Consider the following 72,089-nt stretch of genomic DNA (forward strand, 5'->3'; position numbering starts at 1 on the left):
TAGGTGTGCAGCTGCTGGGTTCCCCAGCTGGCCACTTGGTTTTTGGAAGCTTCATTTTAGTGAATTTGGAAATGCTTCTTCTAGCCTCTTTGCTTGTGACTTCCTACTTCAGTTGCTTATATTACTTGTTTGGAACCATGCTACTCTTTATAGTTTAAATATTTCAAATTAGTAGATTCATATTTTGATTGGTATTGGTGGGATCTTAATTATTAGTGATATATTTCTGTTAAATAAGTATTTATATGAAAGTGATGAAATTTCTTAGAAGTTGTTCATGTGATTTTATCTTTTGAATGTGAAGGAAATACGTATGTATGGGTGTATATGAGGGAGGGAGGAAGAAAAACGGTGAGACCAGCCAGTATTTTGATGGGTTTTCAATTCAGTCCTTTTGGAACTATGAACAAATGGATAAACCACCTGAGTGTTCTGATGACATTTTAATCAGATTTTTCTTTATTTCATCATGCTTAGTTTTATGCATTGCTTGTGGCCTGGAAAAGTTAATACTATTTTCAGAGGGTCTGATTTGGAACACTAATGAATATTAGTCCTTATGGGAATTAGACTCAGTAGGAGATAGACCCCTAACCCTTTAAAATTTTTTCTTCATAAGTGAGAATAGGAAAGAGGGTTTGTTACTATAAATAACAAAACATTCACATACTATCAAAGGATTACTTCCACTCTTTAAAAAAGCATCTCCAGGTTTGCATGATATGTACAATCATTGAATTAGAGTTGGTACAAATAACACTTTAAGTAGTAAAATATTTAATGTAGATAAAAATTGTATACCAATAAAACCATGTATTAGAGATTTTTCCAGGTGTGATTAGTAATCATGCTAATATCAGTAATATTTTAGAATTGAAAACAACATAGAGAATCCAACAAATATAATTAAAGCAAATATCACATTCATATCTTATTACTTATAACATTGGTCCTATAAAGTGTAGGATGTGGGATAAGAGAAAAAGAATCAAGGACAAAAAATATTGTTATCTGCCTGAACAACTGGAAGAACGATATTTCCACTTAATGAAATTAGGAAATACGAGGGAAGGAGAGGTTGGGGTGAGAAAAATTTTAAAGGTTAGTATTTGGAATTTTGATTTTGTAATGATTATTAAATGGGTATGTGAAATTCAGCTCCATAAAGGCCTGGATAGTTGTCTTATTTACTGTGGAATTTCCATTACCTTGACCCCATATTTCTTGAGTAAATGATTGAACAGGGTTCAGGGTAGATTAGCTTGAGACATAAATTTTGCCATTTTTGGCATATGGACTGTATTTAAAGAGTCTGGATGAGATCACTAAGGGTGAGACCATAACTAGAGAACAGAAGAGACACAAAGAAGTCAAGTGTCCAAGTACCTGGGGTATGCTGAATTCTGGAAAATAAGGAGAACCACTATTTCTCTATCTCTGTATCTGTGTTCACTGCTACACCTATATTCATATCCATGTTTTCATCCACAGCTCTGTATCTATGTATAATCTACATCCATATCCATTTCCAGTTCTATATCTATATAAACACTGATACACATACATACACACACATATATATCACAATGTATGTAAAAGGGATTATATACTCAGTCTTGGGCTGCTTGTGTTTTCAATTTAGTAAATCTCCTTGGAGATCTTTCCATGTTGTCATTTCCTGCTCCATCTCATTCTCTTCTAGTAGCTGCACAGTGTTGCATTGTTTCAAAATTCAACAGTTTGAGTAAACAGTTCCCCACTGACTTTTAGTTTATTTTTATTTAGATTATTTCCTATTTGCTATCAGTGTTTCAGGGAACATCCTAGTCTCTACATTAGCATACAGTTACAGGTATGTATCTGTAGGATCTGAATTAAACAGGTGAACTTCTGGTCAAAATATATGCTTTTAAAAATTTGATAGACACTGTCAAAATGCTCTGCCAAAGACTGCCCTCTCACTAATTCTATGTCAGATTTTTTTAAAAGGTTATTCATGAGTTGAATGAAAGCCCTTTGACACCTATGTCCTTACGGCTTCTGGTTCCATAAAAACCCAAGTCAGGGCACTTTACTTTTGATGTAGTAACCTCTTGATTCTAAAATTTTTTTTTTGCAGTAAATATAAGCCAAACTCCCATGTAAGCATTTAGAATTTAGTTGCATAATGTGAATTGTGATAATTGGTTAATTATTTGAACAAAGGTAAATTTACATATTCATACTTTATCACCTAAGATAACTTCAAGTGAATTGCAGTGTTAAATATTAAAGATCAAATCATCAAATGGCTGAACATCTACCACCATCACATCACTGCAGGAGTAGCAGCAATCAAAACAACCAATCTAGGAATGAACACTTAACTATACTCTTAAGAGGAAAGGGCTTTAAAAACCTACAAAGGTAGTAAAAAAATACATAAATTTTAGTAAAAAATGAGTATTTCTGCATAATAAAACCAAATTAAAAAACTCACTACTTTAGAAAAGCATATGAGACAATGTAAAAATTAAAGGCTAATATTGGTTATAACAGATATCAAATAAAATATATGAAAAATGTTATCACAAACCAACATTAAGACTTAAGAAAATGAGGTAAAGCACAAAAAACTATGTTAAAAAGAAGTTAGAACCATAGATACATATCTGGAATAATAATGCTCAACTGCACTAAAAACCAAAGAAACACAAATTAAAATGATTCACTATACTGAACCTATCAATTATAAAAATACTTAAAAAGTACTTAGAAAACCATATGGCTGTGAGGGTGAAGTGAAATGGACATTGTATAAATTGTGGTAATCAAATGTTTAAAATGTTTTTAATTTTTATTTATTTATTTATTTTTTTTTTAATTTTTATTTATTTATGATAGTCACAGAGAGAGAGAGAGAGAGGCAGAGACACAGGCAGAGGGAGAAGCAGGCTCCATGCACCGGGAGCCTGATGTGGGATTCGATCCTGGGTCTCCAGGATCGCGCCCTGGGCCAAAGGCAGGCGCCAAACCGCTGCGCCACCCAGGGATCCCTGTTTTTAATTTTTAAATATGTATTTATTTATTTGAGAGGAAGCACACAAGCAGGAGAAGCAAGGTGAGAGGGACAGAGAGAATCCCAAACTCCCCACTGAGTGTGGAGCAGGACTCAGGAACTGATCTCACAGCCTTGAGATCATGACCTCAGCCGAAATCAAAAGTGTGCCACTTAACCAACTGAGTCACCCAGGAAGCCTGGTGGTAAATTTAGAAAGCAATATAGTGATAATGACCACACTCTTAGAGGCTATTGTCTTTTGAGCCACATATAAATTATTCTCTCTTGCCTGAAAGAATAATTATATGTAAAATAAAATGTAATCAATAAAATATTACCAGTAGCAGTATTTATAGAAGCAAAAATTTATATTGTACTTAAATATTCAATGATAAGGAGATACCTATGAATATACTGATGTGATAGATTATTTTGCAGCATTTAGCATCGCTTAAGAGGAATAATAAGATCATGAGGAGTATATAATAAATGAAAAAAGGCAAAATCCAGTGAATATTATGATTAGGGCTTTGGGGAAAAACTCTTACTGATATATTAAAAAAAGGAATACATCAAAATATTTAGAGTGGTTGGTTGGCTGGTGGATCTCTTGGTGATTATTTTCTAAATATACAATTGTATGTATTTGGAATACTCTTTAGTTAGAATGTACACTTTAATGGGTGAAAGAAATGTTTTAAAACTGTAATTTTATGAAATTAAAGCTATTTTTGTTCAGTATTGTAAAATTTGCTCTCTTTTTTGGCTTTAGGGAAACAAATTTTAACCTCCAGATCCTGAGGCTTTTCCTTAAATTCCACGCTAGGAAGTCGAGCCTTACTTGAGTGAGGAATTACACACCTGAAAGCAGCAGTCTCCATGTCATTAATTTTGCCTCCAAAAGGATTTTCAGTTTCCTAGTCTTCAAAGTACTTCTATCCTATTTGGGAAAAACAAATTCTGTGTTGTGTCTGTATTGTGTAAGTGCCAACTTTAGCAACAGGCTGTAATACACCTCCCTCCACTTGAACTCATGTAAGCACATCCATTTAACAGTTTCCAAGAGTGTAATTCATGCTCAGTGCTTTAAATTTGCAGAGCATCTATCACCAGGGCTGGCAAACCAAGCACTGTCAAGTATGCTGCCCAGCAAAGGGAACAGACAAAGAGCATTTAGGCACTCAATATGCTGCCCACTGCAGAATAGTTGAAAAGAAAATTGATGCTCAAAATTCCCACTGAATGATTTCCTTACCTTTTAAAAATTTCAAATTACAGGGATAAATGGAAGTCTTTAAGTTGGTTCTCTCTTATGACCACTAAGTTAGCAGAATTGAAACTTGGGAACATGAATGACTGGCAGCAAAGTTTCCCTTGATGGCAACTCAAAGTAGGAGGAGATGTACATTCTAAAGATGAGGACTTTCCAATATACCTCTTTTTCACCCAGCTCCCTGAAGACCAGAGTCTTAGCATTTTTTAACAGATTGTTCTAGACCTGAATTCTAAGTATAGCGATTAAATGATAAATGAAAATGTAATGTGTATGTGCATATATATGTAGGTAATAGAGGGCTTAAATGCATAAATACATATATATTTTATGTAAGACATGGGACACATTCCTTTTAGTAAGTTTAAGGACTATATTTAGCTTGGTAAATGGTGGAACATGGTGGGTTATTTCTTGACCCAACATCAAATCACTCAGTTGTTATCTAAACCAATTAGGAAACATAGTATTTGCTCATTTTTAAAATACAAAGCCAGTCTTTAATCTCCCAAGTCCTTTTCTGTGTTAATTAATTTATCCTTACATTCAGGTGCATATTTATTTTTATACTAACCTCTAAAATGTTTTCTGTATGTTTCACTGTGAAGAATAAAAGACTAATATATTAACAAAGTAGTATTTCTCACAGGGGTGGTCTAATTTTTGGCAAGGATTCTTCATGGTAACAGCATTGGTTTGTCATAATATGGAATACTGGGCAGCTTAGAGATACAGTTCCCTGGAGACCTCATCAAGTTATACATTTTTAAGAGACACCTAGCACTACTAGCAAGTCACAGGCAGTCTCCAGCATTGCAGCTCTTCCATCTGGCCTGGGTTTTGCTGCTTCTATTTGTACATCTTCACATGAGGAACACTCTAGGAACTAAAAACTGTTCTCTCCTTCATTATGCATGTGGCGTGCGATGCAATTTACCACCTAACAGATGTCATAGCTAAGTACCCAGGATCATGTCATGATTCATTCATCTTAAGACAATCTGCTTCAGAAATGCACGGCTTTTTATAAATTGGGAGAATTTGGTTTTTGAGTAATTCTATAAAATGCTGTCTGTTTATAACTTTAATTTTTTTCTTAAAACACAATTATAGACTTCAGATTGTTTGTTTTTAAGTTAGCTGCCTCTTTTCACTTCCAATATGAATATCTCTGCCACTGAAAAAAATAATAAAAAGCATCAAATTTTTTACCTGAATGGTTACTGAGATAACTCCAGAGAATATCCTAAAATTGAGGTTTTGATGTCTAGGCAAATCTGGGGAAACATTATTTCTTTGCCCTCGTAAAGCAGGCAAAAAATTCCTGCCGGGTGGTATTTTGCATAATATTGTCATTAAACATGGTCTATCTTTAGCGGAAGAAGCAGACGGTAATAAGTCAAATAGGGATGAAGAATTATCTGAATCGGAGGAGATACACTTGCAAATGAGTAACTGAAATTATTATTAAAGGTAGAAGTATGACATCCAGATTAATAGAGTAAAAGGTTGAAAGAAATGTTTAACTATTGGGAGTAATTATCGAAGGCTTTTTCGTAAAAGAGTATGTTACGTAGTCTCCTATTTTGGGAGCCTTATTTTTTCTATGCTAGAATAAAGAACCCATAGATTCTTTGCTGCAGCTGTTACACTCTTGATTAATCTAAGTACTGTAACCATAAAAGGAAAAGTAGCTTAATTAAAAAATGTTAGAGCAGAATAGAATACATTTACAATAATTTCGCTTCTCTTTTTGGCTAAATGCAAGAAAGAACATCATCCTTTCTTTTAAAGGGAGCAAATCAATATCTGTGCCTTTGCAATTACCCTCAAGGCACAAATGTTATACAGACGGGTGCACAAACAAAGGAATCATAGGTTAAATACCATATCCCTCAGCATTAAAAAAAGAAAAGAACTATTTAAAAGTCTTGCTACATTTATTTCCATCCTCCTCCCCCAAACACTATCATCACAACTTCCAACCTTCATCCCATAAAAACATTTCTCCCAAATGTACAAGCTTGTTATTACTTAACTCTGTTTTTAATTTCCCCCCAAAGGGATCCAAACTGATTTGTTACTTTGAGGTAAATATGTTTCATTGGGTTGATGTTTAGATTGTTTATAAAATGAATTTATCCTTTTAATATTTGCCCAGCTCTTGAGTAGTATGAGGTAAAGCCACAGCAGGAAAGTTTCCCAGTTGGGACTTCTCTGTTTTCCTATCCTGTCAATATAGGAATTGATTTCCTATGTGCATCTGTAGAAGCCCTATGGGAGATAGTTTTCTTATGGTTGTGCTGTCAGTTGCCTTCAGTCTGTGTCTGTAACGATAGATTATAATGAGAAAGAATGCATAGTTTCAACTAGAACAGGTGAATATTTAAAATTTTGATTGTAAGTCTCCTTTTGATAAGTTTAAGAACACAACTAAGAATTTTCAATAATCACAACGGGCAAAGCAAAGGCACCAGACAGGGAATTTTATAGTATTAATCAAAAAGATCTATGATTTTCCTACCATTGTCTTACCTTCCCCAGCAATTATCTCAATTTCTTTAATGTATAAACAGCCTAGTTCCACGGTGGTTGCTTAGACAAATTACAATCCAGACATAACTATTTTTCAGTGGGAATTTCCCACGAAAATTTGAATTATTTGTTATCTTCACTTCTGCCCTGTGTTTGGTTTAAATTTAAATGATTTTTTACTACTCCATGTGAAAATAATAAAACATCCTTAATAATGCCCAAAATACTGTATACAGAATAAAACCAGGCACCACCCAGAGCTTAGCTCCCCAGAGTCCATATTAAAAGCTAAACAAAACATACCACACAAAATTAAGGAAAGGAATGGGACCGACCTGGACTGAACAATAGAAGAGTATTTTATTTCTCTGGCTTAAGTATTTCATGGAACCATAAAGCTATCTGTAACTCCTTACATAAAATTGAAAATAATACTTTTCAGATCCTTCAGGAATTGATAGAAGAGGCAATTTTGGTTAAAACATTTCCTATTCTTTTCCTTTTGGCTAAATTCAGATCTGTCCACTGAATATGTTTAAAAGAGAAACAGCTTTATTGTTTTTTAGAAACAGATGAAGGAAATCTCAATCTTTGTTTTTACATTTTGGGGCCGATTTATAGATTCTCTTTTACTTCTGTGCAGAAAATGTGCCTGCTATCTATCCAGTTGGTTCCTTTGGAAGAAGGAGCTTTTTGGGGTGGATAAAAGTACTCAAGAAGACTCAGTTGTCAAGTTGTCTTGAATTGCCCTTGAATGGACTGAAAAAGTAAGAGACCTGACTTCAGGAACCTGGAGAGTAAGCTATCTTTTAAGAGACATATCTTTAAAATTGGCAACAAGAAATAGCTACACTTGAGGTACTTGCTGAGGAAGGAGAATCTATAACCCTTGTCAAGTTTTATCTAACTGAAGATTTGGCTAAGGAGAAACAATACATATAGAGTTTATTCCGTCCACCTTTTCCATTAGAATCAGCAAATCTTGAGTCTCAAATTCACATTCCTTCAGAGGACAGATCTGTAACGTGAATGAATGAGGCAGGGTAGGTAAGGCGTGACTATTTGGAATTAATGTTTGCATTTCTAACGTAAAAAGAGAGGAAATATATACATTTGTTTTGGTATGAATGTTCTGGACAAACACATACACACAACCATCTAGCTTTTTTTTTTTTTTTTAAAGATTTTATTTATTTATTCATGATAGACACAGAGAGAGAGAGGCAGAGACACAGGCAGAGAGAGAAGCAGGCTCCATGCACCGGGAGCCTGACGTGGGATTCGATCCCGGGTCTCCAGGATCGCGCCCTGGGTCAAAGGCAGGCGCTAAACCGCTGCGCCACCCAGGGATCCCAACCATCTAGCTTTTTGATTGGCCCCAATATGTGGCCAGACTCAGTTCTTCCATTTCTTAGCTATTTGACAGAGGAAGTTCCTTAAGGTATGTTTGTTTCCTCATCTGGAAAGCAGTAATTTATAACAGTACCTATCTCCTGAAGTTACTATGATGAATAAATGAGTTGATATATTTAAAGTGCTTCAAACAGTACCTGGCACACACTCAGGGCTAAGTATTCATGGTTACCCATGTTTGTTCCGTGCCTGAACATTTAGTGCACACGTAGTACACATACACGTGCATACCACAAACATACTCATTAATAAAAATATTACTAAGAGTAGACTTAGAGAATGGCAGAGAGGCTCCACAGATCAGGTAATTTACATTTGTCCCTCAAGAACCACTAAGCTCATTCACCTTTTTCTGTTTTCTCTGTGCCCCAAGACGCTGTCCTTTGCAGATGACACAGGCTCACATGTCCTCTGGCTTCCAGCCAGGTTTGCCTATGGGAAGTCACCCACTGGGCATCAGAAAGGGTAAGGAGGATGAGGTAAAGGCATTTATTTTCTTGCTTCCCCCCCCCCCCCATTGGAATGTTGCTGGATGGCTGGGTTCTGCTGAATTTCATAGCTCCTTTAGGACTCAAGTACGTCTCCTCTCTCCCTGGTCCCTTTATGCCTGGGAAGTGTCAGCTGCTACTCCTGCCAGCCCTGACATGTTTAATCACCTCTTAGAGCCCATACTCAACCCATACTCACTGGTTTGTCAATAACCTTCTTCAGTAAGCCAGTCTGACTGTACCATCTCTTTCTTGTCTAGACTTTGACTAATACAGGTTCTTATTTAAAATGGTTTAATACCGGGGATCCCTGGGCAGCTCCGCAGTTTAGCGCTGCCTTCGGCCCAGGGCGTGATCCTGGAGACCCAGGATCGAGTCCCACATCAGGCTCCCTGCAGGGAGCCTGCTTCTCCCTCTGCCTGTGTCTCTGCCTCTCTCTCTCTCTGTGTGTCTCTCATGAATAAATAAATAAAATCTTTTTCTTTAAAAAAAGGTTTAATACCTTCTCTCTTCTTTCCCTAAATCCTGCTAAAATGATAGAAAACCTAGTAAAACGATAATCTTTAAAACGTCTGGGTTTCCAATAGGATATCCAGTGGGATAGCAGCAGAAAATACAATGAGTAAATTCCATGTTGGCAGGTGAAAAACAGCTGAACTGGGGACCATACACAGGTGACCTTCAAGTCAATTCATCCCTCTCCCCCAACAAAAGCCTAGAATAATCTATACTCAGAATAGAAGCTAGTTGAAGTAGTTGCTAGAGGAACTGGCCTGAAGTTACTAACCAGGTAAACATTTGAAGTAGTTTTATCCTTGAGAGGGATTCTCCCCAAACAAGCTGTGAATATAGTTCTCTGAAGAGGGTGTCCTGTCCAGAGACACCCAGAATGCCTTTTGCAGGCTGGAGAAACAGGGTCATTTCCTGGGTCACAAGTGGAATAATGAGATGTCTGCCTGGAATGGCTCTGATGAGTTGTGCCTACAGGCTGAAATGGACAATACACAGCCTTTGGAAATAGCCAGTTAACAGGAAAATTATAGCATTCTTGTTCCTAGTTATTGGAAATCCTAAATTCATATAGTTATTACAGAGCAAAAGAGAAGAAATGTTGAAAATACATTACTCAGATAAATATAAAATGATCCAGTAATTTGGTTATCTGAATCTATAAAACTGGATTTTTGCTACTAGCATTACTGTGAACATCCATGCATCTGTGAAAACAAAATACTGAAAAAGTGACTTTCTAGATTCACTAATACTTTTTAACACTCTCAGAGTCAAAAAATGATTTTCTTAATGTAAATGTATGGTGCTCAAAGTCAGGGTAACCAAGGGTGTATGTGTGTGCGTGCAGGTGCACATGTATGCTTGCACAAACACACATGTGCTCCTCGGGGCCAGTCTACACTGGCTCAAAAAGCAGTGAAACAGTGTTCACAAGGTATGTTCCTTCCCCTCATTGTTAGTAAACTACTTTTTATTGTACTTTTCTCTTCAAAGAATGTACACAATACAAATGTTCAGTTTTATAGTTGCTTACATTCTAAGGACATGAAGTGAGGAAAAATAACATGTTCCTTTTATTTTCTTACACAGTGAATGTACAGGATATTTAATGGTAGTAAAAATAATTTTATTTCCTATAATAACAGCAACTTACAACCACCACCAACACAACAAAAAACACCACAGGACATTTGGTCATTTTAAAATAACTTAGATACTGTTTATTTTGTGGCTTGACTATCAATTCATTATAAATAATCAAAACCTTCTGAACATTTCAACGTGTTCTAAACATGGCTTGAAGTGGCACAATTTATTATGAAATCTTTTTAAGACCTACTTAGCATTATGGTTTCCCAACCCAACTTCTTCAACTTCTTCCCCAACTAAAGCAAGACAAATCAAATCAAAACAAAACAAAGCAAAACAAAACAAACAATGAGCATAAAAGGAAAATAAAGAAGAATCAAAAGTGGTTAAGGAAAGTAAATAAACTAGACATAGGGCTTTTGTGTCTGAGTTATGTGGTCCATACAAGTCACACAAATGTATTTTGGAAAATGTAGGTTCTATGTACATTCAAGAGAAATTTATAAAATAGTGCCGTTTGGGGGATATTTATTTCACTGGCAAACAGAAGCTTTGTTCTCATCTGAACCCTACAAGTGACTCTCAGGGTATCAACAATAATACTCCTGTCTTTTCTCTAGACATGAACACGAGCATTATTTATCTGTCCTTCATGTAGACAACTCCTTTAGATCTTCGTTTTTTTAGATTTTATTTATTTATTCATGAAAGAGATAGAGAGACAGAGGCAGAGACATAAGCAGAGGGAGAAGCAGGCTCCTCAGGAAGCCTGATGCTGGACTTGATCCCGGGACCCTGGGATCATGCCCTGAGTCACCCAAGCGTTCCTCCACTAGATCTTAAAAGAGGTTTTGGCATCAGGTTTCCTGAATCTGTCTTTAGAATATCTAATTCATTAAGGACTTTTAAAGATTGTCTCCTTGGCACAAGCCTCAGGTAGAATTTAGATTTACTGGGTTCCAAGTATCCACTGATACTCTAAGCCCAGAATAGAGTATTGGATTTTAACATCCTAGATCATGAAGTTAATTAACTTTCTGGGTTAAATGGAGAACATAGTTTCAAAATAATGTGAATACTTAACTTTATTTAAGTTAACCTACATTAAAAACATCTCTATTTTTTAAAAAAAATTTGTCATAAAATATACACAACTTAGCCACTTTAAATATTCTTATGTGTATAATTCACTGGCATTAATAGTTTCATGCTGTTTTACAACTATTATCACCATCCATTTCCAGAACTTTTCATCTTTTCAAAGTGAACACTTTATCCATTGAATAAATCCTCATACCCCAAACCCCTAGTCCCTGGTAAATACTGTTCTACTTAATGATTCTATGATTTTGACTACTCTCAGTACCTCATGAGTGGAATCATACAATTTGTCCTTTTGTGTCCTTTTGTTTATCTCACTTATAGATAATATCATCAAGGTTCATCCATATGGTGTCATATGACACAATTTTATTGCTTTATAAGGCTGAATACAATTCCATTGTATGTATATACTACATTTTTAAACCCACTCATCCAGCAACATTGAGTTGTAGAAGCCTTTTGACTATTGTGAATTATGCTACTATGAACATTGGGGCAAAAATCTGAGTCCTTGCTTTCATTACTTTAGCATACATGTATACTTCGAAGTGGAACTGCTGGATATATAGTAATTCTATGTTTAATTTTCTGAAAAACTGCCATAATGTTTTTCACAGACTGCTTTTTTTTTTTTTTTTTTTTTAGTAATAGCCATCTATATGAGTGTGAAGTGATTTCACTGTGGTTTTGATTTAGATTTCTCAATCAATGGATATGCTAAACATCCCAAAAGAAAATAATTTTAAAGTCTGTTTTTAATTCCAATCAACCCTAGAGCCACAGAGTTGGAATTTCTTTTTAATGTCCTTTGGGTTGATCAAATATTATAATATTTTTAAGAAAAACTTAAAAATCACTACGTTAAATTAAAATTTTAATTGAATTTACTTTATAGATAAAAGAGCATCACAACTACTGTTTTGATAAAAACAATGGAAAAATATTTTCTATACCCTGTAAATTGCTAATTTAGAATCTCATTTCCAGATCATGTAAGTAGGAGATTCTCATTAGGTAAAAAAAATTCTAAAATATGAAGGAAATGTAAACATTGAAACAAGCTATCAAACAAGTAAACTATAGTATTGACTAAAGCAATGGTTGGATTAAATATTAAGAAATAAGGTACAATTTTTTAAAATTTAAGTTTTTAAAAAACTTCTTTAAAAGATAATAGCAATTTAGAGACTATGAAATGAGTCAGTGTTCTCATTTTAGGGATCTCTATTAATCTTATAGATAAATAATGGGGAACATTGTTGAAAAGAACATGAAGAGGGATGTTCAAGGCCAAGAATATGGTCTATTTGGAAAACAGATGGCTTGTAAAAAACAAGCTTTATGAACGAAGATTTGCAGGAATTTCGCTGGTTGGATTTAAGAAGGTTTCTTCCCCCCAACACTCTGAGTATTTCCATTTGATCAGAGAAAGCTTTGTGGTGATATTTCTGAAGCTAGTGATTCTGATGCTGCCAGCCAAGGAGTTTCAATGGTTTACTCTGAAAAGTAGTTTCATACTTCCTTTTCCACGACCGTAAATTACCCAAACAAAAGTAACATGTGTAGTTTGCTGGAGGCCATATAAAGAAAGAGAGAAATGTGTTTGCGCAGCAACAAAAGACTGTGGCTTTATTGGCAACACCATCAAAGCTAATCCATTTGCTTGCCAAGGCAGTGTGAATCCATTGCAAGATGTGTCAAATCTGTTAGAGAAATGATTTTCCTGGAGCACCCACTTGCGGTTTGTAGCTCTTTCTTCAAGCCCCCTGATTGAGAGGGCAGATTTTCTATAGTAGTACAGAGCTGCTTTCCTCTTTTGGTTTCCATGTTTCAGAAATTATATATGTAAGTAACAATTTTGATTCTCATTGGTCAGCAATTTTTGTGTCAAATCACTGAAAAGATTTACTCTGGAAGCCCTCTCCTGTCTGATTAACAATCATTTCTGATCTTAATGAGTTGGGATCACTTAAGAAGTGATTCCAAAAATTATTTGGAACTATTTTAATCTACTTGCTGGAAGTGTTCATTGACTGTTATAAGACATTTTGGAGAAATAATAGGGAATATTCCAAGTTAGAGAAATTTCACCCCTGTCTTTTATGATATATATTAAATTAACAAATATAGGGCAGAACAAATCCACAAAATCTTATTTAGCTTCAATCCAAACATTCTGCTTATTTCTTAAAATTTCTTAAATGCCGTTTAAAGACAATGAGGGATTTAAGCTGAAGCCTTTCTGCTTGTGAAGATAAACCTTTACACTTGCAAATCATTGAACATCTTATCTTGTGAGCCCTTAGCTAGCTAGCAAAAAAAAAAAAAAAAAAAAAAAAAAAAGAAAAGAAAAAGTCACAGAACCCTGATTCATATTATAAATCTCTTGACTTTAAAGCCAATACGGTGGCTTATTTATTTTTATTTTATTATTTTATTGGAGTTCAATTTGCCAACATATAGCATAATACCCAGTGCTCATCCCATCAAGAATACAGTGGTTTAGATACTGTAAATAATTCTATGCTATAATTTATGCCATGTAATTCAGTATCTTCTAACTTTAAAAAAAAATGTTATTCACTTTATCTTAAGTAGTGTAGAAATGGTGTTAAATGGGTTCACAAAACTAATACATTCTTATGTTTAGGAATTAATAGGTTTCAGTTTACATATAATTTCTTTATTATAGATGATATTAAAATATTTCAAGATAAGCTAGAGTATTTTTTATGATATTGGTGAGTTTTTAATTTATCAAGTTTATCAAGTATTAACTTACCAGGCTTGCTAGCATAGGACAGTACTGGCTTATACTGTTGCAACCAATTTATAAAATCTAGATAGACTATGAAACTGTATTTTGCTATGATGCTTGGTGCTACTGGATTTGATCACTGGGCGAAGAAATATGAAAACACGTGTAGAAACTGCTCTAAAAGGCATAACGACAGAACCAGAACTATTGGACCAGAAAGGAGGAAGTCAGAGGGTCATTTAGTCCTTTTTGCCTCCTTTCCCTTTTTAGCTTTCTGAGCTGGACGGCAGGAGATAGGAAGTGCAGGGAAATGTTAGTCTTATTTATATTTATTTTATCCTTTAAAAAACACATTCATAATACTTTGAAAATACATAATATAGCATTAATATTTATAATCCACTTATAAAAATATCCTTATCTTGCAAAAATACCACATAAAAATGTTTGGAGACCACTTCTCTAAGCAATACCGGAATCAAATAATCCTGGCAAAAGGCTGAGGAGAGCATATGGCAGATGTGTTTTATAGTCCATATACCATATTTCACTGCTTATATAGTATTCTCTTTAGGGGCACCTGGGTGGCTCAGTGGTTGAGCGGCTGCCTTTGGCTCAGCTTGTGATCCTAGGGTCCCAGGATTGACTTCTACATCAAGCTCCCTGCATGAAGCCTGCTTCTCCCTCTATTGTCTCTGCCTCTCTCTGTATGTCTCTCGTGAATAAAGAAATAAAATCTTTAACAAAATTCTCTTCACATTTTCAATTATTTGTGTTTTGAAAAGTGATTCAGCTTATGAGAATGTAGACCAGCTTACCTTTGAGAGGAAGCAACTTTAGACAGAGAGAGAGAAAGGGAGGCAGGGAGAGATAACGTGTATGTGTTTAGGAAGAAAATATTCACCAGACTGGATAATATTCTATCTGGAGTATTTTGTTGCTAATATCTAATATCTGAGATTTTCACATTTACACATGATCAGAGAAACAACAGATATTTTTTAATCTATGTAAGGTTTGTGAAAGTTAAAGATAAATCTATGATTCTAGATCACCTAATTACCTATAAAAAATATACCCAAGTTCATTTTCTATTGAAGTTTGCTTTGATACTAAGCAATATCTATTTATTCTTGTCATCCAAATTCAGCATACCATATTACTATTGTTTTATTTTAAGTGCTCTGGTTCAGTAATTCGCCATGCTTTTTTCACTGTCTAGCAATTATTCCCAATGTAGTACTGGCGGAACATATTGGCTTCTATCCAATAAAGTAGATTGGTTAATTAATACTGTAATATTGCTAGTTGGAGTAAAAACAACAGTAAAATATTAATAATGTGTCAGATACTTTAACTATCACATTCAGTCCTTATAAAAACGAGTAGTATTACTCTTGTTTTATACATAAGGAAACAAATTCAGAGAGTTAAGTAACTTTCTCACATTGCCAGTAATGTCAAAGTCAGATGTGAACCCCAAACTGCATGGCTCCAAAGCCCATCACAAAGAAAACCCATTTCTACGGCTGTAGTTCAGGCTTTGGCATTACTCAAATGTTTTATATACACACCTACTATTGGTGATAAAGTTGAGGATATAAGATCACTGTTCCTGGAAAAAGTTTCAACCATACACTCAAGGTGGTGATTTAGTGTATCATCTACCTATTTCATAAGCCATCTTTTACAGTTTCAACCCAACCACTGCTTTAAAGTGAAGAAAACTTAACATTCTCTACAATATATTATTATTATCATTAATTAATTGCAATAATATATATAGGTTACTTTTCTTTGGGAAATGCTGCTTTCCCCCTCAAATGTGATTTGCTAGTGCTGCAGATAAATTTTTGAAAGCTGAAGTTTAAACTTTGGAAAGAAAACAATTTTCAGGAGCACCAGGGTGGCTCAGTGGTTGAGCGTCTATCTTTAGCTCAGGTTGTGATCTCGGGGTCCTGGGATCGAGTCCTACATCAGGTTCCCTGCTTCTTCCTCTGTTTGTATCTCTGTCTCTTTTCCTGTGTCTCTCATGAATAAATAAATAAAATCTTAAAAAAAAAATTTCTCAAACTAGATTTTAAGGAATTAGTCTTTGATAGTAAATGCAAATAACAATTTCTTGCGAACCTACTATAAGTGCTACAATAACTTATAGCCCTACTATAAATGCTACACGTGTTTTGGGTCCAGGCATAAATGACTTTTAGCTCTTGAAAAACAAATATGTACGTAATTAATTGTAATAACATATAATAAGTGCCAGGGAAACTGAAGTGTTCACCAGATGCCATAGGTATACTAGAAAAGGAGTAATGAAGAATTTTGGGGAAATAAGAGAGAGAAGCAGATGAACCTGTTTTGAAAGAATTTTACTATGTAGTAAAGACAAGAAGAAAAAACATTTATCATCCCATTTTTTTTTTTAGTGATCCAGTTCTAATATAATATAATTAAATGATCACAGAATAAGCATATTTACCATTAGGACCATAGAAAAGAATACTGGGAATATGACTACCTGGATATATCTCACCTCTTTTTACCGCCTAGCTTCAATCAACCTGTGTCTCCTGAAGCAAGAGGTTTCTGGGATTGCGGACAACTGAATATGAGTCCGACAAAGGAGACTTAGTAGGGAGAAACAGTAAATGACTTTCTCTCCATGGGTCAGGCAATAAACTGGGAAGTCGAGTCAGAAAGCTTCAAGTTGAGAATTGGTATCTAAAAAATCGTGAGAAGAGGTTAGCCTCAGAATCCAGAAGATACAAAATTAGATAACAGACCCAGAGGAGCTGGCCTGGTCTTGCTGTTTGGGAAGAATCTGAAGAGTTGCTGAGTGGTGAGGCCTGTTGCCACCTTCCTGACGCAAGGAATGTTGAGGAGACTGGCTATCAAGGAGATTTCATTCCAATACCTTGGGGAATGGTAACCTGCCTGCTGCTTCATCTTCATGTTTTTTACTTTCACCTCTTTTGGGACTGCTATGACTTAGGATACTATAGAGCCAGACCTGACCCACAGTGAGCTTAAAAGGTCTGCCTAGAAATCACAGAGAAGACAGGCAAAGGTGGTACCCAATGAAAAGGACTTGTATAACAAAAATTAAGGATACGTGTGAAGATCTACGTACACTGCAAAAAAAGACTTCCTGGAAAAAAAAACCTCATCTTCAAACCAAAATGAAAATTAATAAATGAATTGAAGATGAGGTTAGTCACTGCTGGGATTTGAATCAGTCATCTAGAAGACAAGTAGAAGTAACAGCTTAAAGCATAGAGCAGAAATATAAAGAGATTAAAAAAATAAGAATACCAAATAATAAATCTGAAGGATATAATAAATATTTAACATTTACTCTTAGGGATTCCAGAAGAAATCAAGCAATAGATGAAAGATATACGATAATAAGTAACATAAAAGATTTCTTAAGGACAAGGGATTGTATACTAAAAGGGTGCCCTGGTTGTAGGCAAATTTAATACAATAAAACATATAACAAGACATAGCCTAATGTATTTTTTAAAAAATGTAACAATAAGGAGGAATTTGTAATTTTCTCTAAACAAAGATTATCTGAAAAAAAAAAGCTGAACAAAACATACCTCTCATAGGCATCATTAGAAACTAGAAAAACAACTGTGTAACGTGTATGAAACTGAGAGCAAAGAACTGTAACCCCTAATCTTATACCTAGCCAAAACAGCACTTCCTTTTTAGAGTTAAAGGCAGATATTTGTATTTACCCAAGAATGAAACTATTCTATAGGTCTCCTCTTGTTGGCCTTTGGGAAAAGTGTCTATATGAAAAAAAGGGAATGTCTTGGAAGGAAAAGTAATTCATATCTCCTTTCTAATAATAGTAGAGAAGTATATATTTTAACAGAAGTACTAGGAAAACAATGTAACAAAGTACTGAAAAGGCACAACTTCCTAACTAAGGGGGAAAAAAAGAATCATAGTTAATTTTATCAAGAGAGAAGAACAACATAAACATGTACTATGACCCTTGAACAACAGCAGGGTTAAGGATACTGACCCCTTCCATCGCGCTCAAAATTCCATGTATATCTTTTGACCTCCCAAAAACTTTACTATCAACAGTCTAATGCTGTCTGGAAGCCTTACCAATAACATAGTCAATTAACACATATTTTGTATGTTACATATATTACATGCTATATTTTTTTAATAAAGTAAGCTAAAGAAAATGTTATTAGAAAATCATAAGGGCATTTACAGTATTGTACTGTATTTATAAAAAAAGAAATCTGTATGTAAGTGGACCTGTGTAGTTCAAACCTCTATTGTTTAACAGAAAACTGTATATAAAATTGAAAGAATAAAATCTAATGCATTCTTTATTTCATTAAATGTGCGCAAGCTAAAGGCTTTCTTAAAAATGGTGACTAATATTAGCTTCGAAAGCAAAGGTGCTGAAAAACACTTAAAATACACTAAAAGTAGAATATAAAAACATCAGTTAAAAAATCATGCAACTATATACAAAAGAATACAGAAGTAATATATATTAACAGATAATGCAGAATTCAATGGGTTAAAATTTAAATAGACTAAGAATGGACATAATGTAATAAAATATCCCTTTCAAAACTGAATGGAATATAGTAGACAAAAATATGAAATGATACAGAGATTGGAATATTATGCCCAATATACTCATTTTAATAACTTACATTCTTCAAAAGAAAATATAAATCTTCTTTATTTGTCCACAGAATACTTAAAAAGCTTGATGAGATACCTGACCATTAAAAAAAAGCCTCAGGAATAAAAAAAAAATTAGATCATACCCAATTAAAGATCACATCCTTTAACAAAATAAATAAAGCAATAAATGCCAAGAATGCAATTTAACTACATACAAATTTAAAACCATACTCTTCAGTTATTCTTAGATCAAAATGGAGATAAAAACTGACATTACCAATTCAAGAAAGTAGGGAATACAGAACCTCAAATTACTGCCTCACATCACTAAAATGAGAAGGAAATGTATCCTCTTCATCACATTCCATATTAAACTTGACAAGAATATTAACAGTGAAATAACAAATACCTCAAGAAATTGACAAAAGAAGAGAAAAAATAAAAAGTAAAAAAAAAAAATAGAAAAATAGATGAATTTGAAATTGCTAAAGTAGAAAAAAAGTTACTGGTAGCCATAAAATTCACTTAAAAAGCTGATTTTACGAAATGAGCAATGGAAGAGATCAAAGTGTTTCAATTATGCAACTGATGGAGACAAAAAGGAAAAATACCTAAATTAGCTGTGGGAAAGAAGTTGAGTGACAGGAAAAATGAAAAGCATTGTAGAAGAGACTGCAATTATTTGGCTAAACCTTTGAGAACTTGGAACAAACTACTTTTTATAAAAATATAAATAAAATCAATTCAAAAGGTCCAATCAGTATTGAACAATTTGAATAGGTGATCATAGAGCTATCTCTTAAAATCTCACCAGGACCAGATGGATTCAAAGATGAATTCTATCTAGATTTTTAGAGTTGGTATCAATTTAATCTCAAACCTAATGACAATTATATAGAACAAATATGTAGTCTAATCCCCCTTAAAAACAAGGATACAAATATATCAAATTAAATCCTGCCAAAGAGAATCCAACAATATGGAAAACAAGTAAGGCACTTAGATGAGACAGAGTTTACTTCAGCAATGCAAGAGTGATTAACTATTGGGGACACCTGGATGGCTCAGGGGTTGAGCATCTGCCTTTAGCTCAGGGTATGATCCCGGGGTTCAGGATGGAGTCCCACATCGGGCTCCCCCAGAGAGCCTGCTTCTCCCTCTATGTCTCTGCCTCTCTCTCTCTCTCGTCTCTCATGAATAAGTAAATAAGATCTTAAAAAAAAAGTAATTATTGGAAATCTAGCAGCATAATCCATTACACAAACAAATGAAAGAAATAACATAATTATAAAAATAGATGATAGAAGGATATGCTTAACTTTGCATCCGGCTTTTGAAAATCACTAGGTCAAATGGTAATTAAAGAAATCTACTTAAAGATAACAAAGATCTATTAATAAAAACAAAAATCAGTATTTTTTCCAAGTGGTAAAACTGTTACAATTAAAATCAAGAATGAGACAAAGATGTCTGCCATTACTATTATTACTCGTCAGAGTCTTGGAAGCTCTAGATAAAACATTGAAATAATAAAATTAAATGATTAGTATAAGTATTGAAAAGGTAGAATAAATCTTACTACATCCAAAGAACTCTGGTTTAGAAAAACCCACTGTAATTTAAGAGTATGTGATAAGTTGGATAGAAGGTAAAACATAAAATTATGAACTTTTTATATATTAATAATAAGCTCCTGGAAATGGATATAACAAAAATATCTTATTAACAGTACAATAAAAAATAATAAAACTCTTAAAAATAGGTTAATTGGAAAAAAATCTATATAAAGAAAATAATAAAAACTTATTGAAGGACATTTATAGAACACAATGTGTCTACAAAGGGAGTTTATTCAATTAGATTTTAAAAACTTGATATAAAAATAAATTGCACTAAAATCTCAACATATTTTTTCAACTGGATAAATTATATTAAAGTTTACATGACAGAAGAAATGTCTGAAGATAATCAAGGAAATCATGAAAGAAAATAATAAAGGAGACTTGCTCTATAAAAGAATAAGTCATAGCACAGAACACCTCAACTCCAAACAATATAGTATTGGTACCAATATGTATGAGATAGAAGAGAACAGTAAATCCAGGCAATGGTCCTAAAATATATGAAAAATTAATACAGAGCATGATGGCATTTCAATTCAGAGAAAAAAGAGTGCTTCTTGCTCAGTTAGCCATCTATCTGGAATACAACAGCATAAATTAGTATCTCAATTTACAGTATACAATAGGTAAATTCCAGCTGGGCTAAAAACTGAAATGTAAAGAGTGAAATGATAAAAACCACATTAAAAATTTAGGGAAATTATTTCAGTCTGGGAAAAAGAGCAAAAAGGAGAAATATCTTTTAATCTACATATGAAAACAAGGAATTATAAAATTAAAGATGGCTACTGTAGACTACATAAAATTACATAGAGATACAAAATACAAACAACAGGTAAACAATACACTTGGAAAAATATTTGAATGTGGAAGTTAAGTGCTGAGTATTACTGCATTTATACATCTTTTGAAAATTTATTAGAAAATTGTAAACCACAAGGAGGGATGAAATATGAAACTGCAATTTTCAGGACACCAAACCAAACAGCCTGGAATTGCACAAAAAGCTGTTAACTTGCTAATATTCAGCAAAATTTGATAATGGGAGAAGGCTTTATATTTATTACTTGACAAAGAAAAATAAAGACCAGTGATAGGAATAAAGGTTTACTGATAGAAATGTAAAATGTTTTAGCCATTTTGGACAGCAGTCAGGAAACACTACTCAAATCCATCATTCATCATCTATCTACCATCTGTCTACCTCCCTCTCTCCCTAATTTTAACAATCCTATTCACTCCTGTGAATCTGTGCCATTGAAAGAAAAACACGCATTTGTATGAATGCATCCAGAAGGAAATGGATGTATCTTTGAATTCATTTTCACAACAAAACACTGGAAACATGGAGGCATAAAATATGGTACATGAAGGCCCTACACTGTTACAGAGCCACACCAAAGAATGACAAAGAAACACAAGGGTTGATTAATCAGAAATGAATTCAGAGAAAGCAAGATGGAGAGAAGTATGTATAACATATGCCATATTTGGAAAAAACAAGACTAGCCCCATATATGTGTGTGTATATATTTGTATATGCATTTTCATTTAAAATTATATGCTATGGGGCACCTGGGTGGCTCAGTTGGTTAAGGATCTGCTTTCAGCTTAGGTTGAGATCCCAGGGTCCTGGGATGGGAGTCCCACATCAGCCTCCCTTCTCCATGGAGAGCCTGCCTCTGCTTCTCTCTCTCTCTCTCGGTCTCTCATGAATAAATAAATAAAATCTTTCAAAAAAATTATATGCTATGAGAATAGTATAAAAGTATGTATATAAAGTAGTTAAAATTCTATACCTTATAGGAAAGAGAAGCTAGGAAGAAATAAGGGGGGGGGGGAAGGAGAAAAAATACTATACTAATAATGTCCTAACATAGATCATCCCATTTATGTATTAATGTGAAACCACATATATGTACGTATCCAGAATTTTAAAGAAAATCAATTAAAAGAAAGAGAAAAAGTTGTGATAGCTATCTATATTATTATGTGTCATAAAAGAGGATAAGATATATTTTAAGCACCTTAATTTCATCATAGAAGGTCTATGTTATATATATCTTGTTATTTATTTTTCACTGTGTTGGCATAAGTACCTTTAAATATATTAAATACTTTTTTTAAATACCCCTATGGATATTTAAAGGAAATTAATATGTACTGGCGCTTTACTAAAACTCGGTCTTCAGAATTTATACTATAGGAATAGGCTTCAATAAGGCTTGAAACCCAGACTCATTAAAAATGGGAGACAGTGAGTTGAAGAACATTTCCTTGAATTCTTTTATTCAGTAAATGATCAGGAATGCACTGTGGTTGTTTTGGGGTCACTTGCATTTGGTAAGCCGGCAGACACATCAACTGGGACTCTACAAGAGGTAAAAGCCAGCAGGAGGTTATTAGGCCCCATGGGAATGGAAGGAAACAAGCTTTCAGAAAAGCCTAATACGATTTTTACCTGAAATCTCACTGGTAGATGGGCTCCCAAAGGACATGGAATTTTGTCCCTTCAATTTGAAATATGCTTCTTGTCTCCTAGCTCTGATTATATGAAAATCCAGTATTATTTCCTTACCTACACCAGTGGAACTTGTATCCTTTGCCTGTGTCTGTGTTTTACTCTTGTGTCATCACTGCACATGTTAGAACACTGCCTTCATTCATTTGTTCAACAAATATCTGTGCAATGCTTACCACAGGCTCCGCACTGTGCTAGGTACCCTATGTGTAAACTCGTATCAGGACAGCTTTTTTGTTTCTTGAGTACATCTACTCTCCGGAAAAACTTCAAGACATCCTTGCCTACCTCTGTAACATTAATAGCTTCCTATAAAGAGTTCCTACAATGGATGTGCTAGAGAAAGTGCTACTTATTGTAGTGTGGTGGAGTGCCTTACACTGCATTCTGTACAACAATAAATACTATAGAAAGGTTCGAGTGCATTTGATGATATCTGGCCAGCTTACCCATAATAACTCTGACTTCATTGTGGAAGAAGGGCCTTCTATGCAAGGCATAAAATCCAATTGATTTTTATGAAATAAGATGCTATGAAGAAGAAATGCATTAAGTGTACCGTATCACAATAATTCCACTTTGTAAGCTAAATGGCTTTTGGAACATTGTTGAAAATGCTGTCACTATTCTGAGCATACATAAAAGAGCAAGATAAGGCCAATAATTTAAAAGTCAATGCTATTCCTATTCAAAGATTTCTTTCCTCAATTAATAAAGCATTTTCTCCTCTGTGTCAGTTAAAAATAAAATCCAAAATAGCTCTATATGATATGATCAGACACTGAGCGATATGTAAGTTATGTTGATTCTACAAAGTTTCTTTATTGAATTCTGAAGTTGCTGCTAACCTTAACTTCTAAATAAGGTACCTTATAGAATCTATTATATACATTTTAAATGATACATTTCTGCATTGGCTGCATTTATCAAATTGTTTTAAACTTTATTTCAGAAAACCTGATTAGATAAATTTTGTAAACATGTCTAAGATAATGGTATATGAATTCAGACAGGAAAAACAAGTGATCTAATTTCTGGAACAGAAATCCTCTGTAGCTTTTTAAATCAGACAACAGTTTGCAGGGAGTTTCGTTAGGTGGATTAAAGCCTGCATTAATGGTTCTTAATCTTTGTTTCTGCCCTACACACCTGAAGAACATGGTACGCTTCTATCAATAATGGGGACGTGGTGACAGTGGTGTTGAGAGTTGGGTAGTAGAGCAGACTGAAAACTAACCAACTGATCAATCAACTATCTGACATGAAGAGATGATTCTGACAAATGCTCTTCAAAAACTGTCAAGTTTTTGAAACTATGTAGAAGATTCCTGGATTTAGCAATTTTAATTTTTATTTCTGGTGACTCTAAGTGAATTCATAGACTGGTTTTGTATCTGGCATCTAGGTACTCAATGAATATACAATTAAATGAAAAAAAAGGAATGAGAGAGATGCTTTTTAATATCCCTTACTTCTGATTAAGGCAAAGCAGTATATATTGCTTTCTCATTTAACATGCCGACAGTAAATGGAACTTCTTACAGGGTTTTAGAATCTAGCATAATTAACATATATACATATCTTTTGACTTTATAGTCTACTTTTGAAAATCTATCTAAGTAATACCCTTATATATCTAAAACAGAAAGGTCCACCGATATTCATTTTAATGTGCTTTGGAAAAACAGAAACACACTAAGTGATCATCATTTGGAAATACAATGTACTTCTACACTATGGTGTATTATTCAGCTATTTAAAAAAAATAAGTTATATTTAAACCAATTCACATGAAGAGGTTTCCTCAAGGAGAAAAAGCAATGACACAAATATCGATTTAATTTTTTGTGGAATTAACAGTTGCAAAATTCCCATATATCACTGCAAATGATTACATAATGAGAAAAATATGGAGAAGATAAACAAGTTCCTAATATGAATACCTAGGACTATCAGTGAGGGGCAGTTATGTAGATGCTGGCAGTAGGTTAACAAAAGTAAAAACATTCAAAACAAAACCACTACATGCATGCTATGATGATTCTATTTATGTAAAATTCCCCCTCCCCTCATATTCCCCTCCCCCCTTCCTTCTTTCTCTCTCTTATACATAAAGTCATGCAAGAAAGCTTGCTTAATAATTATCATAGAGTATGGTACAATAACAGTGTGTATTTTACTTGCTTTCATTTTTATGTATTGTTTGACCTTTTTACACTGTTTGAATTTCTTAAAGTGCCTAGGAAAAATATTAAAACTATATTCATTCTGAAAATTAAATGCTTAGGGTGAATTCCTTCTTGGCTCTCACGGATAATAAAGATCTCCAACCTACTGACAAATCAAACTCTGAAGAACTAAACCTATTAATCAATCTATTAACTAACCAATTAATAAAAACACGTAGATACATATTCCTGTAAGAAACATTTGTCTTTTGAAAACATTTTTCCCTTCTAGGGTTAGTCTATTTTTTTCTTTGAAGGCCAAATTTTTTAAATGTTAAAGAGGCAGAAATAATGAAATAATAGCAGCTTAAGCTATTTCCTAAAAGCTATTCTCAACACACAAAGAAGTCTCCAGCCAGCCGCTCTCACATAAATCCCCTTCCCTAGATTTGAAGCTGAGGGAAGAAATTTACTTTCTCCCCTTAAAATTCTCTCGAGGAAATCTGTTTAAGCTTAAGTGTATTCCCAAATTTATTCAACCTTTCCTCACTGAGGAACACTCAGTTTTCTTCTAGGCTAGAAAGACTTTTCAGATATGCTAAACTGTAGAATAAATGAACATCTCAGCCATGATGACAAGGTTGTTCAAAGACTCTGACTCAGGCCTACCACCCAATCCACACCCCTTTCAAGCAATATGAAGGGGGCACTACAGTCTAGTGGAATTCCCTGGGTCCTGAAATCAGGTAGGATGCATTTCAAACCCTGTGCCACCTCTCATGAGCTATGAAACTTGGTAAGTTATTTACTGTCTGGAGTCTACTGCTTCATCTCCTTACTCTGAGAGATGCAAAAGAGCCTCAACGAACTGAATCTTATAAGCGCTCAGCCCAATACCTGGTACTTCATTACCAAACAATAAATACTGATACTATTTTTATATGTTTCTGTCTATTCTCAGAATGTGTCGGTATCACAGAAAATGACTGCTTCTATGGGTATGTATATGAGTGTTTTTCATATCAAAGGAAGGGCTATCCTTATTCTTTAGCTATTTAAAGAAATGCCATGCATCATAATATATTAATACACTATTCTACTTTCCATGAATTGGGGGAAGCAGAGTTGATTCAGGAACATTAAATACTTATATTTAAATGCATTCTCTATCTCTACGTCATGTGATTTTAGCTAGATCTTGCCCTTCCTTTTACATATATGAATTTGAAGAAGGGAAATAGAAACAATGTATTTTTTTTAAATCAAAGATCCAGTGAAAATTATCATGATACTGTTGAGCACTGAATCATTAATCATCACTTGCACAGCCAAGAAAATACTTCAGTTCTTGCCAAATGCACTGTTTACTGAAAAGAGGACAGCATTTACCGCTGAAAAGATAACATACTTGGAGAAGTAAAATGAAACACAGAAGTAATCTTGTGTATATTAAATATGTTTCTGGAACCCATTTAATTTGTGATTTGAACCTCAGAACTCCTAAATTAAGGCCATGTACATGAGGAATTGCCTTCCCTACCAAACTGCACTTGTTTCACACTTGAACATTTTTCTGCAGGAACAACCACTAAAACACATTAGCTTAAGGTGGTTCTCACATTTCTTGAAAAAGCATCAGTAAAAACTGAAATTATTTCCTAAGAAGAAATGTCTAAAATTCTTATAATAATATACATTTTCTTTAAAATAATTCCTATTTACTAAGATGAAAGTAAAGCGAAAAGAGGAACAAAATCAATGACAAGTTTACTGCTCAGTTAACAATTTGGTGCATTTTCTCCTATTCTTATTTCTTTACAAGGTTAAATTTTTTGTCTACGTAGTTATAATCCTGTTTGTTGTATGTGCAGGTTGTGTTTGTAACCTGCTTAAGATTTTTGTATTGAATAGTTAATTAAAACAGACATAGTATTAACTTGGTGACTTTATATTTCCTCTACCTTTGTGATCCAATGTTCTGTTTTCTGTTAGGCTTCAAAAATAATGTCTGAGTTTAAAAAATCATTTAGTCAGATGGGAAAATAATTTACTCATACTATGTAAACTAATTTGACCTTTTCTCTGTAAATTTGACAACCTCTCGTGCAGTTCCTGAATTGGATGTTGAATTTGATTAATAACCACATTCAGGATCCAATATTTTATATAGGAAATTTCCCATCACCATGCTTTTAAAGAAGATTAAAGAACTACTGTGTTAAATCTGTTTATTCTGTGGCAACGTGAAAGGTTACAGGGGAAAAAAGTCTAGGTTAATTCTCTTATGTTCCTCTTCAGTTATGGTTTCTTTTCATTAACTATCCTGTAATAAAACATTTGGTCACTGTCACCGGTAGGCATTAATTGCCAGGAAATACATATTTAAATAGCTCATATTTTAGAGCACTTTAGTGATCACAGGATTTTAAACAGTATCTACTTTAGATTAAGATGTCAGAGGTATCAAAGCTTGTGAAGTGTGATGTGAAATAGTCCATATGCTAGACAAGAATAATCTCAATTGAAAGCCATTGCAGCATCATCACTGTTTTCCCAATGCTTGAGTGACAGTTCTTAATATTCAATTAAGAAACTTAGTTACTAGGCTCAGATGCAGATCCAAACCTCAAAGAAAACTTAATTTGTTTGACCCTTGTAACCTGACAGTTATTATTTTATTTGAGCTTGTGTTTAATCCAATGACTGCAACAAGGGAACCTATGTTCCCTTGTTGGGAACCATCATGATTGTGATCATTATCATCATCATTTTTCTCTACTATAGAGAGATGGTCAGGTCTTATAAAAGTCAAGTTAAGGGGTGGGGTGGGAGCCAAGGGTCTGGCTGTAAATAAAGTTGGGACATTTAAAAAAAATAAAAGTCAAGTTAAGTTTCTTTGAGATATTGACTTTTTTAAAAAGGGAAATTGTTAAGTTCAGAGAACCTCTCACATATTTTTTATTTGCTAACATAAGCCACAAGATCTAATAAGTTCTCCAGTTTCTTAGACATCTTCTAAGACATCTTCTTAAAGTAAGATGGGGCAAAGTTTTGCCTCTCCTTTAATATAATGTGATTTTACTACAAACACTTAGATCTATAATTGAATTTGTCTTTGGTTAGTAAAGTGTTCACTTTATACATGTTATTCCTCCAACTGTTTTTTTTTCATTACTTTCACATATTCTTTCAGCTGTTTTTTTTTTTTTAAGATTTTATTTATTTATTCATGATAGACACAGAGAGAGGCAGAAACATAGGCAGAGGAGGAAGCAGGGGGAGCCTGATGTGGAACTCGATCCCAGGACCCCGGGATCATGACCTGAGCCAAAGGCAGACGCTCAACCACTGAGCTACATGGGTGCCCCTCAATTGTTTCTGTCTTACATTATAACATACCAGTCAACACTTGATCATTTATATAGAATCTCCTTTGTGTATCTAATAATCTTCTTTGTGTGGTTCAGTTTCAAAAGGAAAAAGAAAATGATCCAGTTCGCTCACTGCAGTTAGAGACATAGCGGATAGACATAGAAGAACCTAAATTAGGGATGCCTAGATGGCTCAGCAGTTTTAGCGCCTGCCTTGGGCCCAGGGAGTGGTCCTGGAGTCCCATGATGAGTCCCCATTGGGCTCCCTGCATGGAGCCTGCTTCTCCCTCTGCCTCTCTCTCTCTTTCAATCTTTCTCTCAGGAATAAAAAAATAAAATAAAAAATTTTTAAAAAGAACCTAAATTAGTGCAATTTATGCAGTTTTTCAGAATATTTCCCAGGATTTTTCTCTTTATTTTATTTTTTTGCTAACAACAACAAAAAACCTATAAAACCTTTGAATCTTACCATTATATTGTCATTCTTATTATACTTCTATTTCAGGGAAAATATTCAGCATTGTAGTATATTTTTTTAGAAATAAAATTCATACCCTGGCTCTGACAATGCCATCAAAAATACAGCACAATGTTTTAAATCATGTTTTTCCATCTTTCAGAAGGAATGACAACATAAATATGACCCCAACAAAAAAGGACCCAAAAGAATAAAAAAATATTAATGTATAAGTAATGATCTCATCTCCATTTGTGTTTAATTTTGACACCTACCTCCTTGCTGTGCTGTCTGATTTCAAAATGGTATTTAGAAAAAAATTCTGGGGTGATTATTTAAAATGCCAAAGCAGCTATATTTGCAAGTGAGCTCATGTATGGGACTATTTACAGATGTTCTCTTCATAGAGTATTCAAAATTTTTAGTATAGTAATTCCCAGGGACATAATTTAGGTGCTCTTTGACAATTTACCAAGTTCAGAGCAAGTTTTGCTTAAACAAACAATGCCCTTATAACATTCCAATATTATGAACAAAAGAACTAAATAAAAGTTATCTTATAAAATGTTTTACATATACATGTTATAAATTCCCTTTTTATATTAGTATGAATAACCACCAAATGGAAAAATTAAGAATTACATGTGTATGCATATATAATTATGTATTTTTTCATTAAAAAACCCATAATATATATATATATTTTTTTCCCATTCAAGTTAGTGGGACAAGCATCTCTTTTCACATACCTCTGCTGTATACAAGAAACCCAGAAGGTATTGTAACTCTGGTATGCTATCACTGATTATAAAAGAGAGAGAGAAAGAGGGAAAAAGGAAATATACACCTCATTAATCATTTTAACTCAGACATGATAAATGGTATTTAACAGTATCTTCCACAGTGCTAAGAAAAATACTATTGAATTTCTGCTTGGTGGTATCCGGCCTATTTTTGAGACATCAGTTTGGTTAACAAATTCCCTTTTAGTAAGTGCTTAAAGAAGATGGCTGTATGTAGTCAAGGGAAAGGTAGAAATGCTCCTAGTTTGACATTTTTTTATATAGGTTATTCTTAAAAAACAAACAAACAAACAAACAAAAAACCCGGCAGCTGTTCTTACTTTTCCATAGAAGAACGAAGATACTCCTACAGTTACTTCCCACAGGAAATTATTCCCCAGAGACTGCATTTGTGACGTGAAACTCTTCAGCTGAAGTTCACGTCGTTTCTTTCAAGTAAGACATGGGATGTGTAAACGGAGGAAACAAGTTAAATTTCAATCCTAAAATGTATATTTAAAAATGCAAGTAGTGTAACCAAGTGGTCATTAACAAAATACAATGGATGGCTTGGGGCAGGGACAGACGGAGAGAAATAGCGTATGTAAGAGTCAAATAAATTTGTGATTTTCTTATAAAAACTCACACAGCCAACTTTTATAGGCATTTGCAAATTTAAAAGCTGTGCTTTCTGGCATGATTAGATTTATTTTCTGAAATGCAAGTTCTAAGAAAAGAATCTTATGCTTAAAAGGAGCTAACCTTAAAATTTCGTGCATTTTAGAATGACATATGTTCAAAATGTCATATGATTGATGGGTGTTTTTGTATTACAAGAGAATAGCTGTATACCTTTTATGATTAAAAATAGTCATCAGCTTTAGTCTGGTATTTGGGGACTTTGCCATTGAGTGGGAGCTAGATGAGGAGCTAAGGGGTGAGATGAGAGACTCACAGGGTCGTTGGTGGTCCATATGTTAAGTGACCTGGCACCCAGAAAAAGCAATTAAATTTGCCTTTGTCTCCCCGTTTGAAGTGAATGTAGTTACCTGTTCAGAATACTGCAGGTGCTTAGTGAGCTATTAGCTCCCAGGGCCACAGCAGTTTCTCAGTGACAGAAAGGCCTCCACAGGGGAAAAAGGGCAGTAATACCTTTTAATTTGAATACCAACAAAATGGAAATGGATGCTCACTTTATTGGTAGCACTTATTACTGCAGAAGTGTTTAGCAAGTGAGTATTGGTTAAAGAAGAGTACAGCAAAAAAGGATATACGCCTTTAACTGTCCAGTCACTTTGCTGAGAAGCTGAAATAATCCTCAGGTGAATATATCTGTTGTAAGTCACTCTGTTAAATCAGCTGCTTTCACCAACTGTGACACTATTCAGGAGTCTAGAGGAAAAGGCCTTGCTTTGCCTCAGGCCACGCTTCTATTCTTTTTGCTTAATGTGGAGATGAGAGAAGAGATGGAAATCTCAGGTGAAACCTCCAGGAGCAAATGCCCTTGTGCATTACAACTTATTTTTCTGGTCTCCGAGAATCTAAAATAGATTAGTTTTGGTGTCCTCCTGATTTCAGCTTGGTTGGCCAGCTCCTTGTGAGCAAAGGGGCTGCATTAGCTTCTGAATTGAAGCATTTATGCTGTGATACACAGTTTTCTCTATGAACAATTTGCTAAGCTGTTTAAAAATCACAAAAGAATAAAGGGACATAAAATGTACCATTAAGTCATTCCACGAGATTTACAAAGGCTTTAATGAGTTAGAGATGGATGAAAAAGCCTTTTTTGATTCATTAAAGATATCCATCTGATTAGAAGAGATTTTCATCACCTTATCAGCTAATCCAATAAACTGACTATCCATTTCAAAATGACTCCAATTGGATTCATGTCCATCAGAAGGATTTTCTGAAAACCCCAGAGTATTGTGTAAAATTGAAAATTATTATCAAATTGCCACTGGAAAAAATTTTACTAGATCCTGATAAATCTAGAGGATTAGGGGAAAAATGCCCTGAGCTGAAAGGTTACCACAAATCAAAAGTTCAGCCTGCATAGTCCTCTTCAAGATTATTATTTATCAGTGAAAAAAAAAATCCCTAGGAGAAAATCAGTTTTAGGTAGCTAAAGTAAAACTGTTTCATAAGGAAATTGTTTGGTATTTTTTTGCTAACCCCATACAGACCTTGAAAAAACTAACATGGCTTTGTATATCTGGAAAATATTTTAAAATGCCATACCAATGAGATAGCTAATGCATGGGATCAGCTAATCAAATTTCCAGTTTTTGGCTGGTGTAAGCCCCCGTCTAACAAAGTAAGATTAATGGGGTGTTAAAAGTCTGTATGGAGTTGTCAGTTTTATACTACGAATAGGGTTAATTTCATCCAAATGTAGAAATTTTAAAAATTAATGTGAATGAACTGAACTTTAATAGCCTTTGCTTTTAAGAAACTGTGTTTGCAGGACCAGTCCTATCCACGCTGCCTAGCTAATGGGGAAAGCTGAAGGAGGAAAGAAATGCCTTTCAGGTAATAGAGTATCATAAGGTCAGCTACAATGGAGGAATGCCAGACGTTGAAATTTGCAAGTAGATAATTTTACCTATCAGACTAGCCAAAAGCATTTATTGTGGGCCAGTATCTGATACTACACAGAAAGACAGGCCCCCTTTATCTTTTCTCAAAATCACTTTTTACACAGTCTCCACAGGAAAACTAGGGTGAAGATATTTTGCCCTTTGTGGGATACTTTGGGTAATGAGAAGGAGTCTTCGTAAACCATCTCCAGCATTTAAAAAAATGCAGTCATCCATATTATTTGTCCACATAATGCCAAATGCTTGCATACTTGGAAACATCCAGATGTCTGATTGTGTTTTTCACTTGTCATTCAAATGCTACAGTCCCAGGCTAGGTCTACGTCTAGTTTGAATTGGGTGGTAGTTGAAGAGGCAAGGGCGAACAGAATTTCAACAACACCTTTTTTTATTGCTTCATACGCTTTGTTTCCCCTGAGATAACTTCAGCTTAAATCATGAAAGAATACATTTTCAGGATCCCCAAAAGTAGTAAAATGCTTACACTGAAACAAATCCACAGTGTTAAAAAATGACATCTCCTCGGCATGATGTAGGGGGCTGTATGCCACACGTAGGCAGATGATCCCCAGAGCCTCAGCATCTGGCACTTAGTTTTGGCACCCTGAGGATAAAGGGCAACAGACAAAAGGCTGGCCTTGTAAGATCAAACCTTCAGTGGTGTGATTTAAAGAGTACCAAGGATTATACTTCTCATCAACTATCTCCCACATCTGGACTAAATATATTTTCTTCATTTTGCCTTATTTTCTATGTTATAGAGAATCCTTAATTTGTATTCATAAATATCAGCCCTTTTAAAGTATAATCCCCTCTCCTCTGATGGAATGGTTATAAATTACATGTTTTTTTTAAAAAAAGATTTTATTTATTTATTCGTGAGAGACAGAGAGGCAGAGACACGGGCAGAGGGAGAAGCAGGCTCCCTGCAGGGAGCCCAATGCGGGACTCCATCCCAGGACCCCGGGGTCACACCCTGAGCTGAAGGCAGACGCTCAACCACCAAGCCACTTAAGTGCTCAAATTACATGTTTGTTAAGAATGCATTTAATATGACTTGATGTTCTAGCTGAGACCTTAAATTGGAGTAGAGGATATAGAGAGTGCAAGAAATACAGTAAAGCACTCCCTAAGACAGGCCAGACCTCAGCCAGGGACTGAGAGGAGGAAGAAGGCGCGGGTGGGTGGAGGGAGCTGCAGCACACACTGGTGAAAACATAGGGAAGACGTCGTGCCTACCTTCACGGCCTTGCCTCCAGCCTGTCCTTGAAGAAATCTTGGTCTCTCTGGGGCATCGCAGCGGGTTGGGGGCCTCGTCTTACTGCCTTGTGTTGATCACTGTGTGCTCCACTGCTTCTCATAGGGCCTAGCATATAGTAGATGCCCAGCAAATGTTTTTTGAGTACATCCATAAATGAAGAAAAGAATTGTGTGGTCTTAAATTTCAAAGACTCTAGGCTCAGAGGAATTTCGGGAAGTCCTGTAGTTCAACTTGTCTTCAACTAGCACTTAAACCAAACTAAGAGATAGCTTTCAATAATTTTTTTAGAAAATCCCACATCCTTTCCTCAAAGCATATTTCAGCATCATTTAAAAAATCTATCCTGAAACCTTTCCTTCTATGACTCAACAAGATCATCTTCCTTATTAGAAATAAATCTTTGCCTATTAGTTCATCTTCTAACTTTTCCAAGAACTTTTGCACACACTCCTTCCTTCTCTCGAGAACAAACTGACTGCTCATGAAATAGGACAGGGTTTACGGTCTTTATTTTAGCATAATTTATTTGAAATTACTACACTTTTTAAAATGCAGAAGTGGTAAAATGAGAATGGTTTGAAGAGACTTTAAACAAAGTTCAGGAAGATAGCAGTCTTCAACTTTTCTTTCTTAGAATTGAAGAAAGCCAAGGTGCTCAGAGGTTTCTCAGGAGTTTGCAATGAAGGCAGACCGAAGACCAGAACTTCCTTCACTTCAATCCGATAACCATGTCATGCATACTCCCTGCAGTCTCTGCTATTCACACATGCTCGCTTAGGCCTCAGCTTCGACAGGAGACCCTCATCCCTTTTAAATATAACATGGGCATTCTACATAGAGATGGATTTCCTTTCCTCACCTTGACTCTAACTTATAATACTTGGTTCTACTTTCCAAACTGGTTTGGTTGTGGGATAAGCCCTGAGGGTAAACCCATTCTGAGACTAAAACCAAGAGTCTCCAATGGCTTTTATTAGGTCATCGTCAGGAAGATAAACTGTTAACCCTACTTGAAAATGATGACTTTGAAGGAAGTTATGAACTAAATGTGCAGAAAGCCTTTTTTCCTTTCCTTTCCTTCCTTCCCTCCCTTCCTTCCTTCCTTCCTTCCTTCCTTTTACTTTTTTTTTAAGGTTTTATTTATTTAGAGAGAGGAGAGAGCACATGATTGGGGTGAGGAGCAGAGGGGGAGGGAGAAGGAGGAGGAAAGAATGTCAAGCAGGCTCCACTGAGCATGGATCCCAACATGGGCTCCATCTCATAACCCTGAGATCATGACCTGAGCTGGAATCAAGAGTCTGACGATTAACTGACTGAGCCACACAGGTGCCCCTCCTTTTCTAATATCTAACAAAGGGTACTTTCCACAGCATGCAACATTCCACACTCAGGCCATTCCTCGGTCCTTGGCTCAGCATCAACAAGTTACAACCCTAACAAAGAATAATAGAAGTCTCCGTTTGTTATTTTCCTAATTTGTTCCAATCGCTGCTGAGAAGTGCCCCCTACATGTCCTAATCATGACAACCCTGAATGGCTGTGCTAATTTTCTTTGTATTTCGATGGGAACATTGAAATTCATAGATTTGAGGTGTTTCTAGAGACACAGTTAGAAAGTGGTAGAGCCAGGACTTATAACCTGATCTTTTCCAGTTCCACTGGGCCACGTGGTCTGAGAATGATAAGACTGTTCCCCTTATTCTGAGGTAAGAGTGGCAGCACCAGAGATACCAGCTCACTAAGCAGAAGTAGCAGTTACTCCAACCTGTGTCTGTTTTTCTTAATGTGGAGGCTGCCCTCTATTTGCTTAAAACTGATTATCTTTGTAGTGAGAATCAACAAATAATTTGGTTTTCCATTTTTCTAGTTTTTATAAGCTAATGACATTAACCCCCAAAAGGAAATCCTATCTATACACGTCTACAGCATGAAAGGAAAGCTCAGGCTTTGAATTCAGGCAGATGTGGATTTGGATTTGGAACTCCACCTTGTTAAGTGACATTAAGCCAGATACTTCGTCTCTCTGCATTACGGTTCCCTCACTTATAAAGATGTGCTAACGCCTTCTGCATGGGATGGTTATGAGCAATAAGAACACTACAGGAAGAGGTCTAATGTATGGCCCACAGGAGAAACCAAAGAATTATGTTTTTTTTACGATTATAAGTATAATATTGATTTTTATTAGTGGTATAGCAGTAATAATGATCCTATTTATCGTAAGTTTTTTGTTTTTTCTACAGGACAAGATTTCCTAAAAGCACAATTAACTAGTTATTTTGTTACTTGTAATAATAATAATCATGTTTGCTTGTGAGGTATTTAAAAGGTGTCCTTCCACCTGTCCTGTGATGAATGGGTTTTGTGTATCTTTGGAAATCCTATCAGCCGGAAAGTTAACTTTGTAAAACATGCTAAGCTGGATTTAATTGTTACGTATGACTCTTATTCTCTTCAAAAACACAATACAAAATTTGCTTGCAAAATAGGGACTGTCCAACTTGGTGAACATAAATTATTAGCCACACTGGATTACAGATTTTATTGATATTTAGTAATATCTGGAGAATGATTCTCAATGACTGCTTCTTACTACTCTGTATAATATCTGAATAATGTTATACCAACTCTTAAATATCAATCTTGTAAAAAAAAACAAAAACAAAAAAAACACAAATGAGCAGCCTGGGGGGCTCAGCAGTTAAGCGTCTGCCTTTGGCCCGGGGCGTGATCCTGGAGACCCAGGATCGAGTTCCAGGTTGGACTCCCTGCGTAGAGCCTGCTTCTCCCTCTGCCTGGATCTTTGCCTCCCCCCCCCCCCCCCGTGTCTCTCATGAATAAATAAATAAAATCTTAAAAAAAAAAACAAATGAAATGACTTACGGACAACAGAGAACTGTCACGATTTTAAAATAATGTTTTTGTTTCTGCTATGGGTAGACTGATGTCACACCAGCATCTCTGCTTCCCCTGTTATTGAGCTGTGCCTCCCTGTGACATTCCCTAATGGGTACTGGCCTCACGCTGTTTCAGTCACGGCCATCTTGATGGGAAACCACATCAAGCCTTGGAAGTATGCAAGTTGGTCTGTATCTACTCTTAAAAATCTCAATACTGAAAAGCATTCTAGTGCTTTTGCTTATATAAGTGCTCATAAAATGATCTGCTGTTTCAGCAACTCGTAGGCTAGTTAGACGGTGGTATAAAACCATCAGTTATCACATGGTAATATCCTTTTATTAACCACTGAAATATATCAAGACATTTCTTGACAACTGACAATGCCAGATGCGATTATTGGCCTAATGGTTAATACATTTGCACTTTCTTTTACTGAGCTCTTTCTGCATACTTTTCCTTTGTGTAAAACATTTTTCAAGTGTGTGACAGCATCCTAATTTTTCAATATCTATTTTAAAATACATATTTTTACGGGCTCTCAATTGGCTTTTCAGGTTTCCTGCATAAATTTTATTCCTTAAAGTAGAGATACTCCCCAACCTATAAAGCACCTGACTAGCAAACATTCTGTACTTGCAGGGGGTGTGTGGTTAGCCCTCCTCTTCTGTCCTTTAAATACCACCCACTCATCTTCAGTCTGCTTCTGACCTCCAAGAGAATTTTTCTTTAGAAAATACTGTTTTCTTAGGACTGGTGCATGGAAAGATTTGAGTCAATCATTGCTAGTTCAGTTATTTTGTAGTGTTTGGAGTTATTTTATATATTTTTTCTTTGTGTTCATTTAAGATCAGAGTCAACACTACTTAGACATTTTTTCACCGTGGACTTGTTTCCCTCAACTTGCACTTGTTGCCTCAGTTCTTCCATAGTCTCTATCCTCTGCTGTCTCCTCCTCTTTCCTGTGTGTCTCAATTGTGAGCCCTCAAATGACTCTAATCAGAGCTAAAAGTGAGTGGGCACACCACCATCAGGGAAACGTAGTATTCATTTAAAAAAAAAATTAGAATTGACTCACAAAACCTTGAAAGTTGTGAAAACTGTCTTGAAATTTCTTTGAGAACTTAAAAAAAACAACAGCCTATCTCTCCCTCCTCTTTAAATAAACCTCATTTCCTTTAGGATCCAAAATACAATTAATTTATTTTCGTCTTATCCAAGTTTATGTTAACTGCTTGCCCCATTTTTTCTAATTTTCATCACATATCTAGTCTTTCAGGTAATATTTCCTTTTTAGGTTTGTGTGGAGACCAAAGCATTACTTACTCTGCTGCTACAATGGGCAAATGATTTTGAGGTTGTAAATAAATGGTTTCCTAATGAAACTTTGGGACATAAGAAACTTACTCTATTTTGTGGGATAGTGGGCAGAAAGTAGCCCACACCAAATGATGCTTAGCACAGGGAAGCCGGCAACGATCACAGGGCATTGTTCTCCTGTAAAGCACCCTGGGCATTTCTTGACTGCCACATGTAGACTGTATATATTTGGGAGTTGATGATGATGGAGAAGGGGACAGCCCACACAGGTCTGCATTCAGCAGCATCTCTGTCACTTCCCTCTGCGAACCTACCCTGACTCAGTCTATAGGTATCGCTGTGGTACTGTTTTCACGTTACAGGGGTCCTACAGGAGGCTAGTGGCTGCAGGACATAAACGGTCTATCTCGTTCACAGTAGCAATCTCTACAGAAATCTTTCTCCAAAGTGCTTAGAGGAATCTCCCTTTGACCTGAGGGCATGAGAGTGGGAAGGGCGTGTGTCTCATAGTTTGTTTTACTAAAATGTAATGGGCTTGGGGATGAGGTGGATGGGGTTCTGATCTGAAAAGAAAAGGAAAGGGAAAATAACAAAGTAAGCCTAATGGCACTTTATAAGCAACAATTTACACTTTCCCATTAAGCTTTACACAGATGACGTCATGTAATTTGCCTCAAATTTCTACAAGACAAGGCAGAAAGCTATCAATAGTCATCTTAGAGGTAAGACACCCAGAGTAGAGGAAGGTGAACTTTTCCGGAAGAACTGACGGAGCTTTTGGGTTGGAATCATGGAGAGAAGAATGAAGACTCTAACTCAAATTATTTGTCAATTGTTTAGTCTGGTAAAACTTAATTGAGCTTTGCCAATAGTTATGAAAACCTGTATCTCTGGTATTTAATTTGCAAGAGTCTCCAAGACATACTTAAGTTGCTTTTGATAGTATTTGAAATTCTGTAAGTTGAAAGTGAGACACAGGCCTCCAAGTGTAAGAGTTATCTTAAATGGAGAACCTGAAAGATCTGAGGTAAATTTAGAGCCCTAGAGATTGAGACATCCCCACAAAGCACTACTTTCATGTCTGGAAAAGAAAAGCTATTTTTGGAATATAAATGGTTGGAAATCAAACATGATGGAGAACCCTCTTTGCTAAATGTTAAATATTCAGGTCCTCTTGATGACCCAGTGTAATTCAGTTAGACCCAAACGCCTAATGTCTTTTTAGCGAGACCAATGATAAACTAAACACATGGTTCCAGGTGAATTAAAAAATATACTTTTTGTAAAGAACTGAGGTCTTTTGATAATCAGGGAAAAAAAAATTCAGACAGAGGGGTAAAATGACATCTTTTGTGAATCTTTCCTAGTGTCTGTTCAGTCTCCTTGATGAATTCCATTATCACAAAAATGACCTTTCCAGTTCATATCTCTTTTGAGGCTAATGCAATTCTTCTCCATTCTGTTATAATGAAAGTATTACATGGATAACTATCCAGCATTATCTTCCAGAAGGAGAACTAATTTGGGAAAGAAATGAAGTACTTTAATATAATATCAAATCTCTCTCCTTATTTTTTTTATCCTTATAGAGACCTGGTGGGTAAAACTAAGCAAGTTCATGCACATGGTAAATACACGGAGCTCCCTGCCTAATGTAGAAGTAATTTTTATTACCACATTGGTGAGTAGATATATGAATGCTTAAAAAACAGAGCCTCAGATAAATTCAGAGGCATAAGCTGCTGAACATGCTGCAGACACCTTTCTGTTGAATTTTCTTTCTGGAGATGTGTAAATGAAAAATATTAAGATCTGTGGCACACTTCCTAGATGCACTGCAAGTTTTGAATGTGCACTGCCTGTCTCTACCTGTGAGAAGCGTCAAGATGTGCTGGAAATAGTATAAACACTAATTATGTGCTCTTGTTAATTGTATATCTCTTTGAAGTGGTAGCAAACTGCAAGCTAGTGTGTGGTGGAAAGAGCCAGGGATAATGATGGGAAGCTTCCTCGGACAGGTCCATGCATGCAGAAATGTAAAGTTCTTGGTGAGCTAAAGCATGTTCTCCTTGAGAAACTGACCCTGATTTTCAGTCCTTTCTGAATAAATCATTTCTCTGAGCACTATAATTAATGATGGTATACTGACCAGTTCAGTTAGCAAGCATATAGCACACAGATCCACATCCCTAGGATGATGCACATCCCTAGCCAGGTCACGTGGTTTTTGGTCAGGCCTGTCACATCCTTTGCAGGGGGGCAATTAAATGAGTATATAAATCCCTGCTTGTTCCACATGATAATGAATGTCTTAGTGCAATTCCTCAGAAGAGGTAAAACATTTTGTAAAAATGCCTTTACCATTACACTCCCTATGAGACAATTAGCTGGCAGTGATTTTAATTGCTATGTTGTGGATGCGGAAATTGAGGTTCAGAGATTTTAAGTAGTTTACCTGGGTCATAAGTGTGGGCTACAACAATGCAAATTACATTAAAAATCTGGGAAGCAGAAGGCAACTAGATAGAATAAGGAGCCAATTTACTCAGACCTTTACTGATTCTGAAATTAATGTCTCCAACAGTTAACATGTCCCAAATTTTGTTGAATTTAGACATCAATTAAATTAACTTCATGGAATTAAACATGAGTTGTTTCAATATTTTTAAAAAATGAGAGTAATATTAAGAAAATGAGAAGTGAAAGCCTCATTTGGCTTTATATAACTGTCAAAATAGCCAGGATAGCTCAAGGATTTCTCTTCCAATCTGCCATTGTGTTAACATTCTGGGGTTACACTATTTACTTACGACCCAGTGAATAAGAACATTATTAAAAGGTAAATATTTATTTCTAAATTTGTGGTTTCCATTTATGCAAATCTGAATCTAATTTTATTTTATGTCTGCATATCCTTCACTTTCTACTACTATGGTGTTTTGTTTTGTTTTTTTTTTCTTTTTTTAACTTCTGCTTATACATTTTAGTTCTGGTCAAGTATGGTGACATTAAACTCTAACCCCCCAGTAGCACTGTCTCTATGACTACCTTTCACATCCCTTTCAAAGTGGCATATTTCCTTTGGCTGGGATGCTGCAGGTTTGGGATTTGTAGATCAGAGCCTGACTCTTAACTCAGTCCTCCAGCTCTTAATATACACTTTTCATCTATACCGTCCTTGACACCACACAGACATCCCATGTTGAAATCTTTTTTAGAACCTCGATCTGTCTGCTAGACTAAACAGAGACAAGGAAACAGGTAATGACAGGACTGAAACATGGTTTGGGGATCTTGGGAGGAAAAAGGAAAGTAAAAAAAAAAGTTTTTTGATGAACAACATAGTCACCCAAGCTTGTGGTGTCTCATCAGAACCTCTCAATGTTTGGAAGTTTTCCCAAGACTTGCCCTAGTGAGACAGCAAAGACTTATTAGATCATTGTGTCTGCTTCCCCACCTGGGCAGGAAAGAGTCTCCCATACGGAGAACATATGGCTTGGTCTTAGATTAGCAACAAAGAATGTCAGTTGGCAGACAGATGGAGGAGAAGCAGAGGATCGTGTGAGCTTTGCTAGTCTGGACCTCAGAAATGAATTTTAAAAAATCATATCCAGTTAGTTCAGTTATGAAAATAAACACTGACCAACCTATGCAGAGCAAGAGCAGCTAACATTTACTAAACACGTATTACAATCCAGGCACAGTATTCTGCAGATCTTCTCTTCTAATCCTCACCTCAATTTTTTTATTGTTTCCATTTTATAGATGAAGAAAGTGAGGTTCAGAAGTGTGGGGTCACTTTGCCCAAGGTTACACTGCTGGACAACTGGCAAAGCTCCGAGCCCCACCCAGAAGTCTGATTTGAAAGTCAATGCTTTTCGGAGGTAATAGTGCAGAGAACATAAAAATGTCTTTAATATACCATAATTTTCTAGTTGCTTGTTTCACCTTTTTTTTTTTTTTTTAACATAGACAAAGGGAATCCTCCCTCTCTTTTTTTTTTAAGGGTAAAACTCAATTTGCTACAACCTGATGCTTATATTGCTTAATGATATTGGGAATAAGGAAGCAGATTTCGGAGAGTAAGAATGAGAAAGACGTTACATAAATACGATGTAATAAAGTATTAAATCATAAATGTTGGTAGCTATTCCCCACCTCCGGGCCAAAGGGGGAAGATTCTTAGTTGCTGGTTCAGACTGAGAGCTGTCCTTTGTTAACCAGAACCTGAGTGCAGGCAGGGGGCAGGTATCTCTTCCTAAAAGAAAGGAAACAGGAACACAGTATTTATCTTTACCATGAAGGGAGGGGGATTGAAGGTGGGTGCAGTTGTGATTGTTTCGTTTTTTTCTTTTGTACTTCTAATATGATATTTTTGTTTTTATTATATCTGTTCATATATTTAACTTCAGTTCATAATTCATGACCTTAGAGGTAAAGTTGTTAGAGAGATGGTCTGGGAATTGAGGGAGAGAGGGAAAAGAGTCCTAGCACAGTGGTGGGCTGTGTGGGAGATGTGGAAAGGCGCATGTGGGAGATGTAAGTTAGGCGCTTACTGGAGACTGTGAATTGGAAATCATTTGATATTTTCCAAGGGACTCCAGTAAAGACTTGAGTTAAATCTCCCACTTAAGTATATATCTCATCTGTTTTTGTTCCATTTCCTTTATTTTCTTGCCTTCTGTTGTTTTAATCAAGTTTTTTTTTTTCCAGATTCTATTTTCCCCTTCTATTAGGATTCTATTATCATTTTAGCTGTTACCCCTGAGTTTAGTCCAGACATTCCTGAACTACTAGAATCTACCTTAAGTAATATTTTTTTTCACTTCCTGGACATGTAGAGGACCTAGGACACTTTAACTCCATATATTATTCCTCCTACCCTTGGCCTTTTGGTTTTTTGTTTGTTTGTATTATGATTTTATTTATTTATTTATTAGAGACACAGAGAGATAGAGAGGCAGAGACATAAGCAGAGCGAGAATTAGGCTCCTTGCAGCGAGCCCAATGCAGGACTCAATCCCGGGACTCCAAAATCTCGCCCTGAGCCAAAGGCAGATGCTTAACTGCTGAGCCACCCAGAGGTCCCAACCCTTGGCCGTTTGTGATATTGTCCGCAGGTAACTTAATTATCTCTGTATTTCATTTTTTAAATATATTTTTAAAGATTTTATTTATTTATTCATGAGACAGAGAGAGAGGCAGAGACACAGGCAGAGGGAGAAGCAGGCTCCCTTTCGGGAGCCTGATGTGGGACTTGCTCCCATGACCCTAGAATCACAACCTGGACCAAAGGTAGACGCTCAACCACTGAGCCACCCAGGCTCCCCATCTCTGCATTTTAAACTCCACACTGTAGTGTTATTATCTTAAAGTGAAGATTTCACTTAGATTTACTCATACATTTACCCCTTCTGATGATCTTTCCTTCCTGTAATACCTGTGGTTCTACCTGCCTTCATCCTGAAGAGCTCTCTCTAGTATCTCTTTCAGTCAGAACTCATACAGTGAATTTTCTTAGGTTTAGTTTGTCAGAAAATGACTTAAATTCATCTTTCTTTCCCCTTAGGTTTTTTTTTAATAAGTCATTTAATGGATATATAATAATTAACATGTAAAAAGCTGTTCATATTTAACATGTTCAACCCAATGAATTTGGGGATAAATTATACCCATAAAACTGTCACCATCATCAAAGCCATAAACCCACCTATAATCTCCCGATTTTTCTTCCCATACCTTTCATTATATTTTTTGGCGATAAATGCATTTAATACAAGATCTACCTTCTTAGCAGTTTTTAGTATATTATATTATGCCATATTATACAACTCTAGAACTCGTTTATTTTATATAAATGAAACTTTGTACCATTTGACAATTACCTCCTCCACTAGCTCCTGGAAACCAACATTCTACTTTCTGCTTCTATGAGTTTGACTATTTTAGAATCCACATATAAGTGAAATCATACAGTAGATGTCTTTCTGACTTATTTCACTTAGCATAATGTTCTCCAGGTTCATACTGTTGAAAATAACAGGATTTCCTTTTGGGGGTGGTGGTGGTAGTGGTAATAACCACCGTATGTGTATATATATCACATTTTCTTTATCCCTTTATCAATAATTGGGCATCTGTTTCCATACTTTGGCTATTGTGAATAATGCCGCAATGACTGTGGGAGTGCAGGTACCTCTTCGAGATTCTGATTTCAATTCCTTAGGATAAATACCCAGAAGTGGAATTGCTGGTTCACATGGAAGTTCCATTTTTAGTTTTTTGAGGAATCTCCATACTGTTTTCCCTAATGGCTGTACATTCCCACTAACAGTGTATGAGGGTCATCTTTATTTCTGAAAATCAGGTTTTCTAGGTAAAAATCTCTATGTCAGTAATTTTCTTTCATCTCTTTATAGTTTTCCATTATCTTCTGTCTTCCATAGTTTCTAGTTTTTAAGATGATGTTGCCCTCCTCTGCTTTTAAAAGTTTCCCTTTGTTTTTCATCACTTTTACGAATTTGCTTAGAGGTGGTTTATCTGCTTGTGGGTAACAGTTTCTTGAATCTATTGCTTGATACTACGTCATTAGTTTAATAAAAATTATTAGTAATATCTCTTCAAATATTTCATCTACTTCATTCTCTTTCTCTTCTTCTAGTCACCAAATCCATGTAAGTTGGAGCTTTTCCCTATTTAAAGTATGCTTTTTTGAGCCTATCTGCTTTTTTCCATATATTTTTTCCTACTTGTACTTCAGTTTGGATGTTTTCTATTAACCCCTCCCTCCTCCAGTTTAGGAATCCTACCTCTGTGTATATTCTTCTGCTATGAAACCTATTAAATTACTTTCAGTTATTATAGGATTCATTACTAGAATGTCCATTTGATTATCTTGTATAGATTTAGGGATTCTGTTGAAATCTTCCATCTGTTTGTCTATCCTGTTTGAGTATAACAATCAGTTGCTTTAAAGTAACTAAATTTTTCCAGTAACTCAATTTTTTATTATTTTTCTCTTGGTTTTCATTCTTCTTATGTCTTATTCTCTGCCTTCTTGATTTTTCACTTTTTTTTTTATTGACATAGTCTAGGACAAATCAAAAAGGCTCTTCAATGACTCTTTCTCTAGAGTACTTGGCTTTCTTCTGGCAGGCACATACAGTATATGAGTACCACACTGATTCAGGAGGAGCTGGGTTTGGGGACTTGCCTATTTCCAATTTTCCCCTATGGGTAGTGCTTAGTTCTTCTGGGTCTCAATGGAGAGCCTGTGCTGATTATAAGAGCCCCTCCTTCTTAACTAGCACTGAATTTCCATTTTTGTCCCCCTACCTTTGTGAAACTCCCAAGATTTCTGTTTAGCTTTTTAGCTTTTAGTCACATGTTGATTGGTTTGTTGACTCTTTCTGCAGATTCACAGCTTAGGATCCTACAAGTGATTTGAGGAGAACTCTATGTAGAAATTCAGGCTTAATTCTCTGGAGTTCACTTTTTCCTGGAACATTGGCATACTGAATACTGCTCTCTTGATAGCCCCGAAGTCCCAATTTTTGTCTTCCTAGCAGGTGAGTAGGCCACCAACTTCCTGTTTGATTTCTAGGTCTTATACCTTGATTCAACAAATGCCTGGAGAGCAAAGACTGCAGTAAATTTGGGCTCACTTCAATCTATTTTCCTTCTCTCTTGAGGACCTTGGCTCCTCAAGTCCTGACTACATTCATCTTCAATGCCTTCAAACTGCTATTTTTAAATTCTTATTGAGTTAGCATAGTTCTTTGCAGGAGGGTAATCTGATCCATGTTACTCATCACAGATGGAAACAGAAGTATCCAGTGAAAACTCAATTACTTTGTTATTTTTGGCTATTAATTACTACCTCACACACACTGTTTCTTATTCTCTCCCCCTCCCTGCATGTATGTTTAAAAGAAGCACCATACAATAGCTGGTTCATATAGTTCTCCCCCCCGCCCCTTATATGGGTTTATAAAATCTGGGCACCTCCCAACTGCCTATCTGCCTATATTGTTGTGGTATTATTTACCAAGATGGAAAGGAATTTCACCTATATGGGATGAGGAAATTTAGGAGTTGATTTTGAATACATTAAATTTAGGGTGTCTCTTAAGTAAAATGAAAAACAATTCAGCTGAATCTACATGTCAGAGGAGAGTTCTAGGCTGAGATTGTATTTCTGGGAATTGTCCAATTATAGCTGTCATTTGAAGCTTTGGGATTAGTTACAAGATTCCCTGTGAAGTGAGTGTTTGGAGAGAAGAGATAGGAAGAGTGTGGAGCTCTCTAATATTTGGACATTGACAAGAAAAACAGGGATTGAGCAAATGTGACCAAAAACAAGGTAGCCCTGAAGTAGGAGAAAAGGCAAGAAATGGTTTTGTCTCAGAAGCCAATTAAAGGAACAGTTTCAAGAAGAAGAGGGTAATCAACAATGTCAAATGCTACTGACAAAGTAAAATAAGGACAAAGACTTAATCACTGGATTAGGCAACATGGAGGAGTGCAGTGACCTTGAATAACACAGCTTGAGAAGAGTTTTTGGGGTGGGTGCCTTTTCAGGGTGAAGAGACAAAGAAAAGTAAGGAAGTTTGGATAGGAGACAGAGTACACAGATAACGCTTTTAAGGAGTTTTGCAAATTAAAGTGACCGATAAATGAATGGTGCCTCGGCTATGTCAGCTCCCTCCCTTCTTTTTTAAAGACAGAATTACTTCAGATTGCTTACATACTTTTTTTTTTTTTTAAGGTTTTATTTATTTATTCATGAGAGACACAGAGAGAGGCAGAGACATAGGCAGAGGGAGAAGCAGGCTCCCTATGGGGAGCCCAATGAGGGACTTGATCCCAGGACCCCTGTGATCATGACCTGAGCCAAAGGCAGACGCTCAACCACTGAGCTACCCAGGCGTCCCAGCTTGCTTACATACTAATGGGAATGATCTGAGAAAGAGAAATGGAAGATTATGATGCTTCAGGAGAGATAAAGGATAATTAATGGAGACAATTAGATAGAGGAAAGAGAATGGGATCCAATGGGCAAGTACAGGAACTGCGCTCAGGTAAAAGTATAATGAATTCACCCATTTGCATAGGAAAGAATCATGTTATTTGGATACAGACATGTATTAGTAAATTTGGTAATGCAAATATATGGCATGCAGCTTCTGATTGCTCATAAACATCTTGGAGGATAAGAGAAAATGATGTGACCAGGGAAATGCAATGTTTCAGTCTTTCTGAAATTTGTGATCATAAATTTAATGTAAAATATGATCAGTCAGCCTGGCATGGCTAGTTTTTTTTTCCAGTAATGTTCAGCTTTGTGGGCAAGTAAAAAATAAATGGTGAGACGAAGTCTCCCAGAAGTGTTTATGGTCAGATGTGCATGATAGAGGGAGAGAGAAGGAAGGAGTAGAGAGTATATCCAGGGAAAGGATTCTGATTACAGTAATGGACCATAGGAAGAGAGGCTGTATTAGCATGGCTGGAAGGCCAAGAGGGAGGGAGTGAGGTGGATGATTAGAAGGATGGAAGAGGACTACAGTGGCAGGCAGAAGGAGGCCATCCTCAGATAGTTTGGACTTTAGCACAGAGGATTTGATTTGATTTTTTTGAGAAAGGAATAATGACCCATCTCTCTGGGGTACAAAGGAGCAAAAATGATGTCCTCGTTGTCAGCAAAGTTAGAATTAAAGAAGGAATGTGTGATACTGTGATTTATAAGAAATAACGCATTTGGTGATTCAAATGGCCAAAATATAGTTCTCATATATGCTTGAACTACGTGGGGGTTATGGAGAGCGACTCCCCAGGGAGTCAAAAATCCACGTAGGACTTCTGACTACCTAAAAACATAACTACTAATAGCCTATTGTTGACGAGAAGCCTTACTAATAACAAAGTTGATTAACGTACATCTTGCATATCCTATTATATTGCATATTCTTACAACAAAGTAAGCTAGAGAAACGAAGTGTCATTAAGAAAGTCATAAGAAAAAGAAATACATTTATAGACCATCCTGTATTTGTTGGAAAAAAAAAAAAAAAACCTACATATAAGTAGACCCCCATGTTGTTGGGTCCATGTTGTTCAGGGTGTTGTATATTTTGGTCTTCATCCAATTCATGGCTCACAGCTCCCTGAACCTTTGAATTTCCTTCACAGCTCCCCAAACCTTTGGAATTTCCTAAGTAATGAGAGCAATAAAGGTGTCTTGTTATGTTAATTGACTGTTGCAAAGCACCTAAGCCTGGGAGTCGTTTGTCAGTGCAGCCCACCATATGATTAAAAGGTTGGAATGTCCAGGCCTAGTCAACGACCTCTGACCTCCAGGAGGGGAGAGGGCATGGAGTTTGAATAAGCTGCTAGTGGCCAACAGTTTAATCATTCAGGCCTATGTATGAGGTCTCCCTAGAAACCGAAAGGAGAGGGTTCAGAGAACTTCCAGGTCAGTGAACACTTGAAGATGTGGAACTCTAGTGGGGAGATATAGGAGAGACCGTTTTACTAATGGCAAACTGAGTTCCAGACATTTCTGTCGTCATGGAGGAGTAATCGAGTCAGATCATAAGACACCCAGAGCATTATGAAGAAAATCTCATGGATAAGAGATGGCCTTTTAGGTGTTCTTCTGTGATGCCTGGGACACAAGGATGGAGTCAAGTTTAATATTCACAATATTTTTCCAATAGGGGGTCCCTGGGTGGCTCAGCGGTTGAGTGTCTGCCTTTGGCCCAGGGCGTGACCCCAGGGTCCAGGATCGAGTCCCACTTTGGGCTCCCTGCAGGGAGCCTGCTTCTTCCTCTGCCTGTGTCTCTGCATCTCTCATGAATATGCAAAATAAAATCTTAAAAATATATATATATATTGTTGGGCTGGCTGAGACAGGGGCACCCAAAATGGCAGACATCTCAAATTGGGTCAAAATGGCTGATCTTCCCGCCAAAGCAGCCCTGACCACCACATCATCTCCAGTAAATGGAAGCCTAGACAGGAAACCGAAACTTTCCATCCAGGGACCACCCCCATCGTCTGTACTACCCCCACCCCCAGCCAATCACTTAGGGACACGGTGTTCCCTTGCCTAGGCAAGGGGAACCCACCCAGATCTGGACCCGGAACCAATAAGGCTTAAAAACCCCCACACTCCCCAACCCGGGTGCCACTTCCCTGACTCAGGCCACCTCTCCGAGTCATGGAACCTCACCCCTCACCCGGGAGCAGTCCCCATAAAGCACTCTCGAACCTACTACTGCCTGGCTCTGCTGTTTTTTTATTTCTCTGCCATTCATTTGGAGAAAAAACTAATATATCTATCCAATCCCCAGTATGGCGTGGGCCCTTACTCAGAAGTTGCACCATCCTATCCTATCCTAACAGCCCCGTTACAAACAACGGTTACTGTGTAATCGGTACTTTCTAATCGAATCCCAGAGCCGGGGCTGTCTGACAGCATTAGGGTAAGGTCAAGAACCCGTCCAAGTTTCCTCTTTGGGCTTGATGTTTAAGGCAGTTGGCTCTGACGAGGCTGACAAGTGACGGGAGGGTACCGGGGGCTCTGCGGCCCTCACCGTCAGCCTCCGTGCAGGGGGTACATGCACAGCCCCAACGACTTCTAAAACAAGTGGACGTGGAGTCCACACACACAGAAGTGGCCCTTGCTCTGCGACTGTCACCGCTTGACCTTTTTGAAAATGACAGGACTGCCCTGGGACTCGGTTTCTGTACCTATAACACAAAATGTTTTGGGTTCGAACATTTCCAAGGCCTCTTTTCGTAGTAAGGGCTCGAGATGCCACTTGCCACTTGCTGACGGTCCAGCTTGTGACTCACCTGCATGTTTCAGCTGAGGTGCTGGCTCTACTTTGTCATTTGTACTGTCTTTTGATAAACGTCCTCCACATCAAAATGTCCCCAATGTCAAACAAGCTGTTTTCAACCTATTATGTAGTGGTTTCTTCCTGATTCTGTAAGGGGAGGGAAAAAAAACCCAAAACCCCAAAAAACCCAAAACCCTTCATTTCCATTTTCTACGTCTAAAATTCGTCAGCCTTTCTCTTACTCACTCTTTCAATACTCCTTAAAACATGGGGGTTTGTGTGTGTGTGTGTTTGGTCTCATTTTGTTTTCTTTTTTCTCCTCTCCACTCTTCTGGGAACATTTTCCATCTTGGCTAGCTCCTACACGTTTTCGACAAAGTTTTTAAAGTACTTAACCGTTAAGTGCATTTTAAGCTATTCCTAAACTCTTTTTAGACTTTTGTGTGTGTGTGTGTGTGTGTGTAAAGATGATCTCCTTTACGGTTCAAACGGAGAAGCAAGTAGGAAGCCCTCGGCAAGGCCTCCGGCTCCGTCCCTTGTCTGGCCGGTACTCGGCCCCGCCGCGGCCCTCAGGAGCTCCTCCTCTCCGCGCTGCTCCACCCGGCAGCTACTTCTGCACGGAGGATACTCCCTCTGCCGACCGTCGGGAATCTCCCGGGTGCTGCCCGTGAGGGACCCAAACAGGCTGGAGCGTCGCCTGCTGCCGAGGGACACGCTGCCCCCGAACCCGCCGACGTCGCGGCTTCCGTGGGTCGCGAATCCTGACGCGGCCTACCTGGGTCGTGCGTGGCGCGGCGTCTCGCGGGGCAGCGGTCAGGGCTGCACCTGCGGCTCGGCTGAGGTACGTGTGACGGGAGAGCAGGTGGACGCGGCGTGGCCGGAAGAGGAGGGGCCGCCAGGGGCCGGAAGGGCGGCAGCAAGCCCTCTTCCGGGAGAAAGCGCAATCTCGCGGGGTCTCGTGGGAACTCGTGGGAACCCGTGGGATCTCGCGATGCCCGGCCACCTCGTGGCGGGAGAGGAGAGCGCCGGGAGGAGAGCGGCGCGGGTGGCCTGGCTGCCGGGGCTGTGTCGCCGCGGGACCTGCCTCAGGCCGCCTGAGCCCCCGCGGCGGTCCCGGGGAGCGTGTCGGGGAGCGGTGCGCCCCCCGCAGGCGACGGCGCGTGCAGCTCCCGGAGGGCCTGGGCCGTCGGACGGGCTCCCGAAGGCTGACGTCAGGTGCGAGAAAGAGAAACGGGGGAGGGAGCAGGAGACCTCAGCGGAGCGGCTGAGCGCAGAGCCGGGGAGGCTCCCTCTTGGCGCCTCGAGGTCAGCGCCCCGAGGTCAGCGCCTGGAGAGCAGCGCCCGGAGATCAGCGGCTTGAAAGCAGCGCCCCAGAGCAGTGCGTGAGGTCAGCGCCCCGAGGTCCGCGCCCCGAGGTCCGCGCTGGAGCCCAAACCAGCACTGGGGCCTGTAACAGCCTGTGTCCCACCCGAGCGCCCCCGGGAGGGAGTCGGCTGAGCCCAACCATGGCAATGGAAGATGGCTGCCCGACTGTGAAGGACTGCTGCTGATTCCTAAAGCTGGACTGCTGACCTCAGATTATTGGGGGCCATTTAAGAGGTCGTGCCCCTTGGGGCACCCGGGGGTCTCCGCGGTGGAGCGCCTGCCTTCGACCCAGGGCGTGGCCCCGGGGTCCTGGATCGAGTCCCACGTCGGGCGCCCTGCGTGGAGCCTGCTTCTCCCTCTGCCTGTGTCTCTGCCTCTCTGCCTCTCTGTCTCTCATGAATAAATAAATAAAATCTTTGAAAATAAGTAAATTTTAAAGAAGTCCTACCCCACACTCACTCACATAGTTTAAACAACAAACAAGAGCGGTGTAGCTCGTCCCCACGCCAGCTGGGTTCTGAGACCGGCCGTGCCGTCAGCTGTCAGCCTGCCTGCCCCTGCGCCGCTCCGGTGGTTTCGCCCCAAGACGGGCTCTCTTCCAAGGCTCCGTAACGGCTCCCGGTTCTCGCCCCGCAGTTTGACGATTCCGTGGACCGGGTCTCGGCCCAGGCGCCCGCCTTGCCATCGCTGACTCGGTGGTGGCTGCACGGCCCTTCTTCTTCACTCGTGGGACGCCTGTTGGCAGTTTGGGGTCTCGTGACCGTGTCCGCACCGACTGCGTGGAGGCCGCTGCCCCCAAGAGCATTAAGGGCGGAGGAACAGCAGGCGGTCCGACGGCGCCACTTTCGCAGAGCAGATCTAAGTGGGACGTGAGAGGCAGGATGGCCTAGTGGCGTGTGGGCCCCTGTGCTTACTGACCGTGCGGAGCCTGGACGTGGCGGCGCCCTCCTTACCGGCTGCCCGCGTTAGGGCTCGGGCCCTTACCCACGCCGTCTCCTGCAGCGATTATAGCAACCTCATAAAGTTAGCGGTACTTAGTTTTTATCCAGAAGAAAGTCTGTTTTGACATTTGATTTTGAATTAAAGCCAAAATGACTAAAAGTGGTACATCGTATCGTAATATACCAGAAGTCTATATCAGAATATATATCAGAATTTTTTTTTGAAAGATTTTATGTATTCATGAGAGACACAGAAAGAGAGAGAGAGGCAGGCTCCGTGCAGGGAGCCTGATGCGGGACTCCATCCGGGACCTCGGAGTCACGCCCTGAGCTGAAGGTAGACGCTCAACCACTGAGCCACCCAGGCATCCCATCTATCAGAATTTATAATTTTTTTATCCTGTTATATTTTATACCCATAGGAATTAGAAATTAGTTCATAGTTTAGTGTCTTGCATATTTCCTAGTTTATAATGCCTCAAATCTTTTAGGTTTTAAGAACTAAAGTATATGTATATACTAACTGAAAAAAATTGGAATATAAACGGAAAAAAAAGAGTCAATGAAAACGAAGAAACAAAATCTTAATACTCAAATTTGATCTTACTAAATAATTGTCTTTTATTTTTCTCTCCTTCCAGTCACCTTTACAGTTTTTGGTGTGCCCCATTGATAGGGTGAATACGGAAAAAATTTAGTGAAGGAGAAATGATGCTTGCATCTGGTAACAAACACATAATATGTTCCAGATCAATGACTAATTGTAGAACAGAAAATACAAATCCCTATGACAATTATTTTTATGTCCTTGAACCTCAGTTTTCTCATCCATAAAGTAGAGATAATAAAACCAGGATTGTGAAATGAATAGAAACAATATATATAAAGCAAACCATTTAACATGAATCGGCACCCAAAATACATTTTTCCTGCTGCTATCAAAGGAAATTAAATTATTGTCTGATATAAACTCACAAAGTAACCAATTTACTCAACGGGAGAATTTTCTTTTTTTAAAGATTTTATTTATTCATGAGAGACACAGGCAGAGGGAGAAGCAGGCTCCATATAGGGAGCCCAAGGTTGGACTTGATCCCAGGACCCCAGAATCAGGCCCTGAGCCAAAGGCAGACGCCTAACTGCTGAGCCACCCAGGGATCCCTCAAGGGAAGAATTTAAATGGATCTAGTCTAACTTTATACATATTTTATTTTATTTTTTTTAATTTTTTTTTATTTATGATAGTCACAGAGAGAGAAAGAGAGAGAGGCAGAGACATAGGCAGAGGGAGAAGCAGGCTCCATGCACCGGGAGCCTGATGTGGGATTCGATCCCGGGTCTCCAGGATCGCGCCCTGGGCCAAAGGCAGGCGCCAAACCGCTGCGCCACCCAGGGATCCCACTTTATACATATTTTAAAGACCTAAACTATTCTATTCAGGGAAAGAGTCAAAAGAGTAAGACCTGAGTTTCTTAAAAGCAACATGACCAAGAATCTTCTCTTGAAACTCATGTCTTCCTGGCCACTATAAACTCCTTGTGATTGACTAAAGGAACACTCTGGGAAGACAATAATTTTCAAGATCTTTTATGGGATTCTTCTATTTTCCAAAGTTTTTATTATTTTTTGGAAGTCTCTTGATTGACCCATTATTCATTTCTTAGAAATTTCTGAATTTGCCCATCATGTTGAAGGGTAATTGAAGATTCTTCTGTGTCCTAAAACCTATGGTGGAAGTTTGTTAATATTTTTTCTGCTAAGGAAATTTTACATGTTTTGGATCTTGAAGGGAGGCAGAGCCAATCTCTTAAATGAAAGGTGAAGGCACTGGATGCCTACCTTTCCAACTTCCCATGCAGCTGACTCATGACTGTGTAGAATATTAGGGCAAATTTAAAGGAAGGGAGACACTTGTCTATATATAAAGACTGGGGAAAAAGCACTCAGGAAGTGGGAAGAGCTTCTCCAAAGGCCCAGGTAGAGGTACTTAGTGTTTCTGAGGAATAGTAAGGAGGTCAGAGTGACTGGGGCACTGTGACTATGAGGTTGAGTAACAGATTTACAAGTGTATGTTATACACATTATCCCAAGAACATTTATAAGAGAGAGCACCTGGGATCAAGAAAGGATGTGACTTGCCCAAGATTGTACAATAAGTGCCCAAACCAGAACTCAGTAGCTCTTCTGATCTCAAGTCTTGTGTTTTCACCAACATGCCATTTTGTATTCATCTGTATGAGTGAATTCATCTGTATGTATTCATCTGCCTTAACATGATTTTTTTTTTCATTTAAAATTTTTTTTAAAAGATTGTATTTATTCATGAGGGATATACACAGAGAGAGGCAGGGACATAGGCAGAGGGAGAAGTAGGCTCCCTGCAGGAGCATGCTGTGGGACTTGATCCCGGGACCTGGGGATCACCACCTGAGCCAAAGGCAGATGCTCAACCACTGAACCACTTAGGCATCCCAAGCATTATCTTTATACTTTATACATTTGTTCTTTATACATTTTTTGGTTAAAGCTACCAGACATCAGGAATCACGGCTTCTTGTATTGCACTGAATGCAGCAGATTTCAAATAGATGCTTCCTAAATACCTTTGTTAAATCATTCTAACAATTGAGTCTTCCTTCAACTTTATTGTGATAGATGGCCGAATTTCTTAATTTGGTGGGAATATTTTAGAATAGGTTTATCTGATTATCTAGCAGTTTAGCAAATGCATTTTATATTTGCATTATTTATGTTTAAAGCCATTTAAAAGTTTTACATGGAATATAAAATTACTCATATGAAAACGTTCAACTAAGGAGACAAAGGTTAAAATCATATTCAATAATCGAAATCATTCATAACATACTGTCATACAGATACACAAACACACGCATAGGTATATACACACATACATAAGGATTACCCATAACTAACTGAGTGTTCAAAAATATTTTTTAAATCCCTAATGAAGAACTAAATGGGTCTTTACCGATAGTGTAGTATTAAAGCAGACAGGTGATTTAATTTGTGTTATTTAAAAATGTAATTATTAAATATTCATGACATTTTATACTTTATGAGACTGAAATACTCATACCAAAATCATATGGTGAAGATAAAACGTAGACAAAGAGTCTGGGTTCCCACAGCCACCGACCCCAAAATGACCCGCTAATAAATGCCAGATTCTCATCTTGTAAAACTCCTATGGGAGAATAATAAAGGATGAACATTTGGCCCAACGTTTATTTTTATAAAACAACCACCTTTAGTTTTCTTTCAAAAGAATCATTTTCCTGCTCTATAAAAGTCTATGGTCCTTTATGAAAATATGTACCTCATATCACACAGCCAGAGCCACAAATTTGGGCAGGTACACACAGAACTTCAGACTTCCAGCCTATCCAATCTAGGTGACTTAAATTAAAGTTGATATTTATGCTTATATTTTACTATTCCTAGCAAATTTACCAGTTAATTATATAATCCTTCATTTTTCTTAGACCACGGCTTGGGTTGTGAAATTGGGGGGAATAAATTTATGTAGGTTTAAAATAGAAATACAATGAATATAATCAGTCTTGTGATTAGTAATTGGTATAGGCCAGACATTCCCAAACATTTTAATCCAGGGAAACTACAGAATAGATGAGTAAACTCACAGCACTAAAGAATAACGAGGTTGTGACTAATACAAATGTAAATGAAAACACTTGTATCAAATATACTTAGAGGTGACTCAAAATTAAGAGATCAGGGATAGGTGTGCCAAGTGGTATCTACAAAACTCTGTTTGCCACACTCCCAGCTCTCCCTTAAGAAAAGCAACTCCTGGAATCTCTGTGGTTAATAAATGCTATGGCTCATGCCATGTAAGTCTACTCCAACTTTGGTTATTACTCAGACCAAGAGTTTGTCCTGGAGCCAGAGACCTAGCCACATACAGATATTTCATATTCTCTAAGGAGGTGTGGTAAGAAAATCTTGCCCCATAGATTAGATACTCCTATCAGATAATAGCAAATTACTTAATCACATCCTATCTGGGGGAAAAAATGAGTGTTAATTACATTTTAAAAGTCAAATAATTAGTATTCCTACATTCCCTTAGTTTTCAGATTATCCATGTGATTTGCTGTGAATTTTAGTTTTGAAGATCTAGGACACAAATGTATAAGGGCAGTGAGAGGTTCCCCAAGCTACTTTGTTTCTTTTCTTTTCTTTCTTTCTTTTTTTTTTTTTTAAGATTTTATTTATTCATGAGAGACACAGAGAGAGGCAGAGACACAGGCAGAGGGAGAAGCAGGCTCCATGCAGGGAGCCAGATGCAGGACTCGATCCTGGGACTCCAGGATCATGCCCCGGGCCAAAGGCAGGCTCTGAACTGCAGAGCCACCCAGGAATCCCCAAGTTTCTAATATAATCTTACACATTAGAGGAGTGAGACTCTCTTCCTTATAGAAAAGAAGGCCTGGTTCTTGATGGCAAAAAGTTCTGGGTAGATTACAGGTTAGGAAGGAAGAGGGAGAAAGGGAGGAGAGTGAAAGTAGAGAGAGAGAGAGAGAGAGAGAGAGGAAGAGGAAGAAGGGAGGACAAAAGAGAAGTTACAAAAACAAAAATACTTCCCAAATGATTTTACCTAAAAAACTAAAACTCCAAAAGACACAAAGAAAACTAACCTAGACAAGAGAGCCAAAAATATCAAAATTAACAATTGGAAGATGAATTTAAAGCAGAAAATTAAAAAATTATAAAATTACAGAACTTTGAAATTAACTATAGTATGGACTCTCAAAGAAATAAAAGAAGGAAAAACAACAAATAGGCAGAGATGATGAAAGAAAAGGTGGGTGAGAAAATCAAAAAAGAAATCTTAAAGAAAATGACAGGGATAACTTCTAGAATGAAGTTGGGGACATATCCCTTGTAGTGGAAGGCTTAATGGCAGAGGAAGGAGTGTGGGGATAGCTGACAGCCTAGGTTTGAATATGAGCTCTGCATTTTCAGCTATGTGACTTTTTCTGCAAATGAAATGTCCTCTCTACGTCCCTGTTTTTTCATCTATAAAATGGAAATATAAATATTTTTCTATCTCAAAAAGTGATTACAAAGTTATTAAATAAACTCATGGTTCTCAAGTACTTAGAGTGGTGCCTGGTTCATTGTAATTGCTCAGTGAATATAAGCCTCTTCTTATTCTTTTGTGCATATTTGAAATGCTTAAGGTTTTTTTTTTTAGAAAGAGTAGAGATAGAATAAAAACCGCAAAAAAGTATAATTAGCTAAGAATATATCTGTAAGATAAATACAAATTTTAAAAGTTGTTCACAGAAGATCCACAATGTGAAATATTAATTTTAACAGAATTTGTGCCTCAAAAATAATATTTTTTAAATTAAAGACTATGAGGGAAGCACCAGAGAATTAAAAGTAATTTCTCTGTTTATGTTAGAAGAAATCAAGAGATACCATGCTGATTTAGAGAATATTTAGAGAAACAGAAAATGTAGAAAAGTGGAAAAAATCAAGTAGTGCATACGCAATAGAATAGAAAACAGTAGAAAAAGCAAACAATCTTAGACATATAGAAATAAAAAAACAAGATGTCAAATATAAGAATAGAAACATGTGACCTAAAAAAATATAAACTGGTTAAATGATATTATATAAAATTAAAACTTCAAGTGTTAGATTAAATAACAATACGCTACTATATGCTATTTAAACTAGAAAACTAGAACTAAATTACACATCTTTCTAAAACACAAAACAATGTAGGAGACAAAACAGGTTAATTTCTAAAAATACAGTTGTTACAAAAGACATTAACAATCTTAACCTTCTCTTACCCTTTGATAACCTATGGTATAAAAAATAGATTAATAGAAAGCTTACGTAGCCATAAATAAGTTTTGATATTTCATATAAGCACATGTAACTATATAAATACAAAAGTTTAACATGATATAAATATGTATATGTGCAAATTACATAGTTAACTATCCTGTAAACATAGATTTGGCATGTTTATAATGGTTGAACAAAGCTTTAAAAAAACTTCAATTTGTCTAGAAAATAGTATTTAGTCAATACTTTCTGCTCATAATGTGATACAAATGACCTTTATTAGCAAAAGCTTAAACGACCAAGCAAATAACTTTTTTGTCCATCTGAGATTTTGCTAATTGATTTTCACTTAAAACCTCTATGAAATTTAAACTCACTTTTCTAAATAGCTCTTAGATCAAAGAGAAGATCAAAACTGCATTTGTAGAGTATTAAGGAAACATTAGCCTTATTAAAAGACAGAAGGAGGTGGAAAGCTAGCCAATTAATGTTATGAATTTAGTATAACCTTTTTACCAAAATCAGAAAAAAGAGGACATCGCAAGAAAATAATTAAAGAATAATCTTGCATATTAATGTAGATGCAAAAATTCCAAATGGAATGTGAGGAAGCACGGGCTGAATTATTTATCCAGACCAAATAGGCTTTATTACAAAAGTGCAATTAATTTTTAGTTCTCTTATGTGTGGATAATTATATCAACAATATAAGCGAAACAAACCATATGAGAATTTTAAAGATGTCTCTTTAATAGAGAATTTAGACAGAATTGTAATGGACACATAACCTTTCTATACTTAGTTTCCTCATTTGCAAAATGTGGGTAAATAATGGTATGTACCTGGGAGGTTTGTTGTGGGGATTAAAGAAGTTAATTCAGATAATATGTTCACAGTGTGAGAGAGTATCATATAAATATTAGCTACTATTTTCAAGAACCATTTCCCTTAAAATTTGGAATACCAATATTATAATCATCAATATAATAAAGACTATCTCTATGCCCAGAGCCATCATGACCATGAACTGCAAAAAGGAGTTATTGTCATCGAAATGAACAAAAATATGACATGCATAAAATGATTATTTTGATATTTTTCAAAATTTTTTGCCAATATTGTTTAAAACGTAAAGATATAATGATCAGCTGAAGAAGACAAAATTACAATTTTTATATAACTTGCTTATATTTCCTGAAAACTATAACTTTGGATCTCATAGAATTCTGTAAAGCCGCAAGTTACAAAATGAAGACTTTCTATACACCAAAAATGTCATATTTCATATAAGATTTCTTTCTCATTAATACAAGTAACATTAAAAAAATTGAAATAAATTTGATGCTTACTAAGAAGGAGATTTATGTAATTTATGGTGTAATCATCCAATGAAATATTCTGTATATATTAAGATTGAGGTTTTGAAGCATTTTTAATTAGTTGGAGATATTCCTGTAATAGTTGTATGATAAAACAAGTAATTGCTGCAAATTTGTGGTTTACATCCAGTAATATATAAATGTACAGTGAGGAATTATAAAATATTATTAAAGAATATTCATCCCTACTTGCTGGAATTCACTTTGATTCTTCTTTTCTACTTTCTAAATTTTCTGCATGATTATTTCATGACTTATATAATTTGAAAAATACATTTAAAAATTACAATAACTAACATCTAAGTGCAATTTATTCTATTATTATTCTAAGTGCATTTTATTTTATTATTATTTTTGGTGCAATTTAAAAAAGCTTCGTTGACTCTACCATAAACCTCCAACATTTTATATTTAAGTAACAATTTACAAATAATCTATACTTGTGTGTTCTGAGACTTTGGGACTATGTATTGAAATAAAATTTCGTGATGAATTTGAATAATATATTTACATTTGAGATGTCATTCAAAGCTGTATCAGAAATTTCTGGTTTGAGTAACATTTAGAAACTAGAGTAAATGGAACTGTTAAGAACAAACAAGTAGAAGACATTGGCATACTCCTAGTGTGGAGGAGGAGAAGTGTGTATTCCTCTGGTCCATAGCAGCATATGAGGAATTGGCAGTACTCAGAAGGGAATACCCGGGAGGCTGGAATCTAGGCAGAGAGGTTATGAAAAATTCCTCCTCCTACATGTAGCACAGAAACTCTTGAGCCATCAATTGTAAAGATACATTGGGACAATATCTTTATCAGCGATAAATAGTATGAATATCCCCAAGGAGTTTGGGGGTCTTCTTGATGCTTTGCTGTGGTGTGTGAACTCATGAAGTTTGCACAACGGTGTTAGGAGTTTTAATAAGGACTGAATCTGAATTTCCTGCTTTCTCTTCAACATGGGAAGAGTAGCTCAGTGTATCCGCTCGATAGCGTAATACTGTGTGGTTGGGTTCTGAGAACGTTAGGAAGCACCATTCAGATAGAATGCCCTGCTACAGGCAGGAGCCCCACATGCCTCTTTCTCTAGGTTGATGTTATATCCTTCTTCCCTCTTCCTCGCATTCTAAGATCCAACAACCATGACTTTCTTTCTGTTTCTTAAACATATGTTCAGGGGTGCCAGGGTGGCTCAGTGGTTGAGCATCTGCCTTCGGGTCAGAGAGTGATGCCACGGTCCCGGGATCGAGTCCCACATCAGGCTCCCTGCATGGAGCCTACTTCTCCCCCTTCCTATGTCTTTGCCTGCCTCTCTCTCTGTGTCCCTCATGAATAAATAAATAAAATCTTTAAAAACAACAACAACATATGTTCACCTGGCATAAGGGGCTTCATACTTGTTGCCCCTGATGCATAGAATGCTTCAGCAAAATATTTACATGACTCTACCTCCTCATCATCCAGGTTGCAGCTCAGATATAACTTTTCCACATATATCTTCCCTGTCCACCTAACCAGCATCATTGCACTCATTCTCGATCACATTTTCCTCTTTTAAGGCTTCGAAACATTTGCAACTACCAGAAATTTTCTTATATATTTGCTTACTGATTCTTTTCTCTCTCTCCCACACTATAATTATAGGGTCATAATAGCAGAGTCATTATCCACAGAACCCACTGTTCCATCCATAATACTGAGAATAGTATGCAGCACGTAAGAGGCATTCAATAAGTGCTCGCGAATGAAAGAATAAATAAATACGTGAATTGTAGTAAACTTGAGACTTGAGATTTTGCCAGAGGTTTTAGTGAAAGGAGTCTTCCTCCTCCCACATCAATCTTTAAGCGCTTTCTTTTTTTTAAAGCACTTTCTTTTAATATATAAACATTATATAAGCTGTTTTTATTTTATATTTTGACTATTTGATCTACAAGGTGATTGCAGGGAAGATAAAATCTGGACACAGGGCTAAGTGTCAGAGTTCTAACGCTTCTATCTGCTGTTCAAGAAGCCAACATAGTGGGATGCCTGGGTGGCTCAGTGATTGAGCTTCTGCCTTCGGCTCAGGTTGTGATCCCAGGGTCCTGGAATCAAGTTCTGTATCAAGTGCCCTGCAGGGAGCCTGCTTCTCCCTCTGCCTATGTGTCTGCCTCTGTGTCTCTATCTCATAGAGATAGAGATTCTCACATAGAATAAATGAATAAAATCTTAAAAAAGAGAACTGTAGCCAACATAGGCAAGAGGAATGAAAGATTTTGTTGTTGGAATTCTTTTAGATTTGGTATATTATCCATGTGTATGTATAAGTCATTGGTCTTTATATTTTGATTTTCCTTTTGACATGTGCAGATTCCATGATGAAAATAATAAATTGGGGTGTTTGAATAGATTATTCTGTTATTATTTTATCCATTACCTTGTATTATAGCTTGGTAATCAATTTTGAAAGTTGAAGTTGGCATAGTAAGTGTTCTCAGATCAAGTCAGCCATATGTCTACTATGTATAAAAACACATAGTTTAAGATATCTTCTTTGGCCATATTATGCCTTATATATATGCTGTTAAATCTTTAAAGGAATGTAGATAAATTTTAAAAATCTGCATGGGTTATTTATGTCACATATTCAATTATCTCTAACATATGATCCATAAAATATTTGGATTTCTTGTCTTATAGTTCATGATACAAATGATTAAACATGATTAAAGCAAGTAATTAAACTTGAATATTAATACTAGTATTTTTTTTGATCTTTTGGGATTTTTAGATTCAAGAGCAAGAAGTAGTTTAATTTTTAATTTTGCATTTGCATAATCTGTCCTGTATACAATTTTAATATTAACAAAAGTACTTATACAAGGCTAAGATTTTTTCTACTTTGAAAAAAACTTACTTCCTTTAGCTTTCAAAGTAACAAAGACAAGAGATTATTTATGCTTAGTGTTAATTAAAATATTTATTGCAATTAATAATGTTTGATAAGTAGTTTATAGCATGAGATGCTTTAGACTCCTGTTCCAAAATATAAAAGGATTATTCTTCTGATGAAAATATACTTTTGTATTGGCATTAACCTTTTCAATATATACTACAATCTTTGTGTATGTATATATTACAAAAATAGATAAATATAAGTAAATTAGACATTTACGATATGTTGGAGAGTACATGAGCTAATCTAAAATACAAACATCTTTTTTGAAAGAAAATAAGAGATTGGTTGCAAGAGAGGAAGGCTGCTTAACTACCTCACTGATTCTTAAAACCTGTTGGAAAATGAAGCAAAACCAAGGGAAAAGGCCCTGCAGGGGTTATGAAGCCAGTTAAGCTTCATACATATGTTTGCTGACAGTTGGAAGAATGAACATTTCTCATCCCCCTTTGACTGCATTAAAAAACGTTGGAAAAGCTTGTGGATTCAGGTTTCATGCTCTTTGCAACTGAATTCCTTTCCTTTTCATATTTTAAGTTTGTAACATGTTCTATATAGTCCTTAAGTGAACATCCTGTTTTCAGGACTTCTAAAACTCCATTGCTTTGAACAGTGTGCCACATGGCAATACTACAAACATAAAGAGTCCAGCTGTTAAGATGGAAAATACCATATAAATCACTGTAAAAGCATCTTGTCTTACTACTTTGGAGAGCTCACTGAAGTATTTTAAAGGAAAGGGATACCAACTTTAAAAGCCTCCAAAAAGCACTGTCATGATTCTTTGGATTTTCGATTATAATCTCAGGCTGTTTCGCGAAGGGAAGGTTTACATAGCCTGTTCCCTGAGTAAAGAAGTGTATTTTTTCCACTAAATTTCTCAAGTGTACTCTTGTCCCTGAGCCCCTCGATGTGGCTTGTGAAATTTGAAACCGTATCGTAATTAATTCTATGTAAATGACAGTCTTTTATATAGAAAGTTCTTTGAAATAAAATTCTAGCTATTTCTACCTCACCCTGAAAAATAAAAATAAACTCCTGGGCAAGTCTTCCAGATTGAAAATGTTTCTGGGAAATGACGCACCCTCAACTAGGACAGTCCTAGAATTTGGAGCATCTTGGAAAAATACTGAGGTGGAGTAACACTCAGACTACCTCCGCCAAGGGTAGTTTTTATTCTTGATGTTATACATTTTTAAGTTGAACAGATATTTTACACACTGACAGAGGGAATTATGGTGAGAAAAGCAGAAAGCGTCTAAATGCTATATGAATGAGGGCTTGGATTTAGAGACACAGATGAGGCTGTGGAACCATACTAAATGTTGAATAATGTTACTTCCTTATCCCGTTTCTGTCCAGAATTCTACAATGTGATGCTCAGTAAGATCTCCTATTCTCTCAGTTCAACTGCCTCTTAGTTTTTCATGTGACTGTGGGGTCATCATTCCAGGCAATCTCCAGGTAGTAAAAAAAAAGGAAAAAAAAATCTGTTACTACAGGAAACAATTTGAAATAGGAGTCTTAATCTATGTCAGTTTGCCCTGATTTCTGTTTTGCTTTCTTGATTTCCAAATAAGATTCTTAATCACTTTGTTCCCCTCGTTGGTCTATTTCAGAGATTTTGAGTGGGCTTTCTATTCCTTGGAAGAATTATTTATTTTGCTTTGCTTTGTTTCCTATTTGATTAGGAGGCAGCAGAGAATGGAATTATTATGGAGACTCTACTGGATTCAATACACGGTTTGTGGCAAACTATTTAACTTCTCGAAATCTCCTCATCTGTGAAATGGTGGGGAGCATAACACCTTTCTCATAGAGTCATTATAAAAAATTAAATGAATAAATATTTTGTTAAGAGTTTGCTACAGTGGGATCCCTGGGTGGCTCAGCAGTTTAGCACCTGCGTTCGGGCCCAGGGCGTGATCCAGGAGTCCTGGGATCAAGTCCCACATCTAGCTCCCTGCATGGAGCCTGCTTCTCCCTCTGCCTGTGTCTCTGCCTCTCTCTGTGTGTCTCTCATGAATAAATAAATAAATAAATAATAATTAATTAATTACTTAATTTTAAAAAAAAGAATTTGCTACAGTGCCTGGCACACAATAAATGCTTGGGCAGGGATGGATAATATACAGACCAACAATACTGGAATTTATAATCATAGTTGATTAGCTCTGTGCTTAACAGCAGCTTAGAATAATTTAGAGATATAGAGTATTAGAGATAGAAGGGCCTTAGGGATTATTCAGTTAGCAATTTCATTTTATAGATGCAGAGTTGAAATCCAACTTAAGAATGTGAAGTGCCCAAGGCCACTTCATGAAGGATCTGAGACAAGGTCCTCTCCTTCCATTTTGTAAGTTCTGTATCTTTGTGTCGCACCATGTTCCTATTACACATCTCTCTATTTTTACTTTTGGCAGCTTCTCAGGGAGGGTGAAACATATGCTTGACAACATAGCTGCTGGTAAGATACCAGAGAAGTTTGTTTTCTCATTGCACCTTTTAAGATATGCCCTGTTGATCGAGTAAAGTATGACCTACGGAGCAAAGTATGGAGATTGTTTCTGATGTTTCCATTACGTAGACATGATCATGATATATTTCAACAACCATCTTTTTAAAAGAAAGGACTCATTGGACTTAATATTCAAACAAGAAGGTCATCTACATATTTAAATCACAAGAATGAAACATAGAAGCAGGCCCTGGATGCATGTTTGTAAAGCCATTTTGCAATGAAATGTAAAGACCAGCACTATAATGCCTTTTGTGGGATCAGGTTAATGCTTACTGTGCCTGGAGCTTCCCCGTTTGACAAAGAAGAGTTTAGATTTATCAAATGTTAAACACATGGCTTTAACGGTTCGTAATAGGAACATTCCTGAGGGATTTGCACTAGTTGTGAGGTTGTATTCACTTCACTTTATTTCTTTCCTGTGGCTCTCCCATTTCCCTTTGGGATGTGTTTCATGTGTCTGTTATTGCTTTGAAGATTTTTCATTTCTATCTCATGCTTAACACCTGCCATTGACTCTTGTATAACTTATGAGAAATGAATGGCATTCTTCCCCCGGGTTCCAGTCTTTATAAGGTGAAGGCACTTGTGCTGATTTAGGGGGAAAAAAATGTAAATTTCACCCCTTTTGTACTAATTTGAGATTTTACTTTTGGGGGGGTTGATAAATTTTTTGAAACTTCGTATTTTATTTTTATTTTTTTATCTCTTTTATTATTACACTGTAGAATAAAGCAAAATAACAGAAATCTTGTGGGTTTTTTTTCAGATAATACATACATGAGAACACTGAATATAGAGATCACTTGAGACACCAGAAAATTCTTCTAGAAGATTATTTTATTCCCAGTTATCTTTAGATTTTTGACCTTTGTTAAATGGTGATAAATATCTTGTCACAATTCAAATCTGAAAAGAGACTTAGACGTTGCTACATCATAAAATGGTTTATGCAGGGTAGTATTCAGGACTCAATCATGAATGTCTGCCTGTTAATCATACGGGGAGATTGTCTATACTTTAAGTTTATGCCTGTCAGTGTGTAGGTGGCAAGAGCAGTACATTCTGAGTATAAACTGATCATCACTGAAATGAATAACAGAAAAATGTATTTGTGAATGTGCTTCCAGAGTGAATCGATGGAAAACATTCAGCTTGTATTTAGGTGGTTGTATCTGTTACTTTCCTGTTTTTATCAGATTTGAATTATGAGATTGAAATTAGGTTTTAAGAAAAAAAAAAAACATTGTGGTTTGAGAAAACCTTGCATTTAAAGGAATACTACTTATTTTCTTAAAGTAATTTCTTAATTTTCATTTAAGAAAAGAAAATAAGAAGTATTTGCCTTTCTGGAAGGGTGATTCTTTCTCATAATTTTCTGACCTTTACTCAGCTGGTGCCAGGACCATATAACTTTTACAGATATTACAGCTTCCCTTAAATTTAAGCCTTCATAATTTAAGCCTTTTTAGTTTGAGAAGAAAGAAGAACACACATCTTTTAATCTCATCAGAATGATATTTTGATTCTAAACAGATCATTTAATAAGTAAATATAATGTTCTTAAGAGGCTTGAGTGGGAATTTTGGCAAGTGGCAAGCACATGAGTTTCAGCAGTGATGACTATTTTCAAAAAACATTCTGAGGCCAGTTTCTTGATGTCCTATTTCTGATTCTCCTTCAAAATGAATTTAGAGTTACATGCAATCATATTTAGAACAAATTTAGGTGGCATTCTTTGGATAAAGAAAATCTATAAAACTTGTTTTTTACGAGATAGAATGGCCATGATTAGATGCGTTAAGATGAGGAAAAAGTCCTGCACTTAAACAATTTTCATGTACCTTAAGTATTATCTCCTAGCCACACAAATGACTGAAATGAATCAGGGGTCCCACTTACATTCGGAAAATTTAAAGTTATTTAATCATAAGATTTCTATCATTATAATCACACTTCTATCTTCTTTTTTTTTTTTTACATTTTTATCTTCTCCCTATTTTTTTGCCCATTATGAAATGGATTTTTTTTGCCATTTTGTCTGCGAACCCTAAATAAATGGTGAGGATGTAGGACTTAGAACTGACTAACATGTCTCTAGTTTTCTTTGACAATTATTAATATCTGTGTATCAGATTGATAATGATTGCCCACTGTTTTCTAAGGTTTGCTCACATCAATGGTAATGTAAACCAATTAATTGATTCCTTCTCCTCTCTTTGGCCTTGGTCTCCTTCTCTCTTCTAATCTTTTTGCTTTTAATTATATATATATATATATAAATTGTAATAGTATATATATACAATTATATATATATATATATAAAACACATATATAATAGAAAGTATATAGTTTGTGTATATGTATCTTAAATTTGTAATTTGAACCTGAGTTTATTTTCTGAATTGTAGATTGAGATATCAAACTGCCTGTTCAACACCTTCATTTTACTAGGTACTCTAATGGTTTGAATTTATTTAATACTTTTAACAATCTTTTTTTTGCCCACCCACCGCCCCTCTGATAACCACCAGTTTGTTCTCTGTATTTAATAATTTGTCTTTTTTCCTTTCTTTGATCACTTTTGATTCTTAAAATCGATATATGAGTAAAATCATATGGTATTTGTCTTTCTCTAACTTACTTCACTTAACATTATACCCTCTAGGTTCATCCATGCTGTTGCAAATGGCAAAAATCTCATTCTTTTTTATGTCTGAGTAATATTCCATTCCATATCTTTCTCCATTCATCTATTGATGGATATTTAGGTTGCTTTCATACCTTGGCTACTGTAAATAATTCTGGAATAAACACAGGTATCTTTTCAAATTAGTGTTTTTGTTTTCTTTGGGTAAATACCCAGTAGTGGAATTGCTGGATCAGATCGTAATTCTAATTTTAATTTTTTGAGGAATCTTCACACAGTTTTCCACAGTGGCTGCAACAATTTGCATCTCCACCAACGGGGTACAAGTGTTCCTTTTTCTTCACATCCTCATCAACACTTGTTATTTCTTGTCCTTTTTATTTTATTTTTAAAATTTTTAAAAATATTTTATTTGTGAGAGAGACTGAGCGAGCTCAAGAGAGAGCATAAGTAGGCGGAAGGGGCAGAGGACGAGGGAGAAGCAGACTTCCCACTGAGTAGGGAGCCTGATGCAGGGCTCAATCTGAGGACCCTGGAATCATGACCTGAGCCAAAGGCAGATGCTTAACTGACTGAGTCACCCAGGTGCCCCTGTCCTTTTGATTTTAGCCATTCTGACAGGTCTAAGGTGATATCCAATTATGGTTTTGATTGCATTTCCCTGATGATTAGTGATGTTAAATATCTTTTCATGCATATGTTGGCCATATGTATGTTTTCTTTGGAAAAATGTCTATTCAGGCCCTCTGCCCATTTTTAAATCAGATTATTTGGGTTTTTTGGGTATGTGTTGAATTGTATTCTTTATATATTTTGGATATTAAACCCTTATCGAATATATCATTTGCAAATATCTTCTCTCATTCAGTAGGTTGCCTTGTTGTTTTTCAGATAGTTTCCTTCACTGTTTAAAACCTTTTTATTTTGGTGTAGTTCCAACAGTTTAATTTTGCTTTTGTTTTCCTTGCCTGAAGAGACATATCTAGAAAAATGTTATCATGGCCAGTGTCAAAGAAATTACTGCCTATGTTTTCTTCTATGAGTTTTATGATTTATTTTAGGTTTCATATTTTGATCTTTAATCCATTTTATTTTTGTGTATGGTATAAGAAAATGGTCCAGTTTCATTCTTTTGCATGTACCTGTTCAGTTTTCCCAACACCATTTATTTAAAAGATTATCTTTTCCCCATTGTATATTCTTGCCTCCTTTGTCATAGATTAAGTGACCATATAATTGTGGGGTGTTTTTTTTTTCTGGGCTTTCTGTTATGTTCTATTGATCTATATGTCTATTTCTGTGCCTATATCATATTGGTTTGATCATTATACCTTTGCGGTATATCTAAAAATCTGGGATTATGACTTCCAGCTTTGTTATTCTTTCTCAAGATTGCTTTGGCTATTTGAGGTCTTTTGTATTTCCATACAAATTTTAGTATTATTTATTCTACTTCCATAAAAAGTATTATTGGTATTTTGATAGAAATTGCATGAAATCTCTAGATTGCTTTAGGTAATAGGGGCATTTTAACAATATTGGTTCTTCCTATCTATGAACATGAAATATTTTTCCATTTGTGTCATCCTCGATTTATTTTATCAACGTTTTATAGGTTTTGGAGAATAGGTCTTTTACCTCCTTGGTTGCAGCAACTGCAAATTTTGAAGTCAGTATTATCTCCATTTTGCTGATGAGAAAGCATCCAGACAGGTTAACTTGTTTAAGGTCATAATTTATATTACACGTGTATGTGCATGCATTTATATGTTTAAAAACTAAATAATTTTAAGATTAATAATACAGTTTTTAAAATATACGCATAGGACAATGACTAGATTTTGAGAACTCAAGTGTTAGTTGACCTTTACTCTTCCATAATATGGCCTATGTATGCATTAAGCCACTAAGATCTTGCGATTCTTTTTGAAGTATCATTGTATGAATCCTTAGTACTAATTTTTAAGAGTATAATAATGTATCATTCCAATTTCCAGGAAAATACTGGCTTATGGAAACACGTCTACTTCTTTATGCATCCAAAAGATCCTAAAGTATGATTAGTGATAGAAGGCTTTTTGTTTTGTAGTCATATTCCTACCATGGTCTTGGCCTTGTTTCTTTCTAGGCTTTATCCCCAAACACTTTTTTCCTGGTTGAGAATTTTGACTTGTATTTACAAAGTAAGACTCTCAAAATTGATCAGTAGAGTTTTTTAATCAGTTCTCTTCTTTTTATGAAGGTTTTTCAATTCTATACTGGGTAAGTCTTTATTAAAGGCATTTTCTGGGACATCTGGGTGGCTCAGAAGCTGAGCATCTGCCTTTGGCTCAGGGCATGATTCCAGAGTCCCGGGATCAAAGCCCACGTCGGGCTCCCTGCATGGAGCCTGCATCTCCCTCTGCCTGTGTCTCTGACTGTCTCTCTCTGTGTGTCTCTCATGAATAAATAAATAAATAAAACTTTTTAAAAAGGAATTTTCTGAAAAATTTGATATATATTCATTAGCCATTATATATAGCTAGTTATAGGACAAATACGATCTGCAAACTTATTATGTGCCGACAGTTAGCTAAGACAGGCAAAATTCCCATTCTTAATATATTGCTCAGGTGGGAGATATTGGACATCAAATAATCAATTTTCAGTTGGTGTTAAGTGTAGGAAGAAAACCAGAGAAGATGACGGGACAGTGACTGGATGGCTTATGGCACTGGCCCCAAACTGTGCAAGATCTAATCATGTTTAAGATCAGAAAGCCTAATGTGGCCATTGCACAGTGATTGAAGAGGAAGATGGTACAAGATAAGTTGAGAGTCATAGGCAAGAGTCAGATATATTGGTTCTCCTCCTACCAAATACAAAGACATTGTATTTGCTTCAACTGTGACAGAAAGTCATCTGTGTATTTTAAGCCAGGAAATAACATGAGTTAAAAACATGCTTTGAAAATCTATTCTGGCCTCAGTGTTGGGAATGGTAACTAGGGCCAACGGAAAGAATGTGTGTGCTTCATGGGCTCAGCGTTTGACAGAGTTTGACAGGTAAAGGTACTCACAGTGCATACACACTAGTGAGTACTTTTACCTCCATCCATCCTTCCTGTGAAAGAATAGAACATTTTTCAGAAATCTTTGACACACATACCATGTTAATTACATTTTACAAACATATAGACAAAATTAAAACTCATTTTTGCCCACTTAGAGTTAGAAATGTTTGGATTGGTAGGTTCATAGTGAAATGGCTTTTTTTTTTTTTTTCAGTACATCCAGTGTTACATGATATTTTTCAAGGGGCAAACTATTTTTCAAGGGGCATTTTGATTTGGGAAAGTGGCTGAAACTCTTTAATGTAATGTGTTTGAATTGTTACATTGTTCCCAATAATAGTATACAGTGGTACCATGGGACAGGGCAATTTCCTGCCATCTTATGCGGTCCTGTACTGGTGGGATATGAGATCATGTCATGAAATCCACGAGTGTGATTTATAAGACCCTTTGCTCAATTTTGCCTGATGTCATAGAGTAGACTTGCCTAAGGGCTATGTAGCAAGTGAGGTATGACTTCTCTAACCCCAATTTGTTTCTTTTTATTTTAATTAAAATAGAGTAAGAAAATAATTTTGTTAATGTGAAAGTGGCCTTCTACTTTACTTGATCTAGTTTTCTTTTAAGAAATCTGTTTTCCTTTAAGGATATTATTACTGACATAACTCTTTAGTTTTATGAAAATGTTTCAGTAATTTTGTGTCTTTTTTCCAAAGCCTTTACTCATAGTAGTCACAATAAGAAACAAAGCAGCCATAGTTTCTAAGGTCCAGTAGGAATATATTTATTGAGAGGAAAAAATTATAAAGGACAGCATGCAGAAATTTTTATATAAAGTAGTCCCAAGTGATATTGATAGAAATTATTTTTGATATCTTATGTTTCAAAATATGCTGTAGAAAAACAGAAAAAGACGATGCAATTGAATTATTTTTACATGCATCACAGTATATCACTTTGGCCTGTTCTGTTCATTACAATGGCAAATAGAGCACTTGCACCACAGAAAGCCAGGCTTCATAATTAAGTGACATCTATTTATATTTTATACCCATATTCAAGGGATGGAAAATTCATTCTGTAAACTTTATTTTTTAAAATGGATTACGAAAAGATATCATGGTTTTTTCCTCAACTTACAAGTCTCGGCTAAGTAAAAAAAAAGGAAAAAGTAGTCTATCTGTCATCTAAGTTTCATTCTATAGAAGACTAAGATTTGGTGCAATGACTAAGTTATTGTCTAAAGAAGACACCAGACTCTGCATTTGATGTCTGCACCTAGAACTTAGTACAAGGATGCCTCATGCTGTCATGGGTCACACGTATACAGACAAGGCCAGGACAACTGCTGATCTCCTTTCTCACTTTCCTACCTGGTGGCTAACAGGTCTCACTTGCAGTTTTCAAAACTAGCAGAAATGATGTCTGTGCAAGCCTGTTTAGAGTCCGTGCATTCCCTTTTGGAAAAGTGGCTCATGACTGCCGCTGCAGTATGGCTCCGTGATGGCAGTTTTAACTATTTGCTGATTGCACCTACAGAGCACCAGCAGTATTCCCCGATATTCCCTTGTGGACTACAGCCAAGACAGAGGAAACCAAGGGACCTGAGCCTAGACAGCAGGGCTCCCAAATCATAAGTTTGATAATAATAATGACACACAGGAATGGAGAGACT

The 72,089-nt window shown here is 36.4% G+C and overlaps 1 long non-coding RNA gene across 3 annotated transcripts; it reads right to left on the minus strand.

The window, feature by feature from the left end:
• Positions 1-3,465: 3,465 nt before the first annotated feature.
• Positions 3,466-52,164, minus strand: LOC125754819 (uncharacterized). Of its 3 annotated transcripts, XR_007409667.1 has the most exons (4): positions 50,503-50,795; positions 33,645-33,771; positions 32,890-33,009; positions 3,466-3,980 (listed from the first exon to the last, which is right to left on the minus strand). It is a non-coding gene; the product is annotated as an uncharacterized LOC125754819 (long non-coding RNA). The 3 variants fall into 3 exon arrangements; XR_007409666.1 differs by lacking the exons at positions 3,466-3,980; positions 50,503-50,795 and adding an exon at positions 51,556-52,151 and having other exon boundaries at positions 32,984-33,009; XR_007409665.1 differs by lacking the exons at positions 3,466-3,980; positions 33,645-33,771; positions 50,503-50,795 and adding an exon at positions 51,556-52,164 and having other exon boundaries at positions 32,984-33,009.
• Positions 52,165-72,089: the final 19,925 nt, after the last annotated feature.

This window comes from Canis lupus, chromosome 3, assembly GCF_003254725.2.
Source record: "Canis lupus dingo isolate Sandy chromosome 3, ASM325472v2, whole genome shotgun sequence".
Lineage (NCBI taxonomy): Eukaryota > Metazoa > Chordata > Mammalia > Carnivora > Canidae > Canis > Canis lupus.